The sequence below is a fragment of the Rhinoraja longicauda genome, chromosome 43 (genome assembly GCF_053455715.1).
Source record: "Rhinoraja longicauda isolate Sanriku21f chromosome 43, sRhiLon1.1, whole genome shotgun sequence".
NCBI lineage: Eukaryota > Metazoa > Chordata > Chondrichthyes > Rajiformes > Arhynchobatidae > Rhinoraja > Rhinoraja longicauda.
Window position 1 is genome coordinate 3,377,170 of NC_135995.1, and position 72,089 is coordinate 3,449,258.

The window sequence follows — 72,089 nt, forward strand, 5'->3', positions numbered from 1 at the left end:
CTGCGAGTTCACTGTGTTCTGTGTGCAAGTTCGTTTGACTGTGATTTTTTTAAATGCTCTAAAGCTTCCACTGCCAGTCAAATCCTGCATTTTTAAATGAATCAGTTTCCAGTTCAGCAAAACCGTAGAAAAGTTTGCTTTAAGAAGAATTGGATGTTTTGACACACTAGAGGAAATAACATGTGTACAAATTCTCAATAGTTGGGGGTTTTGATTTACAGAAAATATATATATTTTATTGCTTATGCATTGTCAAACTACCGTTATGAAGAACATATCAAACAAAATAGATTTACTAGGTCTTGGAAAAAATAGACACTAATTGCTGGAGTAAGTGAGTCAGCAAATCTGGGAACATTGGGAGGTGACGTTTCTGGTTGGGACCCTTCTTCAGACTGATTGTAGCGCGTGGTGGAAGCTGGAAAAGAGCTGACATCGGTACTAAGATGATCCCTCACCCCCGACAGCACGCCTGGCTCGCCTGCTGCAGAACCGGTTGAGGGAAACCGCGGAGCCCGGCCCCTGCTTGGCCCCAACCACGGCGGTGGGCGTGAACGATGAACAAAGGGTCATGAAGAAAGAACCAGTGGTGTGGAAGAACTTAATTTAAAGGGAAATTAAAGGAAAATGAAAAGCAACAGACTTCGCAGGTTTGCTTCAAGAGACTTTATTGCATAATATCATGGAGAGATGGTGGCAGTAAACTGCTCACCAGTTCTCTGACTTCACAGCAGAATTAGCCGACAGTTATACTGAGCAGTAAGCAACTTTTGTTTTTTGTTAGATACAACTTTACGAAAATATACTATCTACTACATGGGTACCAATTATTTCATTCATCATAACATACTTTATGTTTATGTTAATCTTATTCAACAACAGATGGTTAATACAAGTCAAACACAATAAAAGGGCATCTTGGCATTATTCTTTAGGCGGACCGCGCCACCCTCCCCTATCCGAGCCAATCATAAGCCCCCTATTCACAGTAACATTTCTATGCTACTAGCGGTGGGGGGCGCGGGTAATCTACTGTAACACACTGCTGAGAGAAACAAGCTTTCTTATCTCCGTCTACTATTTCATATTTACATTTACCATCCACCATTCAACATATTCTTAGACACGTCTAATTTTACTTTGCCGAAACCCACGAACCTCTTCTGCACCTGGTCAACGAGAGTTGCCAATTGTCACATCCAAGCACCCTTTCGGTTCTTTGTTCAATTCCAATCAAAATTAAGTAAGAAAGGATATTAATATTTTCTTCCACAGTTCCTTCCTTGTTGATCTTTATGATCAACACATATTATTATAAGAAAGGATTTTAATATTTTCTCTTATTAAACAGTTGCAAAAATGGAGGCATACGTGTCCGAATATAATTTTGGTTGGAACCCGTCCTTGAGCTTGCAAAGGGATTCCTTCTTCTGCAGGCGAAGGGATATGAGCACAAACCCAACATTCTAATCAGATAAGGAAGCCTGTTTTCTTTCAGCTGCGAGTTCACTGTGTTCTGTGTGAAAGTTGTTAGTTGAATTTCATACTCCAACTTCTACCTTCATCATGTTTCTCATAACTAGATGCCTCTCTTCGCTCTCATGTCCTCTACGACCCCATATAATGTTACTATATTCATAAGTATTTAATACTCTAAAGACAGTTAATAAAGAATATGTCTACATTTCGACATTTTTTTTTATCACCACAAAATTTTACGGTTCTTGCGTTTCCTTCTCCTGGAGGGTTCTGTCTGAATGATGCAGTTTACATCTGGTGGCATGTATCCAATCAGGTTTTTCTTTTACTTTTACTGCTGTTCGTGTTGTTAGCAGCACCACATATTGTCCTTTCCATCTAGGAGAGAAAGAATCTTTGTTTATTGCTCGTACATAAATCTGATCTCCGGATTTAAACGGGTGCTTTTCTCATAGATTTTACCAATCGTTTCACACATGGCTTGAGCATATCTTATCGAAATTAATGCTACCTGCTCAGGAGTCATCGGTGGTCGTATTTCTGTTGTCATAGGTCGCCCCATCAAAATCTCGTGAGGTGTTAGGCCCGTGTTTCCATTTTTCTGATTTCCCAGGACACACATCACAATGGGCCATGGCGTCTGGCCACAACAATCTATTTTAGACAATAGACATTAGGTGCAGGAGGAGGCCATTCGGCCCGTCGAGCCAGCACCGCCATTCAATGTGATCATGGCTGATCATTCTCAATCAGTACCCCTTTCCTGCCTTCTCCCCATACCCCCCCGACTCCGCTATCCTTAAGAGCTCTATCCAGCTCTCTCTTGAATGCATTCAGAGAATTGGCCTCCACTGCCTTCTGAGGCAGAGAATTCCACAGATTTACAACATTCTGACTGAAAAAGTTTTTCCTCATCTCCGTTCTAAATGGCCTACCCCTTATTCTTAAACTGTGGCCCCTGGTTCTGAACTCCCCCAACATTGGGAATGTGTTTCCTTCCTCTAAAGTGTCCAACCCCTTAATAATCTTATATGTTTCGATAAGATACCCTCTCATCCTTCTAAATTCCAGTATGCAAGCCCAGTCGCTCCAGTCTTTCAACATATGACAGTTCCGCTATTCCGGGAATTAACCTAGTAAACCTACGCTGCACCCCCTCAATACAAGAATATCCTTCCTCAATTTTTGCTGGCATATTTTGCTAAAGTAACTTTTATCTCTCAATTTACTCTTTCTACCATCCATGAGGACTGTGGTTGATATGGTATGTGCGATTGCTATTGGAACCCAAGAGCCTTCGACAAGTTCTGAACTGATTTACTTGCGAAATGAGTTCCTCTGTCACTGTTCATACTCATGGGTATCCCGGATCTTGGTATTATTTCTTTCATTAAAATATTAACTACAGATTTGCATCATCCCTCCATGTGGGGGGTGCTTCCATCCATCTGGAGAACATATCAACTATGACCAGAATGCACTTAAAACCCTTTGCTGCGGGCGTATGTACAAAATCAATTTGTAAATTCTCAAAAGGCATTTCAGGTTGTGGTATGTGTTCAAATTTTGCAGGCGTCTTCCCTCTATTATTTTGTTGACGCACCAGGCATGTTCTTGCAACTTTATCAATTATGACTGTTATCCAATGTACATACCATTGTTGGGACAATGCATATGCCACCACCCCCCCCCCCCCCCCCCTTTTCCCATGTGAGCCTGTCCATGGGCTAGGCGAGACAGGGGCAAAAATATGCTCCTGGGGCAAACTACACGACCATCAGGGTGGACCCAGACAATGGGGTCTTGATAACACCCTGGTTTGCTCCAGGAATTCTTATCCTGGAATGATGCTAGGCTCTGGGCATCCTGTAACTGGGTTACATCAATGCTAACCGGGAGCATCCTTTGTGCTGCAGACTTAATTTTAGCCGCTTATAATTGCGGGGTTTGCCTGAGGGCAATCTGGCTACATAATCAGCTGATCTGTTTCCCTTTGATGCATCATCATCCGATGATGTATGAGCCTCGCATTTAATAAATGTAATCTGCCGTGGCAATTGAATAGAATCCCATAAATTTAAGACCTGTTTATCATGCTTAATAGTCTTTCTTGTTAATGTAATGAATCCTATATTTTTCCATAACTGCCCAAAGTTACGTACAACCCCAAATGCATAGTGAGAATCGGTGTACATATTAGCACTTTTATCTTTTGCCAATATGCAGGCACGAGTCAGGGCATACAGCTCAGTTACCTGAGCAGACGTTCCGAGTGGTAAAGCATATGCCTCCAGCACTTGGTGTGGTGTGACCACCGCATATCCTGCTAATAATCTGTCATCGCTAGGTCGGTGTGAAGAGCCATCAGTAAATAGGACCAGGTCAGGATTATCAATCGGATGACTCTGTAAGTCCAGCCGGAGAGTGGCAGTGGCTTCTGCAACCAATAGACAATCATGGTCACATTCTTCTTCTGCCAGTGGTACAAAGGTAGCTGGATTTATAGCAGTTGATTGCTGATAAGTATAGTTGGGGTGTGATAAACGGATAACTTCATATCCTGTTCTTCTAGCGGCTGTGAAATGCTGTTTGCGTGCAGAGTTCAATAATAACATCATGGCATGAGGAACAATCACTACACACGGGTGATCAAGAACGATGGGGATTGTGTTTTCTATCATAGCCGTTGCCACTACAGCTCTCGAGCAGGCTGGCATGGCATTTACTGCAGCTTGTAAAGCCACGGAATAATAGGCTACCCGTCTTTTTCCCCCCAAATGTTCTTGAATCAGGACCCCAGTCGCAAACCCCTTTGATTCATTTACATAAAGTTGAAAGGACTTTTGCAATCCAAGGGTCAGAGCAGTAACCATATCGTTCATTAGATTTCTAGATGAATGGTCACTTTCTGCAGTCCATACTACTCCGGAGGGCCCAGTGAGCAAGGTGGCTGAACGTAATGCTGTATCTAGTTCCCTGTAGTCATGGATCCATTGTCCGCAGTAACCCACCATGCCAAAGAAGGGAGAATGTCCTTCTTTGTCTTCAGGACCGGGACGTTCTCTATTGCCTTTATTCTATCTTTTTCAAATCTCCTTCTGCCTTCCTGCAGCTGAAATCCCAGATATTGTCCTCTAGGCTGACAGAACTGTAATTTTTCCAGGGATAATTTATGCCCTCTTTCTGCTAAATGTTGCAGCAATTTAATTGAGTCTTCTTTACAATCAGGACCTGTCACGGAGGCTACCAAAAGGTAATTGACTTACTGGATCAAAGTAGACCTTGCTGCTAATTGACATTCCTCAAGATTATAAAGCTGCACATACGGCCAGGCTTTCAGTATACCCCTGGGGTAGCCTAGTCCAGGTGTATTGTTGATCTTTGTAGGTAAAAGCAAACAGGAACTGGTTGTCTTTATGCAGGGTATGGAGAAAAAGACTGAACATAGGCCAATTACTGTAAAGGTGACGGCTTCCGCCGGTATAGATGACAGAATAATATTGGTGTCAGGTACTAAAGGAGCAATATGGATCACCATTCTGTTAGTAGTTCTCAGGCCTTGGTTGGCAGAATGGAAGTATTACACGGACTTTGCGTTTTCACTAATACTTCTTGTTGTAATAAAGAAATGATGACTATAACTGTCCCTTCTTAAGTCAACTGTCCCTTCTTAAGTCTCCGGGGACAGTCGATACTGTTTTAAACATGGCAAAGCAGCACCCTTTTTAAAGCTGTATGAACATTGATTTCTCTAACTTTAGATAGCTCCTCTGTCCTTCTCTTTCACCTCCCCTTCCCAACTCTCCCGCTCTCTTCCTGCCTCCAACTACATCCTTTCTTTTCCCCGCCCCTCCCCTGACATGAGTCTGAAGAAGGGTCTCAACCCGAAATGTCACCTGTTCCTGCTCTCCTGAGATGCTGCCTGACCCGCTGAGTTACTCCAGCATTTTGTGGTACCCTTTTTTAAAGTCAATTTATGTTCAGGGGCTGAACACACTTGCCCCACATGATTCTTATGCTTTGCCCGTAGTTCAGAGGGTACTTGGACCAGAGCCATTGGGAATCTTGACGGATCCTCAGTAGGCCGTTTTTGCTTTTCAAAAATAGTGTCCCATTCCTTTCTGACCCATGAGATCGTTCCTTCTGTTTCATTAAAGAAGTCAATCTGGACCTCTCCTTTTGCCATTGGTAACTTTAAAACATGAATTAACTGTTTGTCCTTCAGCCTTTTTATCATTTCTCCTATTTCCTTCGCTGTTGCTGGAGGTCAGGTGTGACTCAGAAGTGTCTCCCATCTCCAATCGATCCCTTTAGTTTTGAGAGAGGTGGACCATTATTACTAAACCCGGGACCCCAAAAAACAAATAAGTGGTGACCGCTAATTGTTCGATTGAATTCAACCAGGGGGAGACTATTTCCTGGTACCAGTGATTAGGGAGGCGCGTGTATAATGCAGTGCAATGTGATCGCTTATGTTCTTAGATGGTTTCGACAAGATACTGTAAATACTGGCCTTTTAAATCCTGCACTCTTTGCAGAGCACAATGGATTTGATTAACCAATTGACTGTACGGATTGCTACTCAATTGGCAACAATATCGGATGGGCATCTTTTACCCTTGTTCTTCCTCCTTAATTAAATTTAGCAATTGATGTGTGTGCATTTGAGGGGGTTCCATAAACATGCCGACTGCAGTACAGTGTAAAATCGCTCCCAGTTTGCAGAACCTATCTTCCCAGTAACGGGAGTGGCGCTGTTCTAGAGATTATTAAAGTGTCAGTAAGTGGCTTGCCATTTATCTGCACACGAGTGGGTTCTGAGAAAGGTTCTATCATGGGGACACCGGCAACCCCAATAGTATTAATATTTTAATTGCTGACAGGGAAGTCAACGGAGGGGGGCACAGAGGACATTGTGTCTCCGGTATCGAACAAAAGGTCTAAATGGCAGTCACCTATCTTGCCTGCAGCTATGGGTTCTTATTCTGATTTAGACAATCTGATCACAGCCGCCTGTACCGCCTTACCTCTGCGGCATCCCTGTGGTGATGGATTAGGATTACCGGATAGGAAGGGGTTACTGAATGAGAAGGGGGCAGGGCCTGGATCCCTTCCCTGTTGCTGTGGGGAACATCTGCAATCTCGAGCCCAATGCCCCATCTTACCACATCTCCAGCATTTGCCTCGTGTTGTATCATTTATTTGCCATTGTCCCCTTCCTCGGCCCCTCCCTCTACAACTTCCTCCTCTTCCACAGCCCCCTCTCCCCGTGTAATACTGGCCCGATGTTTTGGTTTCGGCTCTCTCGCTTGGGCAAACAGCCATTCCCTCTCCATGTTCACAAGCGCTGTTATCACATTATCCCATGGTTTATTTTCCCATTCTCCATTAACCAATTAAGAAATGCATTGGGCTTTCTTAAGGGATCTGGAGCTTCGGCAACCATGGATCTAACTTCAGCTGGGGTCCAGGGTTTCAACACGGGGACTTCTCCTATCATAGTACGGGGGGGGGAGGGGGGGGACTACATCAGTGACTCGGACTCAGACTCTTCCTCAACATTCATCATCTGGAGCTTTGTTTGCTCATCCTTCATGATATCTTTTTGATATCTCCAAGATCGTGTATCAGGTCCCTCTCAGAGGTATCTGCTTCTACTATCTGCTTCTGCCAGACTTGTCGGAGGAGCTATGGCTCCTTTTACGGTGGACTGATCCACCCGAGACGCCAAAGGTAGAAACAGAGCCTCAGCACCTGACCGGGCAGCGGCCTGTTCTCCTTCTATATACGCCGGGTTATACGGAGGTTGTCGCGGGCGAAATGCAGCCGCCATCATCAACAGATTACCAAAATCATCCTCTACTGGGGGTGCCTTCTCCACAGGGAGTCGGGGATATATTGCTGCCATTTCCTTTGGTATTATAGGCACAGGTCCCTCATTCCCCTCTTTCTGCTTAACACCTTTTCCCTCCTTCGGGGGCTGGTGTCTTTTCTCGATCCTCGCCCATTTCCTTTTATTTCCATCAATTTTAAAGGTATACACAGCACTCCAACTATAACTAATAACACTACCACTGCAAATATTAATTGTGCTCCCATCTCCCCAAACCATTTCTTTTTTAGGAATGAGTCAGACAGAGACAGCTTATAACTTCCCCCATCCGGCCAATATCCATTTGATCGATCAGCTAGATTACCACAAAAAATTACCGGACATTGGTCATCTCCGTTGTTTTTTATTACCAGATCTGCTGGCGATCCCGGTGGAACAATGGGATCTCCTACCTTTTCCCGGTGTCTTATGGTCTTTTTTTAAACACCTTGGCAATGTTTTCTCTTATCTGCATCTTTGCCTCCTGGACCACCTGTTTCTTTTCCTCAAGCCTCCCTCTATCAGTAGGATCAGATTTCTCCGATCGACAACTGTTTCCTCCCATATTCTTTACACAAGTCTATAAAACAAAAGTTAGGTTTCCGTGGACAATACCTTATAATATTCTACTCACAGTTTGCGCGCACCGGGTTTACTCAGTCCGCAAACTTCCAAGTCACTTTTCAATTTTTATAGCGCGCTTTACGGCACCTGCTTCAATTTATGTTCTACGCCCAGCGTGAGTAAATTAATCTTCTCCGCTTTGTTCCGCCTCACCCCACAGGCCTCTTGGCTCAGCGTGAGTCACCGGCCAGACAAGCCAGGTTGCCCGGGGACTCGCCCTCCTCTCTGGGAAGCCCCCCGTCCCCCTTTCGGTTAGGAGTATTTTATCATTCCCTTTAATTTCCCACTTGTATTCGTTCGAATCCCTTTACATTTGGGATCATGCCGACGACGTCAAATTCTGTGGACGAAATTAGTTTTGAGGGAATTAAAGGAAAATGAAAATCGGAGACTTTGCATGTTTGCTTCGAGACTTTATTGTACGATAATCTAAATCTAAAATCTAAATCTAAAAAATCTAATATCATGGAGAGATGGCGGCAGTAAACTGCCCACCAGTTCTCTGACTTCCCAGCAGAATTAGCCGACAGTTATACTGTGCAGTAAACAACTTTTGTTTTTGTTAGATACAACTTTCCGATAATATGCTATCTAATACATGGGAACCAATTATTTCATTAGTCATAACATTAATTTTGTTCATGTCAACTTTATTCAACAACAGACGGATAATACAAGTCAAACACACTACAAGGGCATCTTGACATTATTCTATCTCACATTTTAGGCGGAACGCGTCACCATCCCCTCGGGGTGGGGGTGGGGGGGTTGCTCAATGCATTCGGGGCATTGTCGCCAGTCACGGAGCCAGTTTGTTCACCGGTATCGAAGTGGGTAAACTTGAAACGATCATTTCACAAATCACAGATTCTCCACACAGATCAATCTCAACGTCGCCGAACGTTGCGGAATGAGGAATCGTTGTTTCCTACATCTGAGGGAGAGCCGATCACCACTGATTCCTCCCCTGAGAGAAGGGTGACCTCAGCAGCGATGAGGTTGTGTCAGCCGTGTCCTTACCAATTCTCATTATTAGCATCCATATATATTCTAATTATTCTCATATATATAGACGCTCCATATCCCCTTTGAGAACCCGGTCCCCAGCACCATTCCACCCACCCATCGACAAGGAGACATTTATCAGAAGTGATTAGAATAGTTTATTCCCGGTCACTATGAACAACCTGTTTCCTGTGTGATTTGCGCACAAGGTGATGTGACTGCGCGCTGTTATCCCGTGACTTACAATATCCAGTATTGCTACACTTTGACAACATTGAGATGATATTGTGTAGAAAGGAGTTGCAGATGCTGATTTATTGGTTGTAAATGGCAGCTACTGAATTACATAATTCGCACACCCGGTTACCTCCTGAAAACGTCGGTTTAAGATGCGCACATCTGTTCAATGTTCTGCTATATTTATAACTTGATTGGGAATACTAATGTTTCATTGATATGATTAATTTCACAATGAAATTCACGGGGTATTTAACCACGTTCTTCAGCTCCTCTCGGAACTTTCTCTGGGTCAGGACATAAATACACGTGTTGGTGCAGGTACTCAGAAGCTGGAACATAAACGAAATTTTCAGAAGATCACTGTCTGCGAAGTACTCAGCGCCCAAAGCGCGCTCAGACACAACATAAACAACCACTGTGGTCCACAACGCGATGGAACTCCCTGATATGCTGAAGAGTAAAACGATGGACTTCCTCCGGTTCTCCATCTCCGGGTCTTTGCCATTCTCTCCACTGTTGCGGCCCCGGAGCAATCTGCGGACTCTACCAGAGACTAAAATGTATCTGGCGGTCAGTGAATTGACCAACAAAAGCAAAACGAACGGGAGACAAGGAGTTACCGCAATGCACAAGAACTCAAACGCAGTCCATGAAGGTGAGGTTAAGAAAGACTGTTTCAAGGCGCACCCTCTGGGTTTATTGTCGCTGATATATGCTGATTCGAATGTAAAATACCACGGTACGTTTATTAAACAGCTCAAAGCGATTACGGTTCGGATAACAACACTCGCCGTTCGCTCGGTGCAATATTTTGTTTTCAGCTTCTGACAACAAATGGCCACAAACCGATCAAACGTGAAACCCACGGTGAACCAGACAGAGATTGTTGTGGCTGCGAAGGCCAGGGCCCAGTTGATGGAGCACACGGGGGTGATGGTGAAGAACGACAGCGGGAAATACATCTCAACAATGGTCCTTATTATGACATCAATGATGAGGACCATGAGGTCGGCTGCTGCCATTGCCACCAGGTAGCGAGTGATGCATTTGGAGAGACCGCACTTTCCACGGGACAGGATTACAATCGCCACCAAGTTAACTGCGAAAGAACGAACGATGGATGTTATCTGGCGTTCACGGACAATACTCTGAGCTGATAGGATTTCCGAGTGACATTTACTACTGAGTTGCCAGAATAAATTAAATTACAAGACATATCAGCAGGTAGATAATGAAAAGATACGTGGCCCGCACAGCTCTCGGGATGCGGGTTGGATCCTCTCCTCTGACTCGGGATTTCCGTCGGTTCCCGCGCGAACGAATGCTTTCCCTCGTCGCACTAGTTACCTAATCCAATCGAGTGATCATTCCGTATCTTAGCTGCGTGCTCTAATTGACTTCGCAATGCAGATGACAAAGTGTGCCAGTGGCGGTGCGCGGATCAGTGTGGGAAAATAATCTGCAGGCTCAAAGTAAATCAGAAGATAGCCGAGAGGCTGACAGTATTCCTCTTTGGGAATGGCAAATCTAGATAGACCGTTTGTCCTCCTTACCGAAAGATAAATTGGAGCACAATGCACAGATAGAGGTAGGGTCCTTCCGCGTGTAAACAGGCTCTTCGGCCCAGCTTGCCCATGCCTCATCTACTCTTGTTCCACCTGCGCATGTTTGGCCACCACCGATATCAGAATGACCCGCCTGCAGATCCGTGCACACATTCCACATAAAAGAAAGGCATCACTTCAAGGTCAATACCCAACATTGTGATTGGGCAGGGTCAACCGGCAGTGGGGACTGGGCAGGGTGAAGGTACAGTGGGGACTGGGCAGGGTGAGGTTACAACGAGGACTGGGCAGGGTGAGTTTATAGTGGGGAATGGGCAGGGTGAAGTTACAGTGTGGAATGGGCAGGATGTGGTGAAAGTGGGGAATTGGCTGGGTGACTGGCCAGTGGGGATGGGGCAGGGTGAAGGGGCAGTGGGGACTGGGCAGGGTGAAGGGGCAGTGGTCACTGGGCAGGATGATGGTGTAGTGGTCACTGGGCAGGGTGATGGTGTAGTGGTCACTGGGCAAGGTGATGGTGTAGTGGTCACTGGGCAGGGTGATGGTGTAGTGGTCACTGGGCAGGGTGATGGTGTAGTGGTCACTGGGCATTGTCAGCGGGCAGTGGGAACTGGGCACAATTACGGTGCGGTGGGGACTGGGCAGGTTGAAAGCGCAGTGGAGACTCGGCAGCGTCAAGGTGCAGTCGCGTTTGGGCAGTGGGTACCGGGCAGGGTGAAGGGGCAGTGGGTACCGGGCAGGGTGAAGGGGCAGTGGGGACGGGGCAGGGTGAGGTTAATGTGGGGAATGGGCAAGGTGAAAGTATCGTTGTGATTGGGCAGGGTCAAGTGCCAGTGGGGACTGCTCAGGGTGACGGTGCAGTTGGGACTGGGCCGGGGCAAGCCGCGGGCGGGATGAAGGTGCAGGGGGAAGGTGCAGTGCGGACTGTTTAAAGTAGGGTGTACAGCGGAGGGACAGACTGCACGTCAGGATAGATAACAGTGGGGAGTGAGCAACCCCGCGTGGCTTATCGTGCGGATTTCCATTGTAATGTTTTATGTCATGCTGATCAGGGAATTTGCGGGTTGACTATGGGTGATCTGACCTGGAAACAAATGCTACAGTCAGAAGTGTTCTGTCGAATTACAGCAGATGTCCCGAAACTGCAAACCACGCTGATTGTTCCATGTACAACATATTCAGTGTATGCCCGCGCTGCAGTCCACACCCCGACCCACGCTCTCCACTCTGTCTCCACCATTCTCGCATACTCCACCTCCCTACTCCCATTTTCCTACAATACACTTTGTAGCGCTTCCATCCACCACATTCTCCAGTTCCTTCCCCAGAGGGAGAGCTTCCCACAGCTCGGAAGCAAGCCATTACACCCACCACAGCCAAACCGACATGGATGTACCCACAGAACCCGTAGTCTCCATGCCTTGGGGTTTCAAATGTTCCTCTTGATGTCTTTGGTGTCCCTGCCTCCGTCAAACTCTTTAGTAGCGCGTCCTAGATTCCGAGTCTGAATGAGAAGAGACCTCATCAGATTTGTCAAACATTTTATCTAAACCAATGCCCTCTGGATATAGCTCTGTCTTGTTTGGGACATGTTCATAGCACGTATCCTGTCCATGCCCCTTAATTTGTCCAATTGTTGGATCTTCACTGTGTCTTTTTCGTGAAAATACAATAAACTCAGTCTATCGACTCTCCCGTCATTACCAAACTTTGCCATCTCAGAAAACATGCTCATGGATCTCCTCGCCACCTTCGACCTAGCAGTTAAGTTCTTCCTACAGTGTGGTGACCAGAGGTGCCCACAGAAGTGCAGATGTGGGCTAGCGAACATCGTACCCCAACCACTCTGCTCTTGGTTTGTTTGTGCGGCAGGAAAAATAAAATGTCACATACACATTCAATGACAACTGACCTACAGTACCTGTAATGCCACCTCCGAAGATCTTTGGACTTGTACACCATCGGGTTCGAAAGATAATCCTTGCTTGGAGCCTACCCTCAGCCCCAGGCTTACTCCGGCTTCACCAGAGTTATTAGTGAATGCAAAGACTCAGGAAGCTGTTGGTAGGGGAAAAGGGGAATGTTTAAGGCGATGTGTTCCCAATGTTGGACGAGTCCAGAACCAGGGTCCACATTCTTAGAATAAAGGGGATGCCATTTAAAGCTGAGGTGAGAAGGATTTTTTTCACCCAGAGAGTTGTGAATTTGTGGAATTCTCTGCCACTGAAGGCAGTGGAGGCCAAATCACTGGATGGATTTAAGAGAGAGTTAGATAGAGCTCTCGGGGCTAGTGGAATCAAGGGATATGGGGAGAAGGCAGGCACGGGTTATTGATTGTGGACGATCACCCATGATCACAATGAACGGCTGGCTCGAAGGGCCGAATGGCCTCCTCCTGCATCTATTTTCTATGTTTCTATGTTTCTGTGTGTACCAAGTGCAGAAGATTGGGAAATCCCATGGAGACGGCCATGGTATGGTATGCATATCTGTAGCGGGATTTCTCTGATCAACCAGTTCCAACTACAGTATTAGTGCATTCGTAGAAAACTTCCTACATGTATGCGGACCATTTGGCTCATTGTTTCTGTGCCGAATATTCGGGCTTTGCAACGTGGGTGTATAATCTTTTAGATCAGTGCTTGCAAATACACATTCGAGGTTTTACATGTAAGTTAAGTCTTTCATCTTCCAGACTTTCTGCGGACAGTTCTGGACCGTTCGCGATGTCTGATTCAATTTATTATCACCATCCATCTCCTCGCATCGTACTGGAAATGTCTGCTCTCTGCCAAATAAACGGCTCCCCATTCAAGTTGTTCCGCTCTATCCAACCATTCCTAATTGCCCGAACTCATCTCAACAGCGCCAAGTACCATAGGTGCAGTGTGCTGACAAAATCTACATGCAATCTTCAAACTAGAACCTGACTGGTGATTTACGCCAGTCAAACAGAATATCGCAGCTCTGGGAAAAGATACGATTTTTTTTTAAATGCCTGATTGGCCTGCCTTGTTAACCCTGGTTTCCTTTGGATACACAAGCTGGTTGGCAGAATAATTTACCTGGATGCGGCATGGAGCTAGAAGCTTATAAAATACATGTCCTTCGGCTCACAGAATCAGGTGTCAAAAGTCGACCAATCATTTCCACGAATCATGCTGTTTTAATTCAACGACATTAACAACAATTTACCTCAAATTCTACTATTCTTCTGCTGGCATACAGGTAACTTACAGCAGCGAATTACCTAACAAACTGCACATGTTGGGTCGAGGAAGGAAACCGGAGCAAATGGAGGAAACAAATAATAATAATAATAATAATATTCATTTATTGTCATTGCAACGAGTACAACGAAATTAAAAAATAGCCAATCCTGACGGTGCGTACAAACATATATGCAATAAATGCAAAAACAAATAAATACATAAATACAATTAAATACAATTATATTAAGTACAAGATTTTTTAACGGTGTTGCCTAGTGCAAAGGTAGTGTTCAGTTCTCGTATGGCCCTGGGGTAAAAACTGTTCTTAAGTCTGTTTGTTCGGGATTTGATCGACCTGAAACGTCGACCAGAGGGCAGATGAACAAACAGACGGTGGCCGGGGTGGGATGGATCTTTTATTATTTTGCCTGCTCTACTGAGGCAGCGTAGGCTGAACAGGTGCTCCAGGGAGGGCAGTGAGCAGCCGATGATCTTCTGGGCCGTCGTGATGACCCTCTGAAGGGCCTTCCTGTCCTTTTCTGAGCAGCTGGCATACCATGTGGTTATACAGTATGCCAGCACACTCTCGATGGAGCAGCGATAGAAGGACAACATGAGCTTCTCCTGCAGGTTGGTTTTCCTGAGGATCCTCAGGAAGTGGAGTCTCTGCTGTGCCTTCTTTACTGTGGTGATGGTGTTGGTAGACCAGGTAAGATCCTCTGCGATGTGCGTACCCAGGAACCTGAAAGCTGGTACCCTTTCCACACAGACCCCATTGATGTAGAGTGGGTCGTAATCTCCACTGGTTTTTCTAAAGTCAATTATAAGTTCCTTTGTTTTGGAGGAGTTCAGGACCAGATTGTTCACTGAACACCATGCTGCCAGCCTTTGGATTTCATCCCTATAGGCTGTCTCATCTCCTTCTGAGATGAGTCCAACCACAGTCGTGTCATCCGCGAACTTGATGATGGTGTTGGTGGGATGGGTGGGGGCGCAGTCGTGAGTGTAGAGGGAGTAAAGGATGGGGCTCAACACACAGCCCTGTGGTGAGCCGGTGCTCAGTGTAATGGTGGAGGAGAGGTGAGGGCCTATTTTGACGGTCTGGGGGCGGTTGGTCAGGAAGTCCTTGATCCATTGGCAGATGGTTTGGGAAAAACCAAGGTCGGAAAGTTTGGTGACCAGTCTGCTCGGGATGACCGTGTTAAAGGCAGAGCTGAAGTCGAGGAAGAGCATCCTCACATAGCTCCCCTGGTGTTCAAGGTGGGTCAGTGCAGTGTGAAGAGCAGTGTCGATGGCATCCCCTGTAGACCTATTTGCTCTGTAGGCAAACTGGTGTGGGTCGAAGGTGGGTGGGAGGCTGGCTTTGATGTGCTGCAGGACCAGTCTCTCGAAGCACTTTGTGATGACCGGTGTGAGTGCTACCGGACGGTAGTCGTTAAGGCCGCTGATGACAGACTTTTTCGGCAGTGGGATGATTATGGCGGACTTCAGGCAGGGAGGGATGGTGGATTTTAAAAGGGACAGGTTGAAGATTTTTGTGAAGACCTCAGATAATTGGTCTGCACATTCCCTCAGCACTCTGCCCGTCACACCATGCGTTCACGAATAGAATGCGGCGACATCAGAAAAAGCAGTGCAAGATCGGAGCTCGTTCGCTTGATCTGTGAGGCCACAGAGCTACCAGCTACATTACTGTACCGACTGTGGAAAAAGAAATTCAGAACCAGACACAGAAGTCAGTCATGACTTGTTAGAAACAAGTCGGGACTGCACACGCCTGTAGAAGGACCAAAATCAACCCATCTCAGACGAGCTGCAACACCGCACATTCTCAGTAAAACGAAGGTTAAATTACGAAATTGTAACATGCCAGTAAGTAAGTTGAGAAATCTGAGACGTGCAGAACAATTAGCAACAATTCTCAGCTCCCAATAAGTGACCGCGGGGACCTGTTACAACGCAACATCCCATCAAATTGCCTTTCCTGCAGCTCACTGCAGTCGTCAACCTCAGCCCCAGTGTCCTGCAGCTCAAAGACTATTTTCAAATTGGCCACATAGTGCTTTTTGTCACTGACAATGATCAGAGTCAGACATCCTCACCACACACCACTTTGGCAGCAACGTCACCACTCAGAGCGGCAACGGTTCACAACCTCTCCGCAGTCAGTTGATGCGACCGTTCTGGAACAGCGGGGTTCCCCTCACAGAGCAACAAGTAACGAGGAACAGAAACAGACCCGAGGCCGGGCTGTCATCCGTGCCCCCCGCCGCAATATACAGATCTGATCTCAGGTTGGGACAAAACAGAGATAAGAATTGAGATGTACTCAGTCCACCCAATAATACGGCGCTATCTCTCTTGACCACTACCTGAGCTGTCATTAACCCAGAAACGACCGAACTCAAGCAACGTCGCCAGGGAGAAGCTAAAGCGGCCCCGTTCCAGAAAGCGGAGCATCACAACCACGGGCCAGCGGGAAAGTCAAGAATAAATTGTGAATGTTGCAAATCTGAGATAAATCAGAAAATATTGCCAACAACTGGAAATGCTGGAATATCCTGGGCAGGTCCCACTCGACCAGACTGTATAAATTCACCCGAATTCACACCGTCACCAACAGTAAAACCGCACACGAAATGCATAACGCCAAGGTTAGGAACACGTTACACAGATAATGTCGTTCAATTATCCATTCAGCAAAAACCTATCCCTGCTCCAGACATTTGCTACACACCAGCCGTTGTTCTTTCCAACATCACTGCCGCTCAGATCAACGTGTTTGTTCCCTTCCTTGCTTCCCGAGAAAGAAACTTAGATTTGAAACATTAACTCTTTCTCTTTCCACAAATGCTCCCAGACATGCGGTTTCAAGCATTTTCGCATTCACTCCAGGCCAGCGGGGATTATTTCCAAAATATGGAAATATTCCACGCCGCTTGTGAATAAAGAAAGTGAGCGGAGTGAAACTGGAGCGTTTCTCTGGCATCAGAGCAACAACCCTGGTCTCACACCCGGGCGGAAACATCAACGGCTGATTTTTATTCCCGGAAAAAGCAAGAATGTAATTGGCAGCCGGACAGTTACACTCAGTGCTGTAACAACTGGCAGCTCCTGGATTATCTGAACACTTATCCTGAACACTTATACTGGATTATTTCAAGATGCATTTCACAAAAGCTTGGTATCAGCAGTCTGTTAATCTAATTAGTCCACACACCAGAATATACTGTGCATTCACAACGATACTGCTGACGGGACAGTGGCGGCAGGTTCATAGATCCACTGCTAGACGTTTTGGAGTCAACATAACACAGGACCATCTTGCCTGAGACTACCGCTTGAATGAAGATACCTGGTTATTTTAACATCAACGTCACCGTTCGCTAAATACCATACACAGAATCGTCCAACAGTGAGACAAGCGGTCAATACGGAGCGCAGCCATCGCGGATGTCAGATAAAAGAGTGATAAACACGGTAAGTACCTGTGAGTAACCACTCACCGGGAACACCAACCGCGGCCAGAATCGGATAGTAAATCGACATTATTTGATCAAGTATTGAGATATCCATGTTCTCGGTGAGTGACGACTCCTCTGTGATACAACACGCCAGGACTGTTGCCGAAAGAGTGATGGCATCCCCTGTTATAGCAGAGAGAAATCTCCAGCGGCACCAGTCTCCTGGCCAACGACGTCAATGACACTCACTGAACAAACACGTCACGCCAGCTGCTCCCAGTTTAGCACTGCTTTGGGAATTACTGACTTAAAGTGACGCGTCAAACATCAGAAAGCAGTCTTTGGTTTACATGGCAGTGAACATTGGCTAAAGTGTACAGAGTCTATGCAGAAATCGGGCAGGACGAACTGACCAACCCGTTGCTTCACTGTTTGGAGCAGACTCGTTACTGTCCGGGTGCTAGTCCTGCCACACTAGGTGTTGTGGCTAAAAATGACCGACACGGAATGGACTCATTCTGGTGCAGCAACTGTCAAAATGTGATCACGAAAAGTGCGTTGCAACAATGCATGGGGTCAAATTATGAAGTGTATTGTTAAATGCCACATCACATTTTCTGACAGCTTCTGATTGCGTGGAAGTGACAGCTGCCATCCATACTGGGCCTGGCCCATATGTAACTGATAGTCAAGCCAAGTCAATTTTATTTGTCTAGCACATTTAAACACAACCCACGTTGACCAAAGTGTGTACATTAGTTCAGGTACTAAAAAAACATACAATAGCACACACACCTAACAACGCAGACATAAACAGTTAACTGCGTCCCCTCAGAGGGCCTCAAACGGTAGGGAATATATGTAGGTTTTGAGCCTGGACTTAGGTGTCAATGGAGGGGGCAATTCTGATGGGGAGTGGGATGCAGTTCCACAGTCTGGGAGCTGCAACCGCAAAAGCGCGGTCACCCCTGAGCTTAAGCCTCTTAAGCCTAGACCGCGGGATTGTCAGTAGCCCCAAGTTGGCCGACCTGAAGGACCTGGAGTTAGTGGTGGGTTAGAAGATTTTTGATATGGGGGTGGTGGGCGGGGGGGGGGCGTTTAGGGCTTTGTATGCAAATAGGAGGAGCTTGAAGTCGATTCTGTACCGTACTGGGAGCCAGTGGAGAGAGGCCAAAATCGGGGTGATGTGGTCCCTTTTACGGGTACCCGTCAGGAGTTTTGCTGACGCGTTTTGGACCAATTGCAGGCGGGACAGGGATGATTGGCTGATCCCAGTGTGTATGGAGTTGCAATAGTCCAGGCGGGAGGAAATAAATGCGTGGATGATTTTTTCTAGATCTTCAAATTGGAGGAATGGTTTGATTTTAGCTATAGTTCGAAGCTGGAAGAAATTGCCCTTTACCACAGAGTTGACTTGTTTGTCAAACTTAAAAGCGGAGTCAAATATCACGCCAAGGTTTTTGACATGAGGTTTGACTAGGATGGATAGGCTTCCAAGGCTGCCTGTTGTGGTTTTGATGGAGATGGGGGGGGGGGGGGGGTGAGGGGGAGGGGGGAGGCGGCCGAATAGGATGACCTCAGACTTGCTCTCGTTTAGCTAGGAATATACTTTATTGTCACATATACCTTGGATACCTAGGTTCAGTGAAACACGTTGTTTTGCACACAATCTAGAAGGTACACAAGTGTCGCCATGCGTTGCCGCACCAAGTTCCACCAAGGTGATTGTCCCTGCAGTGCCCTTGTGAGACTGGCCGGGAACTGACATAAATCCGAGTCGACCACTCAGACACCAGAACAGCGCCACACAGCGACACACACGGTCCTGTTACACTGTGATCCTCTCACTCATTCCCGCGGCCCAGTGCACCAGGACAAAAACTGTCACGCAGATAAGACCAGGAGATGCTACATCGGCGGCCTTGTAGATCCCTAGAAGCTACCCAGTCTCCGAGAACACCCTGCGCAGCATTCCCCACAACATGAAACGTCAACTAACATCGGGACGAGGTTTGAGTAACATTGCTGCAAGGACTCGGTCCTAAAGCAAGTTCCCAGGAACTATCACTGATTCCCGCAATATTGGCCTTAAGGCCGCCAGGACAATGAAACGACAGCGGATGAAACGAAGGGCTGGATGGGGCAAGGACACTGTCTTCCACCGTGGTGGCCTGACAGTGACTATACCAAGACACCTGGTACATTAAGTATCCTGGTGTTTGAAACAAGTGATCTATCCCGTGCACTAAAACATTCTGAACACCAATGTGGTAAGCCTATTCTTTGAAAACCTGAGCAGAAAATCTCAGGTCAGGGGCAGCCTCAGATAAGCCATAAGTGACAGTAGAATTAAGCAATTCGGCCCATCAAGTCTACTCCGCCATTCACTCATGGCTGATCAATCTCTCCCTCCTAACCCCACTCTCCTGCCTTCCCCCAAAACCTCTAACACCTAAACTATTCCAGAATCCCGCTGTCTCTGCCTTAAAAATATCCACTGACTTGGCCTCCACAGCCTTCTGTGGCAAATAATTCCACAGATTCACCATCCTTTGACTAATAAAAATGTCCTCATCTCCTTCCTAAAAGAACGTTCTTTAGTTTTGAGGCTATGACCTCGAGTCCTGGACTCTCCCACCTGTGGAAACATCCTCTCCACATCCACTCTACCCAAGCCTTTCACTATTCTCTATGTTTCCATGAGGTCCCCGTTATTCTTCTAAAATCCAACCATTACAGGCCCAGTGCCGACAAACGCTCATGATGGGTTAACCTACTCATTCCTGGGATCACTGGTAAACCTCCTTTAGACCCTCTCCAGAGCCATCACATCCTTCCTCAGATATGGTGCCCAAAATTGCTCACGTTATTTCAAAGGCCTTATCAGCGCATTCTGGAGCTTAAAAATTACATCACTGTTTTTGTATACATGCCCTCTTGAAATAAATGAGTCTGCTTTCCTTTCTACTGAGTCGACTTGCAGATTAACTTTTTGGGAATCCGGCACTAACACTACAAAGTCCCTTTGCACCTCCGATTTCTGTATTCTCTCCCGTTTAGAAAATATTATCTGTGCCTTTATTCCCACTACCAAAATGCATGACTCCACACTTTGTCACGCTATATTCCACCTGCCCAAGTCCTTCTGTAGAATCCCTGCTTTCTCTAAACAACCTGCCCCTCCACCTATTTTCGTATAATCCACAAACTTGGCTGCAAAGCCCCCAATCCCCTCGTCCAAATCATTAATATACAACGTGAAGAGTAGCGGCCCCAGCACCGACCCCTGCGGAACACCGCTGGTCACTGGAAGTCAATCAGAAAAGTCCCCTTTATTGCAATTCTTTGTCTTCTGCCATTCAGCCAACCTGCTATCCATACTGGTATGGGCCCTTTGATGCTGTGGGCTCTCATCTTCTTTTGCAGACTCACGTTCGGCATCTTATCAAAGGCTTCCTGAAAACTAAGGAAGCAACATCTTCTGACTCTACTTTGTCGGCCTTGCTATTTACTTCTTCAAATAATTCAAGCAAACGTGTGACGCAAGACCTCTCCTTCACAAAGCCTTGCTGACTTGGACCTATTTTATCGTGAACTTCGCACTACTCCGTGACCTCATCATTTATAGTGGACTCTAAAATCTTACCAACCACTTTAGTCACACTAACCAGACAAAAGTTCCCTCTATTCTGCTTTGCTCCCTTCTTGTGCAGCGGGGTAATGTTGACAATTTCCCGATCGTCTGGGACCACTCCTGGCTCCAGTGATTCTTGAAATATCACTGTCAATGCCTCCACAATCTCTAAAGCCACCTCTTTCAGAACCCTGGGGTGCATTCCATTCAGTGCAAGTGAATTATCCATCTTCAGCCCATTCAGCATATCAAGCACCTACTCCATTGTATAGCCATCCATTAACATCTATCCCCGACTCTCTTGAATTTCAGGCACTTTGTGGTGTCTTCCACTGTGAAGACTGTTGCAAAAAAAGTTATTTAACTCCTCTGCCATTACTTTATTCCCCATTATCACTTCTGCTGTATCATTCTTCAGCTGTCCAACGCCCAGTCTTGCCTCTTTCTTACTCTTTGTATAACCGAAGAAACTCCTGCAATCCTCTTTTATATTATTAGCTAGCTTCCTTTCGTATTCACCATTTCTCCCAGTATTGCCTTTTTGGTTACCTTCTGTTGTTCTTTAAAAGCTTCCCAATCCTCTGGCTTCCCACTGATCTTTGCTACATTATACGCCTTCTCTTTTAGTTTTATACTATCCTTGACTTCCCTTGAAGGCCATGGTCGCCTCTTTCACCCCCTAGAATCTTTCTTCTTCAGAATGAAAAGATCCTGCATCTTCTAGATTAATTCCATCAATTCCTTCCATTGCTGTTCCACTGTCATCCCTGCTAGGATCCCTTTCCAGTCATGTTTGGCCAGCTCCTCCCTCATGCGTCTGTAGTCCCCTTTTCTCATATGCAATACTGACACATCCGATTTCACCTCCTCCCTCTCAAATTGCAGATTAAAACTTATCATACAGCATAGTCGTCGCCACCTCTTAATGGTTCCTATACTTTGAGTTCCCTTATCAAATCTAATAACACTCAACCCAGAATTGCCTCTTCCCTGGTGGGCTCCACAACAAGCTGCTCTCAGAATCCATCTCGGAGGCACTCTACAAATTCCCTTTCTTGGGCTACCTACCTCATTTTCCCAGTCTAACTGTATATTGAAAACTCCCATGACCATCTTCACCCCAAAAAAAACCTTTTTCCATGCCAATTTTATCTGCTGATGTAATTGTACACGAAAACCTGGCTGCTGTTTGATTGATTGTAAATAAACTCCGTGAGGGTCTTTTCCCCCCTATAATTTCTGAACTCTATCCACAATGACTGTAAATCTTCTGATCCTATGTCACATCTTGCGAAGGACGGAGTATTATTCCTCACCAACAGAGCTACCTCACCCCCTCTGTCCACCTTTTTGTCTTTCCCATACGACGTACAACCCTGAATATTCAGATCCCAGCTCCGATCCTCTTGCAGCCACGTCTCTATAATTCCCACAACATCATGCCTATCAATTTATATCTCTGCTACAAGCTCATCCACTTTGTTTCTTATAATATGCACATTCAAATGCAACGCCTATAATTCGGTATTAATCTCCCTTGTTATACCGGTCCCGATTTTACACGTCCTTACTTTATTGTCCCTTCTTGAACTTGCCATCCCATTAATTCAGGAGACTTCTGTAACATTTCCTGCATTCTCTTTCCGTTTAGCTCCACCGTTACACTTCCAATTTGTTGCGTCCCAACTATTTAGTTTAAAGCTCAATCCACAGCCCTGGTTATACAGTCTAGGATCCAGTCGGGTTCCAGTGTAGTCCTTCCCATCAGAACAGTTTCCTCCTTTCCCAATACTGGTGCCAATGTCCTACAAATTCAAAATCATTTCTTCTACACCATTCTTTGAGCCACGCAATCATCTCTCTAATCCTCTAAACCCTATGCCAATTTGCACGTGGCTCGGGTGGCAATCCAGAGATTATGAACTTCTTAATTCTGCTTTTTAATTTGGTACCTAGCTGATCAAATTCCTTTAACTGAACCTCTTTCCTCGTTCTACCTAGGTCAATGGTACCAACATAGTCCACAAAGATCGGATCTTTCCCCTCCCACTCCAAGTTCCTCTGCAGGTCAGACAAGTTGTCTTGAACTCGGGCACGAGCGTGGCAACACAGCCTTCGGGACTCTCGATCCTTGCTACAGAGAACAGTGTCAACGCCTCCAACCACAATGTCCCCAATGACAACTACGTTTTTCTTCCTTGTTCCCTCTCGAATAGCCTCCTGAACCACGATGCCCTGGTCAGGTTGCTCATCCTTGCTACAGTCCTTCAACTCATTCCTCAGCTCTGTCTCCTGCCTGCCTCTCCAGCACTCACACTCTCCGTCACCACGGACCACTTTGGAAGCTGTTACTCCAGCGGGCGTAACTACCTCCAGAAACACTGCGTCCAGGTAATTCTCCCCAGCCCTGATGTGCCTCAGCGTTTTGCAGCTCGGACTCCAGGTCGTCCACCTTCAGTATTAGATCTTCACTCCACCAGCATTTGCTGCAGATGTGGTCACCAGGATTGACCAAGGGGTCCACCAGCTCCCACATCATGGAGCTGCAACACATCGCGTGATCCCGCATGTCTCCTTTGCGTATCTCACAACCCTTTACTTGCTGTTGCTCTGGGTCTTGCAGGCCCGCTCCCCTCTCCTCATCCCTTCTCGCCGTAGCCCCTCGAGTCAAAGCCTCGAGATGCACTTTTCCTCCACAAGGCATTTCCCCTCATTTCCATCCCCTAGACTGGCTTCCCTTTAATTTGCTGCAAACAATCTCCAGCTAAGCCTATTGGACGCCTGCTTCACTCTGCCTCCACAATTAGCACTTTGAAACTGCGACGCTAACTTTTTTTCCGCCGAGTTTTAAATAGTTTACCTTTTAAAACGCAGATTCTTACTTGCAACAAGATTCCACTTCTCCCTCTGCCTTCAGTTTTTGCATCAGAAAAACTCTGCGCGGTAATGTCAGAGAGAACAGTGCAATAACGGAGATCATGCTCATGTTCAGAGGACACATGACAATATGGAATGGAATGGAATACGTTATTGTCACGTGTGACAAGGCACAGTGAATTTCTTTGCTTGCATAGCCAAAGTATGCAAATAGCGACCACATACGGCTGTGGCGGCCACGTCAGTGGATATTATTAAGTCAGTGACAGATAGATTATTAATTAGTACAGGTGTCGGAGGTTTTGGGGAGAGGACTGAAGAATAGTGTGAGTAGGGACAGATAGATCAGCCATGATTGATTGGCGGAGTAGACTTGATGGGTCAACGGCCTAATTCCAATCATATCTCTTATGACCTGGTGACCTTATCATGATTATATGAGTTGGACCTGGGTTCTTCACACGGCGCGGTTGTTCGGCGGGTCGAATATATGATAACCCGATGTATCGAATATCTGACAGTATACGACAGTATGGTGCTGGCGGGCAGGGTATGGTGCTGGCGGACACCAACCATTAGCACCAGCACTTTGGCCGATGCATACACATTACTGCACTTTCTGCGTAGGCACAGTTGATTGATTTACTCGCTTAGATACGTCTGTAAAACTGCAGCGACTCTGCTTCAACCACCCTCTCAAGCAGTGTATTTTGGATCCTCAACATTCTCTGTGTGAGAATTCTCCTCTCAGATCCCCAGTGTGCCGTTCTACATATGTGCACGGCAATACTTTGGACTGGGCGAGCGTGCCTCCTCTCAGCATAATGGTGAGCCCAGCTGTGTCCCCTTTCGGTTCAGTTCAAGTTTAATTAACAATATTTAGTCTATTCATAGTGTCGTCATTGTCTTTCATGGAAACAGGCTCTTTGGACAACTACGTCTATTCCGATCATCATGCCATTCTATACTATTGGCATTTCAATGTACAGTATTAATCGCATATCCCTTGGTGACTTGCTCTGTTAAGACGCTTCTTAAATATTGTTACTCTCCGGCTTCCACCGCCTCCACGGGCTGCCCACTTAAGAAGGTTAAGCCTCCTCCTTCTTATCCTACCAATGTCCTGACGTTGTAGACACCCCAACCATGGAAAACAAAAGCTCACTATCTACACGGTAACTTCCTTTCGTTATACTACAGTAAACCCTCGTTAGAACGGACCATACGTGGGTGGAGGTTGTCCGATTTAGACAGTGTCGTTATAACCGAGTAAGGTATGACCATTGTATGTATTTGAAACAAATAACATAGTCCTCACCTGTTAGCTGTCGCATATAGCACATGATCCTCTGACATTTTCGCCACCTCCAACGCGATTCCACCATTAGCCATATCTTCCCCTCTCTCTGCCATTCCGCTTTCCTCAGAGACCAATACGTCCAGAACTTCCTGGTTAACTCATCCCTTCTCACTCAAACCACCACCTCCTTAGGTACTTTCCCCCTGCAACCGCAGGACATGCAGCACCAGTCCCTATACCTCCTACCTCGACTCTGTCCATGTCGCCGACTGCTCGTTCAGGTGAGGCACAGGTTCACTTGGACTTCCTCCAACCTCATCTACTTTATCCGCTGATCCAGGTGTGGACTCTTATTTATCGACGAGACCAAGCACAGGCATGGCGGTCGTTTCGCTAAACACCTTTGCTCAGTTCACCTAAACCTACATGATCTCCCGGTTGCTAAACACTTTATTTCCCATACTGTCCTTTCCGTCCTGGGCCCCCTCCACTGTCAGTGTGAGGCCCAACTTGAATTGGAAGAATAGCACCTCATATTTCACTTGGACAGCTTACAACGCAATGGTATGAATATTGACTTCTCTGACTGCAAATAACCATTGCTTTCCCTCGCTCTCCACCCTTCCGCCATTGTCGTTATCCCAGCAGTCTGTCTCTCTTCCTGATTGAATTTTATCTTTGTATGCTTCAATATCACCTTTCCCTAGGTTACAATGGTCTTTTCTACGTTTTCCTTGAACTGCGCATCGTTTGACGTCTCATTTTCACACCTTACCCTTCCATATCTCCGTGTCTCCCTCTCCCCTGACTTTCAGTCTGAAGACGGGTCTCGAACCGCGACGTCATCCATTCCTATCCAGAGATGGTGCCTGTCCCGTTGAATTACTCCGGCATTTTGTTTCTATCTTCGGTGCAAACGAGCATCTGCAGTTCCTTCCTACACACTCTGTACCTACTTATTGTACTCGAGTTTGACGACTGTATTAATGTATGTTATTATCTGATCTGGTTGGATACCATGCAAAACAACGCTTATAATAACAACGCCTCAATAATAACTCTTAACGAACACTTAACCCATGCGGAGTTCCTGCAGAAATGTAACAATTTAGTTTCAGTATGTCTCTCACATTGTTAACGGTTCTCCGTTCAGATGGCTTCAATCTTGGTCCAACTCTTCCCATTACAACGTCCAATAAATCTCTTCAACCCTTTCTTATTTACTGCTTCAATATGGAATGTTGTATCCACTTTTTCCATAGCTGGTGGGAAATGTATGCACCATTGGCATTATTTGCTGCCCTCGCTTCGAATTCATACTGTTCCTTTTTCTGTTATTTCACAATTTAAAAACAATCCCTCACCAACCCTTTTTCTAAGGTAGAGTCTGACGTATCTGACTACCACACTATTGAATGAACCCACATTTGCAATATGCAACCACATTTTTGCATTCTCGGAGACAGGAGGCCGGGCTGGTCATTTGCATTTGCCAGACAAAATAGCAATTACGTCAAAACAATCTTTCCTGAAATAAATCAAAGTCTGTGATTCAAGCTCTCTTCTACATTTTCGGAAAAGAAATATTGAGATTAATCCACACTTGTTCCGATTTATAAGCAACTGGAGGAGATCAGGATCACTCGGGTTACTGTGGGTATTAGAGATATGTGTTATAGTGAAATGGTCGCACCAAAGGTACAAAGGTACGGGCTGAACTCATTCAATAGTGTGGTTGTCAGATACGTCAGACTCTACCTTAGAAAAATGGTTGGTGAGGGATTTTATTTTAAATTGTGAAATAACAGAAAAAGGTACAGTATGAATTCGAAGCGAGTGCAGCAAATAATGCCAATACTTGACCACTAGGAAAGGAAGAAGGAAGAGAGTGCAGTAATCCACTGGGGCAGTCCCCTCGACAACAACTATGCCTCATTGGATATTGCCGGGAGGATGTCTGTTCTGTAGAAGTCAGGTGTATGGCGCAGCCGTGACCCTGGCTCTGAGGCACGGCGGGAAAATATGGAGACAGACAGTCCATATGTTGGAAGACATGAGATTCTGTGGTAGCAAACGTCCACACGAAGGTATGTTGCCTCCTTGGTACCAAGGTCCAAAATTGCTCGGAGCGGCTGGATACATTCTCAAGGGAGAAGGTGAGCAGCCGGAAGTCGCTGGTTAAATTGGCACATATGAGATTATTAAGAAAATGAACGAGGTCTCGCAGTGAATAGAGGGAGCGAGGTAAAATGTTACAAAAGCAAGATCTCTGGGGTAGTAATCTCCGGTTTGCTCCCGGATCCGCATGCTGGTGAGAGTAAGAACAGGAGATAGACCAGGTGAGCGCATGGCTAAGGAACTGGTGCAGATGGCTGGTATTCACATGTTTGGAGCAATGGGATTATCCTGAGGTAGAGGTGGCCCGTACAAGGGGAATGGGTTCACCAGAAGTGGAGAGGGCCATACGGATCATTCTGGGACAGAGGTGATCTGTAAAAGAGGGATGGGTTGTAGAAGAGCTGGGGGAGGCGGGGGGGGGGGCACCAGGTTTACGAATGCTATTTGAGATGGTTAACATTAGATTGACAGATCCCATGTAGAGCTGAGGTGCGGGAGAGGCTTGAAGTCGGTACGGTAGGCGATGGAAGCATTTTAAGGGCACGGGATAGGTAGCAACATGGCAGGGAGAGAGGCAGGAGTAGGATTGAATTAGATTTATTTCAGTGTAGGAAGCCGGACGGATAAGGGTGGTGAACTGAGCACGTTGATATGTACGGATATTGTAGCCGTAACCAAAACCTGTCTAGGAAACGGACACGACTGGCTTCTTAATGCTCCAGGGAACATGTGCGACAGGCGAAATAGAGATAGGGTTAACATTGGCGGCGGATCTCGTTTGCTAAATAAAGAAAGCGTCCGAGATGGCATTAGTGATGGCTCGTTAGCCAGGCTATGTGGGTGGATTTGAAAATAAAAAGGTGGTGATCACCTTGTTAGCAGTGCCATTAATAGATACGATATAGAGGAATTAGGAGAACAAATATGTTGGGGGATTGCATTTAGCTGCTAGACTAATAAACTTGCCATTATAGGGGACTTTACTTTTGCTAAAATGGACTGCGACTATCACAGTACCAAGGGATTTAACGAGGAGGAATTTGTCAAATGCATTCAGGAAAGTTTCCATAGCCAACATGTAGAATCCTCGACAAGGGAGTGGTCAGAGCGTGACGTACAGAAAGGCAGATACGAAGGGAAAGTGTCTTGGATGAAGGGATTAAAAGTACCATTAGCACATTTGCAGATGATACAAAGCTAGGTGGTAGTGTCGTCTATGAGGAAGATGCTATGAGGTTGCAGGGTGACTTGGACAGGTTGCGTGAGTGGGCGGATGCATGGCAGATGCAATTTAATGTGGATAAGTGTGAGGTTATCCACTTTGGTGGTAAGAATAGGAAGGCAGAGTATTATCTGAATTGTGTCAAGTTAGGGAAAGGGGACGTACAACGAGACCTGTGTGTCCTAGTGCATCAGTCACTGAAAGGAAGCATGCAGGTACAGCAGGCAGTGAAGAAAGCCAATGGAATGTTGGCCTTCATAACAAGAGGAGTTGACTATAGGAGCAAAGAGGTCCTTCTGCAGTTGTGCAGTTGTACAGGGCCCTAGTGAAACCTCACCTGGAGTATTGCGTGCAGTTTTGGTCTCCATATTTGAGGATGGACATTCTTGCTATTGAGGGCGTGGAGCGTAGGTTTACTAGGTTAATTCCCGGAATGGCGGGACTGTCATAGGTTGAAAGACTTGAGCTTGTATACACTGGAATTTAGAAGGATGAGAGGAGATTTTATCGAAACGTATAAGACTATTAAGGGATTGGACACGTTAGAGGCAGGAAACATGTTCCCAATGCTGGGGGAGTCCAGAACAAGGGGCCACAGTTTAAGAATAAGGGTTAGGCCATTTAGAACTGAGATAAGGAAAAACTTTTTCAGTCAGAGAGTTGTGAATCGGTGGAATTCTCTGCCTCAGAAGGCAGTGGAGGCCAATTCCTGAATGCATTCAAGAGAGAGCTAGATAGAGCTCTTAAGGATAGCGGAGTCAGGAGTTATGGGGAGGAGCGGGATACTGATTGAGAATGATCAGCCATGATCACATTGAATGGCGCTGCTGGCTCGAAGGGCCAAATGGCCTCATCCTGCACCTATTATCTATTGTCTATTGTGTCTAGAATGTCAATAGGCAAGGATGTTGGCACCAACGACGACAGGTCTGCTAGCTTACAATTTGTTATTGAATAGGATAGTTCAATGGCCGACAAGTTCTGACCAACTTTACGGGACCATGCTGCAAATTACAAACGCTGATTGGAGTAGGGTGTTTTGCGGATGAAGTGATATCCGGAAAGCAGGAGACTTTTAAAAAGGTGACTGTGAGAACTCAAAACATGGATGTTCTTGTTAGAGTTCAGGGCAAAACAGATGGAAGTAAGAAAGCGAGCCTTGTTGACGACAGAATTGAGGGTTTGGTCAGGATAAAAGGAGGCATGGGTAACTACTGGCTTCTGGCAGCAAGCGTATCCCTGGAAGAATGGAAAGGAAGTGAAGGTCGTCACGGATAGATGGGGTGGTCAAAAAGGCTGTTGGCACATTGGCTGTCAGTCAGAGTATAGAGGATAGAAGTTGGGAGATCGCTGCGGTTATATAAGACGTTGTTGGGACTTCATTTAGAGTATTGTGTTCAGTTCTGGGCACCATGCTATAGGAAATATATTGTTAAGTTGGAAATGGTGCATGGAAGATTTACAAGGATGTCAGAATTTTAGTGTGTGAGCTCTTAGGAGAGGGTATGCAGGATAAACTATTCTCTGGTGCGCAGGAGAATGAGCGGTGATCTCAAAATCATGAGGAAAATAGATCGGGTATACGCAAAGAGTTCCCAGAGTTGGGAAAGCCACAGGGAAAAAGGTGAAGGGGGAAAGATTTTATAGGTAACCTTTTCACACAAAGGGTGTGGAGTGTATCGAGCAAGTTTCCGGAGGAGGTAGATGATGCAGGAACTATCCCAACGTTTCAGAAGCAATTAGACAGCAACATGGATACAATACGACACGATTGAACTTTATTTACCACAGGAGGGAAATTGAAACACAAAATACATGAAACATGAAATTAAAGTGACGAGCGGAAAAGAATTGGGCGACGTGCGGGAATACCGTGTGAATGGGCGTAGGACTGCGGGTGCGTTCTAGACGTCCACTGGATAGTGTCAGGGTAGCCAGAGCCTTAAGGTACACAACGACCTGCTTCTCGCCATCGACACCGGCGACTGTGCAATCCTGCTCCTTCTCGACCTCAGCGCAGCATTCGATACAGTGGACCACACCATCCTTATTGACCGTCTCCGGTACGCGGTTGGCATTGATGGCACTGCCCTGAGCTGGTTCGCTTCGTACCTCAAAGATAGGAGTTTCGCCATCAACATAGGCAGTTATTCCTCTGCTCCAGCTAGCCTCTCCTGCGGAGTTCCACAAGGCTTAATCCTAGGCCCCATTCTCTTCTCTCTATACATGCTCCCCCTTGGCCAAATCATTCAAAGGCACGGCATTTCTTTCCACTGCTATGCCGATGACACTCAGCTTTACCTCCCCCTGAAACCCAACAACCAGTCAAATTTAAACAGCCTCTCACACTGCCTTGAGGACATAAAATGTTGGATGGCACAGAACTTCCTCCAATTAAATGAGAGCAAGTCTGAGGTCATCCTATTCGGCCCCCCCGACTCCATGAAATTGATAACAGGCAGTCTTGGAAGCCTATCCTGCCTAGTCAAACCGCATGTCAAAAACCTCGGCATGATATTTGACTCTGCATTAAAATTTGATAAGCAAGTCAACGCTGTGGTAAAAGCCAGCTTCTTCCAACTTCGAACCATAGCTAAAATCAAACCTTTCCTCAAATTCGACGACACAGAAAAAATCATTCACGCTTTCATTTCCTCCCGCCTAGACTACTGCAACTCCCTATACACTGGGATCAGCCAATCTTCCCTGTCCCGCCTGCAACTGGTCCAAAACGCCGCAGCGAGACTCCTGACGGGTACCCGTAAAAGGGACCACATCACCCCGATTCTGGCCTCTCTCCACTGGCTCCCTGTACGGTACAGAATCAACTTCAAGCTCCTCCTATTGACGTATAAAGCCCTAAATGGACACTCCCCCCCCTACATCAAAAATCTTTTAACCCCCCTCTCTAACTCCAGGTCCCTCAGATCGGCCGACTTGGGGCTATTCACTATCCCACGGTCTAGGCTTAAACTCAGGGGTGACCGCGCTTTTGCGGTTGCAGCTCCTAGACTGTGGAACAGCATCCCTCTCCCGATCAGAACTGCCCCCTCCATCGACTCCTTTAAGTCCAGGCTCAAAACATATTTCTACTCCCTAGCGTTTGAGGCTCATTGAGGAGGCGCTGTGAACTGTTTGCGTACTACTGTATGTTTTCATTTTTTTTTCTATTGGAACCTAATCAAATGTACAGCACTTTGGTCAACGTGGGTTGTTTTTAAATGTGCTATACAAATAAAATTGACTTGACTTGACTTGACTTAATCATACATGGCCCATCGCCCAAATTCTCCCTTCAAAATCGACTCCGACCACAATATGTCCATTCTTTAAAGATTCTAAATTATTATCCGCAATTCGTTGTACTAAGGGTCTCTTGTGCATCCATTTAATGTCAGCACGTTTCAGATCTGTAGCTAACATTAGAACTTCGAATGCCCTACCGTTACATCATATTATTTTGTGTCACGTTCGAATTATTCACCAGCTGTCGTCTTATATATGTTTTATTTTCTATGTGCGTGTGTGTGTGTATGTGTGTGTGTGTGTGTGCGTGTGTGTGTGTGTGTGTGTGTGTGTGCGTGTGTGTGTGCGCGTGTGTGTGTGTGTGTGTGTGCGTGTGTGTGTGTGTGTGTATGTGTGCGTGTGTGTTGCCGCATGTTGCTGCATCTCCGCAGTCATAATCCTCCACTGCTCTCGCCCAACAAAGTCAGCATTCTTTTCTTTCCCTTGATTTTGTTATCTGAGTCCCGCAATTTGCGATCGCCGGACAACAAAATGGGATCTAATAGAACAAATGCGGGTAGCAAAATTAAACATCACGGATTTGCAGCCATGTGGTTCTGTGCAGCCCTTGCTCGCTGTATTGTGTTGCAGGGAATTGTGTGCCTGACCAGTACCCCGAATCTCGCTTCACGCGAGGCCCAGTCGCACATAATTATGGATGAAATCAGGAGAGAAAATATCGTAGAGATGCGGTGGTTTTCTCAAACATTTATAGAACTTCACAGAGCTTCACGGAGTATACTGGAAAACACTCTGACATTTTTCACACATTCACAGCACTTACAGTTTCTACAGCTCGCGTTACAATGGTTGCATGCGGATTTTACATTTTTGCAATGATACACATGCCAGTTAAACACTATTGCTTTAACTCTGTTATTATGTAAGATTTTGGGTTAAATATATGACAAACTTGCCCAAATTTGTTGTGACTTCCATAATTTGCGACGTCACCTTTAGACCCAAGATCTCCCGCTCCGCGGAGTGAAATCTCTGCTCCGGGTATTTGACGGGACACTTCCCTGAAATGACCAAGGACGTGGTTTTAATCTCCGACCATTGAGTACGAGTTATCTCCCAATTACCTTGTCTGTCCCTATCAGAAACCCAGTGTTGGAACTCGTCCGCCCATCACCTTCCAAGAGGATTGTCTTTAAATTATTGATTCGCTGTGGATTATGCAAACTCCGTGATGTATGCCATCCCTTATTTGGGCAGCTTCGTGTTTTTTTTAATGGAAACCACGATCACTGACTAAATCATTGGCAGAAATGAGTCGGGGAGCCAAGCGGATATTTTGTAAACGTGTAGTTTGGATGCTCTGTCAATATGTTGGTTCCCCAGCCTTGGTGTTCCTCTGATCGCTCACACTGAGAAATTATATTTAATGCGAAATTAACCTTGGAGTTCAAGGAAAGAAGTGTGTTGACGGCACAAGAACTGACTGAGTCGGGGTACCCACCGAGCAGTGTTCGAAATATTTACTCTACTTTACCTGGGGATATACACTAATTTGGACAGCGCTAGATACAACTAGATTGCAAAAATGGGATGAGCAGTATCCAACTAAATGCCCCGTATTTGCAACGGAGCTACGGGAACAGCGGAGAATAGTACCGCGGCTATTAGAGATTCTGCCTCATGACGCTACAGACCCAGGTTCAGTCCTAACCTCGCCTGCTGGCTTGTGGACTTTGCACTTTTTCCCTGTGACCCACAGGCTTAGCCCGAAAGTTTCCGTTACGTCCCACCTTCAAATGAAAAGCAAAGTGGAAGTTGTGCGTCCTCTGTGAATTCACCCAATAATGCCGTTTAATTTCGATTTGGGGGAAGGGCTCTGGAATTAATCCAATGTATGGAGGATAGAATCAATGTCAGATTAGTGTAAGTGGATGGCTGATGCTTAGCGTGGTCACAATGGGTGCCGAGTCCGTTTGCGTAATTCAACAGGTCTATGGGTGCCGAGTCCGTTTGCGATTTCTGATTCTAATCTTTAATCTGTAGGAAAATAACTGCCGATGCTGGTACAAATCGAAGGTATCACAAAATGCTGGGGTAACTCAGCAGGTCAGGCAGCATCTAGGAGAGAGGGAATGGGGACGTTTTCGGACGAGACCCTTATTCAGACTCTGAAGAGTGGTCTCGACACAAAGCGTCACCCATTCCCTCTCTCCTCGGTGCTGCCTGACCTACTGAGTTACTCCAGCATTTTGTGATACCTAATATTTGATCTGATGTTTTTAAATGCTCCAGTTTTTCATCATTTTTCAGTGTTTCATTAATCTTATCAGTCGAGCAAGGGGATATGTTAACAGAATCAGGAATTGCTTTCTAAACATCGTCTGTGTCACCGCATATATGCACGTGTTTGTGCAACTGCTAAGTAATTGAAGCATAAATCCTATTTCCGATACAAAGGTAGGAAGGTCAAAAGCACGTTGTTGGAAATAACACACTCGTCTACCTATTATATAAAATGTAAATATCGCCCATAACAGAACGAAATTTCCCGAGATAAATAACAACAATATCACGGATTTCCTTCGATTCACCATTTCGGGATCACTGGGGCCCTTCGCACTTTTCTGGTCCCGGAGTTTCCTGCGGGCTCTGCTGACCAACAAAATGTATCTAACTGTTAAAGCATTGAACAGCAGAATCAATACAAACGGGACGCAGGGTGTGATAATATAATGAAGAAACTCAATCGTTGACCAGGTAATTGAAACCATAATCCGGACATCCATGTAACAAAACCAGGGAGTATTAGCCAATCTGTACCAAGGTGTGTACATGAAATACCAGAAAACATTCTTTGCGCTGCTCAGTACACTCACTGTGCCCAGAACCACAGCCGCTGTTTTCTCCGTGCAATATCTATGCTTCAGCTTCTGGCAACAGATGGCAACAAACCGATCAAAGGTGAAGGAGACGGTGAACCACACAGAACAGTCGGTCATTGTGTAAAGCAAGACGGCGTGGATATTACACAGGCGGATGGACTTCACAAACATTATTTGATGAGCAATCGGAATCTGTCTCAATATCAGGTCAAAGATAATGACCAGTAGATCCGCCGCTGCCATGGCCACCAGGTAGCGGGTCACACAGCTGGAGAGACCACACTTTCCTCGACACAGGACCACAATTGTCACCAGATTCACTGTGATGCAAAAAGAATGATCATATTTCAAGTGCAACATGATTGCATCCCCGCATTATGTGGTTTACATGAGTTAACCACCGTGAACAAACACACTTTATTTCGATGAAGATCATCAGCAATTTCACCATTGCATCTGTGTTATTCCGAAAGTAAAGAACAATGTTATGGATCTCAAAGTATCAGGGTTAATAATACGATTTGGGTAATGCACTGCGCAATGTAAATATCCGTAGCAACAACGCGGTCCGTTTATGTTGTGTGAATGCGTGTAGATCACCCCTGACATGTGGTTCAGTATCAGACAGGAACCCAAAATTACATTGGCGTGAATCAGATGGGCGTTTACCATGCAGTTGGTAAATATACATTAACTTCCATTTTGAAATTCACCCAGATGATGCCTATCTTTGAAGTGGTAACTGATGGGAGTGTGTGAGTTCTGGTATATTTGAGCTTGGAGTGGAGCTGCAATTGAGGAAGAGTGATGTGAAATCAAATGATCGCACACGTCAAGCTACACAGTGATCATCAGAGCCAGGATATTTAGGCGCTAAAAATCTCTGAAATAAGCAGGCAAATAGGCATTATATAATTACAAAAAAGGCACGAAAAGGGCATTTATTGAAAAAAGGCATAAAAAGGCATGTATTTCCACCACCAATGTATGGTTAAAAATGATAATATAAAAGTATACTACATTAAATGACCAAAGTTGCCTGGCTGCACATAATTATTAGCTTTTTTGTTCAAATTATCTGGTTTTAAACTATACCGTGTGTCAGACAGAATATGCTTCAATTGTGAAAAACTTCTTTCAACCCCAGAGGAGGCCACTGGTGCATACCCGAAACAATCTACAGACTTTATATTCATGTCGATATCTTGTGCATAACAACTACCTTTGAGAACTTCAGCTATGTTTTGTATTTCTTCAAGATCTTTGTTACCTAAAATCACTCGCACATATTTTCCTGCTATGGCTTTACCGACATCGTCAGGAACTTTACCAATATCGTCACTTACTTTGTTGAAAACCTGCAAGTTATTCACTAATGTTTCGCCACGTTTCTCAAGGGATGTGATAGTTTGTGGGAAGTTTGCAAAATTGGAAGCAATAAACACAAGATCGCGGTGGAGGGACATTTTCTGCATGATTTCGCTGACGATCCTGACTGCAGAAGATTCTTCTTCTTCAAAACAGTTGACGATTTATTTTCTCTTTTCAAAATTTTGTAGCATAGTAGAGTACAACAGAGAGGCTTGTATCCCACCCAGTCAAAACGGGATGAGGAGGTGGCGGAATCTCGGGTGCCATTTCCTTCAACAACTGCACACACGACGGTGCCTTGAAATAGACTTTCTTGACATTGGAACCCAGGTGATGAACATTTGGAAACAAGCTACGTATGTGCTCGGCAATTCTATGGAGTCCGTAAGCTAAGCATGTTAAATGCAACATTTTGGGGAATAAAACTTTAAGAGCACGAGCAGCTTTTTTCATGTACGGAGCTGCATCAGTCACAAACAGAAGAACATTCTCGTGTTTTATACCTTCTGGCCAAAGTACAGCAAGTCAACATGGAAACAACTGAGTAAGAGTTGAACTGTTCGACTTCTCCAATACTTCCGATGTCAACAAATACTCCTTTGATGGTTGACCTGCCTCCAGTGTACCGATGACCACATTGGCAACATATCTCCCCACAACATCGGTTGTCTCGTCTATTGAGATCCATATTTTGTTGTTTGCAACTTCATCTCTAATTTGCTGCACAACAATGTTGAAGTTGCTCTCAACATAATTTTTCCATAATGATGACTCGCTCGGTGTATTTCTTTAAAGAAAAACCTCTGAGATTTGTTTTCCAATTTCCACAGTGGAATTCCAGCTTCAATGAATACCTTGCACAGATATCTCGAAAACTCCACAGAGTCCTACCATTCACTTCCCACAATGCAACACTTCACATTTCTCTGTTATTAAATACCATCAACCATTCCTCAGCCCCCCTGGGCAATCGATCAAGACATAGGGCTTTGCTAGATTTACCTTGCACTAAACGTTATTCCCTTATCCATACACTGTAAATGGATCGATTGTAATCGTGTATTTTCTTTCTGCTGACGGGTTAGCACGCAACAAAAGCTTTCAATGTACATCGGTACAGGTGACAGTAAAGGAAACTGAACTAAACTGAAGACCCTGCTGCAATTTTTTACAACCATTTTCTCTATCTGCAAAACTTCCCACTTTTGAATCATCAGCAAACTTGCTTATCTTGACATGTATGTTCTCATCCAAAGCATTGATATCGATGACAAACAGTTACGGCCCAGCACCGAACCCTCAGGCACACCACTAGTCACAGGCCTCCAGTCCGAGAAGCAACATTCCCTTATTACCCTCTGCTTCCTTCAATGAAGCCAAATTTCTATCCATAAGAGGTGACACATTTAATTTTGCCGTGAGTCGGTGACGCCATGGATTGTCTGAAGGGATGAGTTGTCATTCCAAATCGTCATCAGGGAAATACCAATGGTATGTGTTTGCTTTCAAATCGAAAGAGTCATAATTCAATTGTAAGGTCTTCCCCGTGTATGGAAACATAACTTATTACAGTCCGAATTTTTTACCGCCTGATTTTCTCCTCCATTTGTGAACAATACAGTTGATGACAATGAAAACACGCTTCCAATGCCGGAGACACCATTTTGTGTTCTCGTGTGTTTGGCTTGAATAGAATTGGTTTCAACTAATTTCTGCCCTTATTTGTCTTGGGTGGCGAACAATCGTTGCAGACGCAAACAGCCGGAAATCAGATCCGTGCAGTCGACCGATTTAATCCGTTTGACACTAATTTACTTTTATTCTCCTGCATTCCCATCAACTGACTTGGATTCTAGGATAATACTGCCAATGATACGCAAAGTCTGAGCAATGATTTTTAAACCATTTATTCCGTGGCTTATTTTCAACTGCGCGCTTCACTCAAATGTAAATCATCGGGTCACATTATGTGTTCACAACCCGGACCCCGATATATCCCGTCACTGATCAAGGACCTACAGACAACATTCGGTTCAACGTGCCCCGCATTCCCATTAGCTCCTCCAGGTGCTACCACGCATCGACAAATCTTAAATCTACCGAACAACACCCACGTCTTTCAAATGTCGGAGGAACACTGGGGACACTGGTGGAATCCATGAGGTCTCAGGGAGAGCGTTCGAACTCCAAACTATCAGCACTACGTGTCCGGATTGAAACTGTGGCTCCGCAGTTACTTGCAGCAACTCTACAAGTTCCACCAAAGTGATGTTAATTTTCTAGTTACTTGGCAGTTTCAGTGAGTTTATTCTTTGCAGGTGAATAGTTGGACTTTGTGTGATTGGCACGTATCCTGAAGTGTTGCATATAAACGAGAGTTAAACAAGGTGATTAATCAAGTTACCTCTATTTTGACCGTTCGCTTTCGAAGATGAAAGCAAACGGTTGTTGAGGGAGAGCTGAGGACGGCGTATATATGGATTTGAGCAAGGGGTTTGAGAAGGTACGTATGGCAGCCTGCACCGAAAGGCTACATAGCTTAGGAACAAAAGACATCTAGCCGAATGGAGAGAAAATTGGTTTCATGGAAGGAAGCAGAAGGTGACGGTAGAACGTTGTTTTTCGGACTGGAGGCCGGTGAGTAGCGGAGTGCTCCAGGGTTCGGTGCTGGGCCCATTGCTGTTTGTTATCTATATCAATGATTTGGATGAGAACAGACAAGGCATAATTAGTAAGTATGCATATGACACTAAAGTGGGTGGTATTATAAATGGCGAAGATGGTTGTCAAAATTGCAACAGGATCTTGACATGTTGGGCAGGTGGGCTGGTGAATGATTAATGGGGATTTCATTCGCACGTTTCACAGCATATAGCTGAATATGATTGGTACGCGCCAAACCGGATGAAACGTCTCCGCTGGTTTGAGTTCCATTGTTGTTATTTTTTTTGCAAATCTTTCCCAGCAAGCAACGGCCGGAAAACCGCCTCTCGCCCCTTCCGCGCTATTAAAATCTGCACCTCACTCCGATTTTGTTGCATAACCTGAAAGCCATAGAGCCAACGACTCTAAAAGCCACAGAGCTGTCGTGATTAATGTCTCTTATCAACAAACATTGTAGGTTGACGTTCTTGTCCAGATATTCTCCTGAACGAGTTTGATTCAGGGACACAGAGACACGTAGTCCAGGGGCACGACATTCTGCCCACGTTGTCTTCGCCGTTCATTATGTACCTATCGGCATTCCTCAGTTGCCCCATCACTCGGATGGTAGCCGTTCTTGTCATTACATTTCAAAGGTTCATCTTAATGGGGTTTTTTTTCAAACGCTGACAATGGCTGCATCCATCACGAACTCAAGCAATGCGTTCTTGAAGCTAATACTGGGTGGCATAACCCTTGCTCATACACCCTCTTACCCCGTCATTTAAACAGCCTGTGCTCCGATTACGGCAACCTATGCGAAGCCGATACGTTTCTCACGTCTCTCGACCCGCTCCGGCCCTTATCGCTTTGTGAACTTCAAACAGAACCCCGCTCCTGGTTCATCTCTGGTTCTAAACGCACATGTCCCGCCTGTACTCGGAGACAGCAGCCGCCACTTCAGGTAGCATCCTAGTTCACCTGCAACCTCTGTCGTTTGCACAGTCCACGATTCCACCCAATATTTCAAATATGACTTTGAGTTACAAAGTTGTAACGTGACATCCTGCTGTGCGGCCTGGCTCACGGAGATTCATCTCCCCGCTCTGCTTAACCCAGACCATGGAATCCCTCCATGCGAGTCCACTTTTCAAACGTAGGGTCGTCGCTTTCACCATTTCGCTAAGAACGTGCCCTCTGTGCGCCAAGGAATACCAGATGTCCGTTCAAGTTATATCCCCGACAGCCGATCTTACCCCTCCCCCACACTGGTGCACAAATATTTCTCCCTTGCCTTGTCACCCTGCTACTTCCTCCTCCTCGTACGCATATATCCCTTCCCCGAGTCCCTCACTTCCCTTTCATATCGCCACTACTCCCTCCCCTAACGTCCACTTCCACCATATCCCTCGCTGCGGTTTACATTCCATTCCCCAACATTTCTCCTTATTTGACAGCCTTTGTTTTCTTTTCATCTCTCACCCTTGTCCGTGTCTCTACTCATCGGTCCCACATATACATCCGCCTATCGTTGCCGGGCATTGGCCCACCTGCTGTTCTCTGTTCCAGGTTTCCCTACACCCTCAGTATGAAGAAGTGTCCCGACACGGTGTCGTCTGTCCGTCCCCTCCAGAGGTGGAGCCTAAGCCGCGGTTTTTTCCAGCCTTTAATTTTGTTTCGCTGGTTGCTTCGGCTTTGTTTCCCTGTCCCAGATATGCGGAGGATGGAATGGAATTGGCCACTGTAAATCGTGAAGAGCACAACAGGCTCAACATTTTTAGCGGGATGTAATACGTATGAGATACGTTTAAACAGCCGGCGCCGACAAGATGGCCTGCAGATTTTGTATATGTACTTGAATTTATGGCTTCCTGATCTTATATTCTATGTGCAGTTTAATACCCTCCGTGCTTTTACGAGTCTCCTTATCAAACTACGTTGCTGCCATTCTGTTTCCTTGCAAATGTGGTGGACACTTCATACACAGTTGTGAGGATCCTCATTTTCCATCATTAATGCCCAACAAGGCCTCCAAAAACGTGACACCTGAAGCAAGGAGGGGTTTCATCCTCGTTTGTGGGCCTCCTGTTAATGAGACAGAAAGCCTGATCGGCGGATCCAGAGAAGGTTCTGCAGATAACGGGCTCGTTGTTACACCGAGCGCTCAACGCGCCATGTCTCTTCCAAGTCAATTGTTATGGATGTCGGGCGGGGCATTGGAGCAATTGCTATGCATTTGATTCACAAAATACTATTCAAACCGAATTACAAGGTCACTGTTTAACGATGAGCGAACCTGGCGTTTTGATTCACTTGGGGATATTGTGCAGAGAGTTATTGCTACCGACCAAGGCTTGATCCGCGAAATCCGTGTGCAAAACTTGAAATAAGCTCAGTGCCAATGTGTATGACTAAGAAGTGTTCCATTGGATAAAATGGTGACGTGAAACATATACGTTTGTTTGAATTAAATACATGCTAAATTAATTTAACATTTCCTTTGGGAAGGAAGTGGACGGTCGCACCTCGATTTGTTTCCCGCTGTCAGAACAGCCCCATCAGTCGGATTCTTCAGCTTGAACATGTTAAATACTGTAAAGCTAAGGAACTTAACAGAGACACAGACGAAGCTGGAATCACCCAGCAGGACAGATAATCCGTGGACGAACGAGAAACTATTGCAGACTCAGGTCAGTGACCCTTCATAGAACGAGGAAAGAAGACATGGAGACAGACTTCAGCAGCAGAGAGGTGGAGACAAATGGGCCGTACAATAGGAACGTCGCCGGCTGGGTGAGACCAAAACACTCATTGTGGCAGTTTAGAGGATTATAATACATTGAATACATAGAACATAGAGCAATACATATAGTCATCTAAAAGCCTTTTACATGCCAGTGTAGTAACTTGTTCCACTGCCAGCACTGGCAGCGTGTTCCACAGGCAAACGTCCCTCTGTGTAAAAAGTACCTGCCCCGCACACATTCCTTGGAACATTGTCCATCTCCCATTAAATCTATGCTCTCCAGCTATGCTCTGGTATAAATATAAAATTATGAGAAATATGGATATGTAAGAAAGATAGAGGCCACTTCCCAGGGAGGAAATATGAATATGGATATGAAGAGGAAGATGGCTCTGATTGTCTGATCTATTTCTCATAATTCAAAGTACTTCTACCTGATCTCCCCGCCAACCTACGTTCCAGAGAAACTAATGCAACTTCGTTCAATTTCCCTCGACAGCCAATAATCGCTAAGCCAGGCAACATTCTGGTAAATATCTACTTCGACCTCTCCAAAGCTTCCACATTATTCCCATAATGGGGCGACAGAATCCTCGAAATGCGGAATCATCAAAGCTGTACATTACTTGCCGACTCATGCTCATTACACCGACCGATGAAAGCAAGCCACCCGCCTGTGGTAAATAAAATGCTGGAGGAACTGTGCTTAGCAAGCGGCATCTGCGGAGAGAGAAGTGAGACTAACCTCAGGTCGGGACCCCAATGCTGACTGACTGGGGTCGGGTCTTGGAAGCTGAAAGAGAGATTGGGTAAAGAAAAACTTGGATGGTCATCAGTGAATAAAGATGGGGATGAGTGATTTGTAGAAAGGTAGAATAAGTTACAAAAGCAATTGATGTAAACGGGGCAAAGACGATTTGCATAAGGAAAGAACCGGACGAGTGAAATATGGACAGAGGTAGGGATGTAGGTAGACGAGAAGAGGGGAGAGGAAGGAGTTGCCTTGCAGGCAGGACCCCCCCCCCCCCCCCCCAGGGCAGTTGCATTGTGTTGGCTCAACCAGATGACAGTGGGAGAGGCGGTCGTGCTTTGCGATGTGGCAAATTGCATCAACATAAGTGGGCTGCTTTGGGAAATAAATGCCCTGCATTGAAGTGGATCAATTACATTGTTGCTGCATCATCATGACCAAGGTGGCACTGAGCAGCGAGCTGCATTGGTGTGGGCTTTCTGCATTAAAGACATTGATACAGCACGATTGCTGCAACCTCGCTGGATTGGAATGCTGACATTATGTTAGCGGACTGTGACTGAGCTGCATTGATGTGATTGCTCTGCTATGGAAACTGGGCTGCATTGAGTGCACTGACACTGAAGAGATGTGACACTGAAGAAATGTACCACTGGAGATGTACCACTCGGCCGGACCGTTGGCAATCGCCCAGGAGTCGGTGTGCAGTCGGACTGGAGTATTGTCGTTGGACAAGGGAAGGGTGGCCACAAAAGTTCAGCCATTTGACTCGAGCCACCAGAGCCATCACATAGACTCGCGTATCATCGAATGCACTCTCAAACCCCGTGTACACAGCAGAGCACGCGGCCGGATCGTATCCTGTTGTTCACCTGGCACCGTTCGAGACTGGGGTTCTCTTTTCCTGGAAGGGCGCCTGACACGGTCATTTATGGCGCTTCTCGTCCATTCAGACCGTGCCATACCCCCTCCCGTGAGCCAGTCATAAGCCCGTTGTGCGCAACGTTTCTGCACTACTAGCAGTAGGTGGTCCGCCCAGCTATTGCAGTGTTTTTGCACAGCAATATGCATGGATATTCGGGGAAAGGAAGAATATTCAGTCAACCTAGGCCTGCATTTCATCCTCCAGCACCTGTACCGCGAGGGGACCTAAGCAAGATTTGGTTTGTGGATTTAGCTCTGCATTCAACACCATTGGGCCAGTGCCTCTACACTCCAAACTCTCCCAGTTGGCTGTGCCTGAACCCCTCTGTCAGTGGATCACCAACTTCCGGACAGACAGGAAGCCGCTTGTGAGGCTGGGTAGGCACACCTCGGATCCGCTGATCCTCACATCATAAGAACATCTCACGACTGCGTACTTGCCTTTACTGTCTACACCAACGACTGCACCTCCACAGATTCCTCTGTCAAGCTTTTGAAGTGTGCAGAGAACACAACCCCTGATTGAACTGATCTAGCATAGGGAGGAATCTGCCTACAGACGGTAAGTTCCTTGGTGCCATCATCTCCAGGCCCCTTAAATGGGAGGCCACCATCGACTCCACAGTCAAAAAGGCCCAACAGAGGATGTACTTCCTGCGGCTGCTGAGAAAACACAATCTGCCACAGGCACTGATGGTTCAGTTTTATGCTGCCATCATGGAGTCTGTCATCACCTTCTCCATCATGGTCTGGATTGGCTCAGCCTCCAAGCATGACATCCGGAGGTAGCAGCGCATCGTTCGATCAGCTGAGAAGTTTGTTGGCTGCAACATGTTCCCCACTTACGAACTGTACTCTGCAAGGGCCAGGAAGGGAGCGGTTAAGATCATGTCTGATACGTCTCACCCTGGCCACAACCTCTTTGAAGCACTTCCCTTCTGGGAGGCGACTCCGGACTGTCAAAGCCGCCACAGCCAGACATAAAAACAGCGTTTTTTCCACGAGCAGCAGCTCTCAACAGCCAAAAGTCTGTAGCTCCCTTTTGCTCTGGTATTTTATTTTATTCTTCACATGTTTAAATTTTAATGTTTTATTTTTAATTGTCCACTGTATGTCGTGTTATCTTTGCGAGCAAAGCAATTTGTACGAATTAATCCAATTAAATTAAATTCAATTCACTTCTATGCATGCTCATCCTTCCTCTGGTCTACTGACAAGAATTTCGCAAAGTACTCAAGGTGCGGTCTCACCTGTCTTTGCAAAGTTACAAAAGAGCGTCGCCAGATTTATGTTCCATGCACCGATGTGCGGTATTAACCGCGTTATTAGGGTATTCACATGGAAACTACCCGTGTCCCCTCTGTCGGCCAGCAGGAGACTTCAACTGCAAGAACTTTCTTCAACAGATATTCCGTTGTGCTCCGGCGACACAGGTGACTGCAGCTGCTGAAATCTGGAGCAAAACACAAACTACCCTGAGAAACACAGCGGGTCAAGCAGCATGTGGGTCATAGAATAGAATAGAATTTCTTTATTGTCATTGTGGTGGTACATAAAAGGAAATTCAGGCGCACTGCCTAAGCGGAGCTCAAATGTACAAGATAAAAAATAACAATGAAGTAACAGTAAAAGAGTGAGAAAATCCAAGGGATAGACGAAGTGGAGGTAAGTGTAGACCTGGTGGTTAGATGGTTTTCAGATGTCTGCAAATTTCGGGAGCGCGAACAATAAGGGAGCCTATAAAAGATACACGGTTTGTACATCGTTGATAGATATGACCGAAGATGAAGCAAGTGGAGGGCTATCCGGGAAAGTACAACATGGGAGGAGAAATGTAAGGGGAAGATATAACATTAATGAAATACCCTTAAAACCTTGATCAACAGAACAATATTGCGGTCTAGTCCATCATCCCAAGTAAATGGCAACACAAGCAGGTAGAGATATAAAGAGGCGTATGGTATACCGTATTCGGTGGCCCGGATGAGGCTTCTCTCCATTCGGCGAGACTAAGTGTAGACTTGGCGACGGTTTCGTCGGATACTTGCACTCTGTCAGCAAAGTCTTGCTCGAGCTCCCGTTTATGAACTATTTTAACTCCGCTGCCCGTTCCCGTATCCATGTTTCAGCCCTTGGCACCTTGGGTTGCAAGACTGAAGCCACACGAAAACGGGAGAATCAGCACCTCGTATTTCAACCCAGCCGCATGGACACTGAATTCTCCAATTTCAAGTAATACACCGCAAACGCCGTTTCTCTTTCCCCGGCCACGGACCCCTCCACAGATGTACACATTCCCCTATCTTCTCGCACTACACTCATCATACTCCGTTCTCCTCCCGCTCTTATCCCACACCGTGCCACACACTTGCATTGATCCGTCTTATTTTCCCTCCCCTTTTCTCATCTACCTTCATCCCTACCTTTGTCCATATTTCACTCTTCTGGTTCTTTCCCTATGCAAATCGTCTTTGCCCCGTTTACATCAATAGTTTTTGTAACTTATTCTACCTATCTCCAAATCACTCGTCTCCATCTCTATTCACATCAGCCGACAGGTTTTCTCTACCCAATCTCTCTATTTCAGCTTTCTGGACCCGACTCCAGTCAGTCAGCATCGGGGTCCCAACCCGAGGATAGTCTCTCTTCTCTCTCCGCAGATGCTGCTTGATAATCGGAGTTCCTCCAGCATTTTATTTACCACCGACTTGTGGCTTGCTTTCATCGGTCGGGACGATGAGTATGAGTCCTTCTGCAGTTGTACAGGGCCCTAGTGAGACCGCACCTGGAGTACTGTGTGCAGTTTTGGTCTCCAAATTTGAGGAAGGATATTCTTGCTATTTAGGGCGTGCAGCGTACGTTTACTAGGTTAATTCCCGGAATTGCGGGACTGTCGTATGTTGAAAGATTGGAGCGGGTAGGCTTGGAAACACTTGAATTTAGAAGGATGAGAGGGGATCTTATCGAAACGTATAAGATTATTAAGGGGTTGGACACGTTAGAGGCAGGAAACATGTTCCCAATGTTGGGGGAGTCCAGAACCAGAAGCCACAGTTTAAGAATAAGGGGTGGGCCATTTAGAACGGAGATGAGGAAAAACGTTTTCAGTCAGAGAGTTGTAAATCTGTGGAATTCCCTGCCCCAGAAGGCAGTGGAGGCCAATTCTTTGAATGCATTCAAGAGAGAGCTAGGGTAGCGCAGTCAGGGGGTATGGGGAGAAGGCAGGAACGGGGTACTGATTGAGAATGATCAGCCATGATCACATTGAATGGTGGTGGTGGCTTGAAGGGCCGAATGGCCTATTCCTGCACCTATTGTCTATTGTCTATTGAGTCAGCAAGTAACGTTACAGCTTTGATGACTCCGCATTTCGAGGATTCTGGCGCACCATTATGTGAAGAATGTGGAAGCTTTGGAGAGGTCGAAGAAGATATTGACCAGAATGTTGCCTGGCTTAGGGATTATTAGCTGTAGGGGGAAATTGAACGAAGTTGCATTAGTTTCTCTGGAACGTAGGTTGGCGGGGATATCGGGTAGAAGTACTTTGAATTTTGAGAAATAGGTGAAACATCAGAGCCATCTGCCTCTTCATATCCATATTCATATTTCCTCACTGGGAAGTGGTCTCTGACTTTCTTACCTGTCTTTATTTCTCATAATTTTACACTTATATCAGAGCATAGCTAGAGAGCATAGATTTAATGTGAGATGGACAATGTTTTAAGGAATATGTGCAGAGCAGGTACTTTTTACACGAAGGTCGTTTGCATCTGAAACACACTTCCAGTGCTGGCAGTGGAACCAGTTACAATTCTGGCATTTAAAAGGCTTTTAGATTAGTATATGTATTGTTCTATGTTCTATGTTTTCAATGTATTATAATCTACTTCTAAAATACCACGTTGAGTCTCTTGGTCTCACCCAGCCTGCGACATTCCTATTATACGGCCCATTCGTCACCACCTCTGTCCTGCTTACGTCATTCTTCGTTTCCACTTTCCTCGTTCTATGAGGAATTACAGACCTGGGACTGCAATAGTTTCCCGTTCGCCCACGGATTATCTGCCCAGCTGGGCGATTCCAACATGTTCCGTGTCTCTGTTAAGTTCTTTAGCTTTACAGTATTTAAGATGTTCAAGCTGAAGAATCCGACTGATGGGACTGTTCTGACAGCGGGAAACAAATCGAGGTGTGACCGCCCACTTCTTTTCCAAAGGTAATGTAAAATTAATTTAGCGTGTACTTAATTCAAACAAACATATATGTTTCACGTCACCATCTTATCCAATGGAACACTTCTTAACAATACACATTGGCACTGAGCTTATTTCAAGTTTTGCACGCGGATTTCTCGGATCAAGCCTGTGTCGATAGCAATAGCTCTATGCACAATATCCCCAAGTTAATCAAAACGCCACATTCCCCCACGGTTAAACAGTGAGCTTGTAATTCCGTTTGAATAGTACTTTGTGAATCAAAGGCACAGCAATTGCTCCCATGCCCCGCCCGTCATCCATAACAATTGACTTGGAAGAGACATGGCGCTTTGAGCGCTCAGTGTAACAACGAGCCCGTTATGTGCAGAACATTCTCTGGATCCGCAGATCAGGCTTTATCTCATTAACAGGAGACACACAAACGAGGATGAAACCCCTCCTTGCTTCAGATGTTACGTTTTTGGAAGCCTTGTAGGGCTCGGACATTAATGACGGAAAGTTAGGATCCTTCCAACTGTGTATGAAGTGTGCACCACATTTGCAAGGATACAGAATGGCAACAACGTAGTTTGATAAGGAGACCCATAAAAGCATGGAGGGTATTACACTGCACATAGAATATAAGATCAGGAAGCCATAAATTCAAGTACATATACAAATCTGCAGGCCATCTTGTCGGCGCCGGCTGTTTAAACGTATCTTATACGTATTTCATCCAGCAAAAAAATGTTGAGCCTGTTGCGCTCTTCGCGATTTGCAGTGGCCAAATCCATTCCATCCTCCGCATATCTGGGACAAGGAAGCAAAGCCGAAGCAGTCAGCGAAACAAAATAAAAGGCCGGACAAAACCAGCGGCTTCGGCGCCACCTCTGGAGGAGACAGGCGGGACGACACCTTGTCGGGGCACTTCTTCATACTGAGAGTGTAGGGCGAGAAACCTGGAACAGAGAACAGGAGGTGGGCCAATGCCCGGCAATGATATGCGGATTTTTATGCCGGTCCGATGAGTAGGGACGCGGACAAGGGTGGGAGATGTAAAGAAAACAAAGGCTGTCAAATAAGGAGGAACGTTGTGCAATGGAATGTAAACCGCAGCGAGGGATATGGTGGAAGTGGACGTTAGGGGAGGAAGTAGTGGGGATATGCAAGGGAAGTGGGGAACCCGGGGAATGGATATATGCGTACGGAGGAGGGGTAAGTAGCAGGGTGACAAGGCAGGGGAGAAATATTTGGCAACAGTATGGGGGAGGGGTAAGACAGGGTGTAGGGGATATTACTTCAACGGACATCTGGTATTCGTCCGCGCATAGAGGGCAAGTCCTTAGCGAAATGGTGAAAGCGACGCCCCCTGCGGTTGAAAAGGGGACTCGCATGGAGTGATTCCATGGTCTTGTATTAGCAGAGCGGGGAGATGAATCTCCGCGACCCAGGCCGCACAGCAGGATGTCACGTTACAACTTTGTAAAACAAAGTCATATTTGTAATACTGGGTGGAATCGCGGACTGCGCAACCGTCAGAGGTTGCAGGCGGACTAGGATGGTACCTGAAGTGGTGACTGCTGTCTGCGAGTACAGGCGGGGCAAGTGCGTTTAGAACCAGAGATGAACCAGGAGTAGGGTTCTGCTTGAAGTTCACAAAGTGATGAGGGCCGTAGCGAGACTTCTTACCCCCCACCCCTCGGTCATGGCTGACCATGAGTGATGCATCCTAGTTGGCTGCTTGCTCCACACCTCGGCTAGAGCAGCGTCCCTTGTGGCAGAAGAGACCAATGCAGGAATGACAGTCTGTCGCAAATGTCACATTTGCGTGTGGTCTCCGGTCTGTTGAAGTTGCTACGCTCCTTTCTGCGTGTCCGCTTGTCTGCCGCTGCGTTAATCAGCTTCTCTTCCCACGTTTTGAGATGTTGGTTCGGTTTATCTCTCCACCTCATACGGTCAGCTGCAATGCTCTCCCAGGACTCCATGTCAATGTTGACTGCCTTCAAATCTCTTTTGCAGGCATCCTTGCAACGTAGCTGGGGGCGGCCGATGGTTCTCCTCCCAGATGTCAGCTCTCCATGGAGGACGTCCTTTGGAATATGGCCATCCAACATGCGGTGGACTTGGCCCAGCCACCGCAGTCTGCGCTGCTTGAGTAGAGTGTACATACTCGGAAGGCCAGCGCGGGACTGAATCTCGGCGTGAGGTGCAGATTTTAATAGCGCGGAAGGGGCGAGAGGCGGTGTTCCGGCCGTTGCTTGCTGGGAAAGAGTTGCAAGAAAATAAAAACAGTGGAACTGAAACCATGCGAAACGTTTCATCCAGTTTGGCGCGTTCCAATCATGCTCAGCTATTTTCTATGAAACGAGCGAATGAAATCCGCATTAACCATTCATCTGCCCACTTGCCCAACATGTCAAGATCCTGTTGCAATTTTGACAAACATCTTTGCCACTTTAGTTTCATCTGTAAACTTATTAATTATGCCTTGTCTGTTCTTATCCAAATCATTGATATAGATAACAAACAGCAATGGGCCCAGCACCGAACCCTGGAGCACCCACAACTCACCCGCCTCCAGTCCGAAAAACAACGTTCTACCGTCACCTTCTGCTTCCTTCCATGAAACCAATGTTCTATCCATTCGGCTACATGTATTTTGTTCCCATGCCATGTAGCCTTACGGAGCAGGCTGCCACACGTACCTTCTCAAACCCCTTGCTCAAGTCCATATATTCGCCGTCCTCAGCTCTGCCCTCAACAACCTTTTGCTGAGATCTTCAAAAGCGAACGGGAAACTACAGGGAACATGATTAATCATCTTGTTTAATTCTCGTTTATATGGAACACTTCAGGATACGTGCCAAACACACAAAGCCCAACTATTCACCTGCAAAGAATAAACTCACTGAAACCGCCAAGTAATTGGAAAAGATACTTCACATTGGTGGAACTTGTAGCGCTGCTGGTAAATCACTGCGGAGCCACAGTTTCAATCCGGACACGTAGTGTTGATAGTGTGGAGTTTGAACCCTCTCCCTGAGACCTCTTGGATTCCATCAGTCTCCCCAGAGTTCCTCAGACATTTGAAAGACTTGGGTGTTGTTCGGCTGATTTGACTGTTTAAAATGTGTCGATGGGTGTACCACCTGGAGAAGCTAATGGGAACGCTGGGCACATTGAAACGAATGTTGTCTGTAGGTTCTTGTTCAATGGCGAGATATATAGGGCTCGGGGCTGTGAACACATTATGTGACTCTATGATTTAGATTTGAGTGAAGCGCGCGGTTGAAAATAAGCCATGGAATAAATGTTTTAAAAATCAGTGCTAAGACTTTGCTTATTATTGGCAGTAATACCCCAGAATCCAAGCCAGTTGGTGGGAATGCAGGAGAATAAAAGTAAATTAGTGTCAAACGGATTAAATATGTCGACTGCACGGATCTGATTTCCGGCTGTTTGCGTCTGCAACGATTGTTTGCCACCCAAGACAAATAAGGGCAGAAATTAGTTGAAACCAATTTTATTCAAGCCAAACACACGAGAACACATAATGGTGTCTCCGGCATTGGAAGCGTGTTTTCATTGTCATCAACTGTAGTGTTCACAAACGGAAGAGAAAACAAGGAGGTAATAAATTGTGACTGTAATACTTTATGCTTCCATGCACGGAGACGACATTTCGATTGAATTATGACTCTTTCGATTTGAAACCAAACACATTCCATTGGTATTTCCCTGACGATAATTTGGAATGACAACTCATCCCTTCAGACAATCCATAGCGTCACCGATTCACGGCGAAATTAAATGTGTCACCTCTTATGGATAGAAAATTGGCTTCATGGAAGGAAGCAGAGGGTAATGTTGGAAGGTTGCTTCTCGGACTGGAGGCCTGTGACTAGTGGTGTGCCTCAGGGTTCGTTGCTGGGTCCGTTACTGTTTGTCATCTATATCAATTATTTGGATGAGAACATACATGGCAAGATTAGCAAGTTTGATACAAAAGTGGGTAGTTGTGCAGATAGTGAGTATGATTGTGGAATACATTGCAGCAGGATCTTCAGTTCAGTTGTGTTTAGTTTATTGTCCCGTGTACGGACGTACAGTAAAAAGCTTTTGTTGCGTGCTGACCAGTCCGCAGAACGACAATACATGACAACAATCGATCAATTTACAGTGTATACATACTGCACATGAAAGGGAATCACGTTTAATGCTAGGTAAAGCTAGCAACGTCCAATAAATCTTGATCAGTTGGTCTGAGGAGAGGTTGATGGAATTTAATACAGGGAAATGTGAGGTGTTGCATTTTGGGAAGTGTAACATGGGCAGGACTTACACAGTGAATGGTAGGGCTCTGGCGAGTGTTGTGGAGCCGAGGGGTGTAGGAGTGCAAGTGCATGGTTCTCGACGGTGCAATCGCAGGTTGAAAAGGCGTTTGGCACATTGGCCTTCATCAATCAGAGAATTGAGTATCGAAGTTAAGAGGTCATGTTGCAGTTGTACAAGTCGTGAGTGGGGCAGCATTTAGAGTATTTGTTCAGATCTGGGCACCATGTTATAGGAAAGATGTTGTCAAGCTGGAAAGGGTATAGAGAAGGATATAGAGAAGATTTGCAAGATTTACAAGTATGTTGCCAGGACTAGATGGTGTGAGCTACAGGGGCGGATGAGTTGGATGAAACGGTATTCCTTGGAGCGCTGGAGGATGAGAGGTATTATTATGGAGGTGTATAAAATCATGACTGGAATAGATATGGTAGATGAACGAAGTCCCTTGCCCAGAGGCGGTGAATGAAGGATCAGAGAACATAATTTTTACAGTGAAGGTAAAACCATTTAATAGAAATCTAAGGGGCACCTTGTCACACAAAGTGTGGTTGTGTTGGACAAGCTGCCAGAGGAGGTAGTTGAGGCAGGGACTTCCCCAACGTTTAACAAACATTGAGCAGGTACATGGACAGGACAGATTTAATTGGATATGGACCAAACGCGGGCAGGTGGGACTAGTGCAATGAGGACATGTTGCCCGGTGTGGGCAGGTTGGGCCGAAGTATCTGTTTCCAAGCTGCATCACTCTATAACTATGTCCGTTAGCCACTACTGGCTGGGACTTAAGGAATAATCTCGTGAGTCAGTCAGTGTTAAAAATTATTTCAAATATCAATGGAGATAACGTTTAACTTTAAAAATGTAGTCCGACCAAGTATTTGAATCTCGGTGTAGGAGTTGCCATTGTTGAGGCAATGTAAATCAGTGACTGGGCATTTAAAGAACCGCTGACGATGGAGCTGTGGACGTCACTGGGCTAAAAATCACAAGGAACACACTCTTGAATGTGCCTCGTGTCATTAATGTTGGAAGTTTTTCCATATACAAATAGCGGTGGCGAAAGCAATGGTTTAAAAAAATACAGGGTTCGAAACACAATGTAGATATTTAGGTTTTGATTTAACTTTGACAGATAAAGTCCAATCGGCAGAGGCTGGAAGATGTGCGGTTTGCAGAAATCGCGATGAGGATTTGTTTTCTCCGAAGTGCCTGAACAATTGTTCAGCCTTGTGGAGCTTCACCTGAATAACCACGTGGTACTTACTTCACAATATTATGCAACTCTGTGAACAATAGGTTTGCTCAGGGACTGTGATCAACATGAAACTAATGGCACCCAACGGTCCCGCAGGGATAATCCCTTTCCTTCAAATAGGGGAATCTTTCCATTGACCCATTCCACAATCAAATAAGGAATTTACCTAAATGCGATTGGAGGATAAGCGGTGACAAGGAGATGGACGAAATACAGATTGTTCGAGTCATATATGCGATGCAAAAGATATACTACCCGATCCTGGCTATTCTCGGTGTTCCGGGTAAGTGAGGAGAGCTGTCGTTTACGCTGTGCATATTTGAGAATCTGGCTGTATATCTCTCGAAACTGCCTTTTTTAATTTCAAGTTCAGTGATCGCACTCTGCCGAGGGATTGTTAATGCGCAAAACCATTCTTGCTGTGACTTTGAACATCGTATTTTGCAGGATTAAACGCAGAGTGATCGGCAATTTCTCGGTGTTTGCACTGGTTAACATCTAGCACAGTCACGTTGTATTGTATCTATTATGCCCATTGTCCAGTTCCCACTGAATTGATGGAACACACAAAGTCACCGTGGATGGTGGAAATGCTAAATGCTAAAGGAGTTTAGTAAGTGTCGGTCAATGTTTCATTTCAGTGCCCTTCCACTGGGTGATTTCGTGGCTTACATTACCACAGCAGCATCGGGTGAATTGCGGAGCGGGTTTAGAACTACAGACTCAATGTGAATTATTAACCATTTCGAACCTAATCATATTTCTGTCGAAATCATCCCATTCTCCTCTTTGCATCAACTGATATTCTCTTTGCGATTAAAATCTGTGTTTCATGTTTGCCGTTTAGTTTGATTGATTGATTTCCAAAACTTCCTTTGAAGAGAAAGTTCCACGTCATCGTGGTGCTGTGGGGGTGCACTTCACAGTGCTAGGAGAACGGGCTTTGTTCCCTCTCTCTATGATAACTGTGTGACTTAACAAGTGTGCGATCATTTGATATCACACTCATTCCTCTATTGCAATTGCAATTACTCCAATCACAAATATACCAGAAATCACACATTCCCATCAGTAACCAAGTCAAAGATAAGCATCATCTGGGTGAATTGCAAAATGGAAGTTAATCTATATTTACCAACTGCATGGTAAACGCCAATCTGAGTCATGCTAATGTAATTTTGGGTTCCTGTCTGATACTGAACCACATGTCAGGGGTGATCTACACGCATTCACACAACATAAACGGACCGCTTTGTTGCTACGGATGTTTATATTGCGCAGTGCATTACCCGTATCGTATTATTAACCCTTATTCGTTGAGACCCATAACATTGTTCTTTGCTTTCGGAATCACACAGATGCAATGGTGAAATTGCTGATGACCTTCATCGAAGTAAAGTGTGTTTGTTCACGGTGTTTAATTCATGTAAACCACATAATGCGGAGGTTGCAATCATCTTGCACTTTAAAATATGATCATTCTTTTTGCATCACAGTGAATCTGGTGACAATTGTGGTCCTGTGTCGAGGAAAGTGTGATCTCTCCAGCTGTGTGACCCGCTACCTGGTGGCCATGGCAGCGGCGGATCTACTGGTCATTATCTTTGACCTAATATTAAGACAGATTCCGATTGCTCATTATATAATATTTGTGAAGTCCATCCGCCTGTGTAATATCCACGCCGTCTTGCTTTACACGGTGACCGACTGTTCTGTGTGGTTCACCGCCTCCTTCACCTTTGACCGATTTGTTGCCATCTGTTGCCAAAAGCTGAAGCATAGATATTGCACCGAGAAAACAGCGGCTGTGGTTCTGGGCACAGTGAGTGTACTGAGCAGCGCAAAGAATGTTTTCTGGTATTTCATGTACACAGCTTCGTACAGATTGGCGAATACTCCCTGGTTTTGTTACGTGGAAGTACGTGTTCTGGTTTCAATTACCTGGACAGCGATTGAGTCTCTTCATTATATTCTCACCCCCTGTGTCCCGTTTGTATTGATTCTGCTGCTCAATGCTTTAACAGTTAGATACATTTTGGTGGTCAGCAGAGCCCGCAGGAGACTCCGGGACCAGAAAAGTGCGAAGGGCCCCAGTGATCCCGAAATGGTGAACCGAAGGAAATCCGTGATATTGTTGTTATTTATCTCCGGAAATTTCGTTCTGTTATGGGCGATATTTACATTTTATATAATAAGTAGACGTATGTGTTATTTGAGCCAATGTGGTTTTTACATGCCTACCTTTGTGTCGGAAATAGGATTCATGCTTCAATTACTTAGCTGTTGCACAAACACGTGCATATATGCGGTGACACAGACGATGTTTAGAAAGCAATTGTCGACTGTGTTAACATATCCCCTTGCTCGACTGATAAGATTAATTAAGCACTGAAAAATGATGGAAAACTGGAGCATTTAAAGCAGCATAATCAAATATTAGGATCAGACCTGTTGAAATGCGTTACGTAAATAGGCTCGGCACCCATTGTGACCACGCTGAGCACCAACCATCCACTTACACTAATCTGACATTGATTCTATTCTCCATACATTGGATTAATCCCAGAGCCCTTCCCCCAAATCGAAATTAAGCGGCATAATCGGGGGTATTCACAGAGGACGCACAACTTCCACATTGCTTGTCATTGGAAGGTGGGAGGTAACGGAAACTTTCGGGCTAAGCCTATGGGGTCACAGGGAGAAAGTGCAAAGTCCACAAGCCAGCAGGCGAGGTTAGGACTGAACCCGGGTCTGTAGCGTCATGAGGCAGACTCTCTAATAGCTGTGGTACTCTTCTCCGCTGTTCCCGTAGCTCCGTTGCAAATGCGGGGCATTTAGTTGGATACTGCTCATCCCATTTTTGCAATCTAGTTGTATGTAGCACTGTCCAAATTAGTATATATCCCCAGGTAAAGTAGATTAAATAGTTCCAACACTGCTCGGAGGGTACCCCGACTCAGTCAGTTCTTGTGCCGTCAACACACTTATTTCCTTGAACTCCAAGGTTAATTTCGCATTAAATATAATTTCTCAGTGTGAGCGACCTGAGGAACACCAAGGCTGGGGAACCAACATATTGACAGAGCATCCAAACTACACGTTTACCAACTATCCGCTTGGCTCCCCGACTCATTTCCGCCAATGATTTAGTCAGTGATCGTGGTTTCCATTAAAAAAACACGAAGCTGCCCAAATAAGGGATGCCATACATCACGGAGTTTGTATAATCCACAGCGAATCAATAATCTAAAGACAATCCTCTGGGAAGGTGATGGGCGGACGAGTTCCAACACTGGGGTTCTGATAGGGACAGACAAGGTAGTTGGGAGATAACCCGTACTCAATGGTCGGAGATTAAAACCACGTCCTTGGTCATTTCAGGGCACTGTCCCATCAAATACCCGCAGCAGAAATTTCACTCCGCAAATTATGGAAGTCATAACAAATTTGGGCAAGTTTGTCATATATTTAACCCAAAATCTTACATAATAAGAGAGTTAAAGCAATAGTGTTTAATTGTCATGTGTATCATTTCAAAATTGAAAAATCCGCATGCAACCATTGTAACGCGAGCTATAGAAACTGTAAGTGCTGTGAATGCGTGAAAATGTCAGAGTGTTTTCCAGTATACTATGTGAAGCTCTGTGAAGTTCTATAAATGTTTGAGAAAACCACCGCATCTCTGCGATATTTTCTCTCCTGATTTCAGGCATAATTATGAGTGCGATTGGGCCTCGCGTGAAGCCAGATTCGGGTACTGGCCAGGTACACAATTCCCTCCAACACATGACACAGCGAGCAGGGGCTGCATAGAACCACATGGCTGCATATCCGTGATGTTTAATTTTGCTACCCGCATTTATTCTATTAGATCCCATTTTGTTGTCCGGCGATCGCAAATTGCGGGACTCAGATAACAAAATCAAGGGAAAGAAAAGAATGCTGACATTCGTTGGGCGAGAGCAGTGTAGGATTATGACTGTGCGGAGATGCGGCAACATGCGGCAACACACACACATACACACACGCACACACACGCTCACGCACACGCGCGCACTACACACACACACACACACACACACACACGAACATGCACTTCCGGAAGTGGCGGCGCCTAACGGCAGCGGCTCACTAGCAGTCTGTTCGTCTTTTTTCCTTTTTTTTTTGTTGTGTGTCGGTGTTGGGATGGTTTTTATATATTTTTTTGGTTGTGTATGTGTGGGAGGGGGTGGTGGTGTGGGGGGGGGGACTTTTCTCTTCCTCACGGCGCGGGGTGCGGCTCGGCTGCGGCGCCTAACATCGCCCGGTGCGGCTCGGCCGCTGGACTTTACATCGCCCGGTGCGGCTTGGCCGCTAGACTTAACAGTGCCCGGTGCAGCTCGGCCGCGGGACTTAACAGTGCCCGGTGCGGCTCGGCCGCGGGACTTTACATCGCTGGTGCGGCTCGACTGCGGGACTTAACATCGCCCGGTGCAGCTCGGCTGCGGGACTTAACATCGCCCGGTGCGGCTCGGCTGCGGGTCTTTTCATCGCTGGTGCGGCTCGACTGCGGGACTTAACATCGCCCGGTGTGGCTCGACCACGGGACTTAACATCGCCCGGTGCGGCTCGACCACGGGACTTAACATCGCCCGGTGCGGCTCGGCCACGGGACTTTACATCGCCCGGTGCGGCTCGGCCACTGGACTTAGCTGCGCAAGGCTTGGTCGCGGGCCTTTCATCGCCCGGTTCGGCCGCGGGACGTTTCAGCGCCCGGTTCGGCCGCGGGACGTTTCAGCGCCCGGTGCGGGGACTGTGCGGGTCGGTCGGGGACGAGCTGTCTGTCCGTGGGCGTGGGGAAGAGAGCGGAAGTTTTGTTGCCTCCATCACAGTGAGGGGGTGTTTGGAGTCACTGTGATGGACGTTTGTGTTGGGGTTATGTGTCTTGTGTTCTTTTTTTCTATGACTGCTATGTAGTTTCGTTCGGTACTTCGGTGCCGAACGACAAATAAAGCTCTGTTATACCTGTTATACCTGTTATACATAGAAAATAAAACATTTATAAGACGACAGCTGGTGAATAATTCGAACGTGACACAAAATAATATGATGTAACGGTAGGGCATTCGAAGTTTTAATGTTAGCTACAGATCTGAAACGTGCTGACATTAAATGGATACCCAAGAGACCATGAGTACAACGAATTGCGGATAATAATTTAGAATATTTAAAGAATGGACATATTGTGGTCGGAGACGATTTTGAATGGAGAATTTGAACAATGGGCCATGTATGATTAAGGCGGACACTATCCAGTGGACGTCTGGAACGCACCCGCAGTCCTACGCCCATTCACACGGTATTCCCGCACGTCGCCCAATTCTTTCCCGCTCGTCACTTTAATTCCATGTTTCATGTATTTTGTGTTTCAATTTCCCTCCTGTGTTAAATAAAGTTCAACCGTATCGTATTGTATCCATGTTGCTGTCTAATTGCTTCTGAAACGTTGGGATAGTTCCTGCATCATGTACCTCCTCAGGCAACTTGGTCGATACACTCCACACCCTTTGTGTGAAAAGGTTACCTATAAAATCTTTCCCCCTTCACCTTTTTCCCTGTTGCTTTTGGTTGTCCATTCCCAACTCTGGGAACTCTTTGCGTATACCCTATCTATTTTCCTCATGATTTTATACACCTCTTTAAGATCACCGCTCATTGTCCTGCGCACCAGAGAAGAGTCCATCCTGCATACCCTCTCCGATGAGCTCACACACTAAAATCCTGACAACATCCTTGTAAATGTTCCCTGCACCATTTCCAATTTAACAATATATTTCCTATAACATGGTGCCCAGAACTGAACACAATACTCTAAATGAAGTCTCAACAACGTGTTATATAACTGCAGCGATCTCCCAACTTCTATCCTCTATACTCTGACCGATAGCCAATGTGCCAAAAGCCTTTTTAACCACCACATCTATCCGTGACGACACCTTCACTTCCTTTCCACTCTTCCAGGGATACACTTGCTGCCAGAAGCCAATAGCTACCCATGCCTCCTTTTTTTCCTGACCAAACCCTCCATTCTGTCGTCAACAAGGCTCGCTTCCTTACTCCCATCTGTTTTGCCCTGAACTCTAACAGGAACATCCATGTTTTGAGTTCTCACAGTCACGTTTTTAAAAGTATCCCGCTCTCCGGATATTACTTCATCCGCAAAACACCCTACTCCAATCAGCGTTTGTAATTTGCAGAATGGTCCCGTAAAGTTGGTCAGAACTTGTCCAATTCAATAAGAATTTGTAAGCTAGCAGACCTGTCGTCGTTGGTGCCAACATCCTTGCCTATTGACATTCTACGCACTTTCCCTTCACGTCTGCCTTCGGGTACGTCACGCTCTGACCACTCCCTTGTCGGGGATTCTACATGTTGGCTATGGAAACTTTCCTGAATACATTTGACAAATTCCTCCTCGTTAAATCCCTTGGTACTATGACAGTCGCAGTCCATTTTGGCAAAATTAAAGCCCCCTATATTTGTTCTCCTAATTCCTCTATATTTTATCTATTAATGGCATATATAGCACTGCTAACAAGGTGATCACCACCTTTTTATTTTCAAATCCTGGCGGACGAGCCATCACTAATGCCATCTCGGACACTCTCTTTATTTAGCAAACGAGATCCGCCCCCAATGTTAACCCTATCTCTATTTCGCCTGTCCCACATGTACCCTGGAGCTTTAACAAGCCAGTCGTGTCCGTTTCCTAGACAGGTTTTCGTTACGGCTATAACAACCGTACATATCGACGTGCTGAGTTCACCACCCTTATCCGTCCGGCTTCTTGCACTGAAATAAATATAATTTAATCCTACTCCTGCCTCTCCACCTGCCATGTTGCTACCTATGCCGTGCCCTTAAAATGCTTTCATCGCCTACCGTACCGACTTCCAGGCTCCCCACACATCTGCCCTGCATGGGATCTGCCAATCTAATGTTAACCATCTCAAATAGCATTCGTAAACCTGGTGGTTCCCCCCACCGCTCCCCAGCTCTTCTACAACCCATCCCTCTTGTACAGATCACCTCTGTCCCAGAATGATCCGTATGGCCCTCTCCACTTCTGGAGAACCCATTCCCCTTGTGCGGGCCACCTCTGCCTCAGGATAATCCCATTGCTCCAAACATGTGAATACCAGCCCTCTGCACCAGTTCCTTAGCCATGCGTTCACCTGGTCTGCCTCCTGTTCTTACTTTCACTAGCATGCGGATCCGGGAGCAAACCGGTGATTACTACCCCAGAGATCTTGCTTTTGTAACATTTTACCTCGCTCCCTCTATTCACTGTGAGACCTAGTTCATTTTCTTAATAATCTCATATGTGCCAATTTAACCAGCGACTTCCGGCTGCTCACCTTCTCCCTTGAGAATGTATCCAGCCGCTCCGAGCAATTTTGGACCTTGGTACCAAGGAGGCAACATACCTTCGTGTGGACGTTTGCTACCACAGAATCTCATGTCTTCCAACATATGCAACGAATTTCCTATCACTATGGACTGCCTGTCTCCACATTTTCCCGCCGTGCCTCAGAGCCAGGGTCACGGCTGCGCCATACACCTGACTTCTACAGAACAGACATCCTCCCGGCAATATCCAATGAGGCATAGTTGTTGTCGAGGGGACTGCCCCAGTGGATTACTGCGCTCTCTTCCTTCTTCCTTTCCTAGTGGTCAAGTATTGGCATTATTTGCTGCACTCGCTTCGAATTCATACTGTTCCTTTTTCTGTTATTTCACAATTTAAAATAAAATCCCTCACCAACCATTTTTCTAAGGTAGAGTCTGACGTATCTGACAACCACACTATTGAATGAGTTCAGCCCGGACCATTGTACCTTTGGTGCGACTACTTCACTATAACACATATCTCTAATACCCACAGAGTGATCCTGATCCCCTCCAGTTGCTCATAGATCGGAACAAGTGTGGATTAATCTCAATATTTATTTTCCGAAAATGTAGAAGAGAGCTTGAATCACAGACTTTGATTTATTTCAGGAAAGATTGTTTTGACGTAATTGCTATTTTGTCTGGCAAATGCAAATGACCAGCCCGGCCTCCTGTCTCCGAGAATGCAAAAATGTGGTTGCATATTGTAAATGCGGGTTCATTCAATAGTGTGGTTGTCAGATACGTCAGACTCTACCTTAGAAAAAGGGATGGTGAGGATTTATTTTTTTTAATTGTGAAATAACAGAAAAATGAACAGTATGAATTCGAAGCGAGGGCAGCAAATAATGACAATGGTGGATACATTTCCCACCAGCTATGGCAAAAGTGGATACATTAGTCCATATTGTGGCAGTAAATAAGAAAGGGTTGAAGAGATTTGTTAGATGTTGTAATGGAAAGAGTTGGAACAAGATTGAAGCAATCTGAAAGTAGAACCGTTAACAATATGAGACATACTGAAACTGAATTGTTACGTTTCTGCAGGAACTCCGCATGGGTTAGGTGTTTGTTTAGAGTTATTATTGCCACGTACACCGAGGCACACAGATAAACGATGTTTTGCATGGTCCAACGGTCGTCAAACACTAGTGCAATAAGTGGATACAGAGTGTGTAGGAATGAACTGCAGATGCTCGTTTGCACCGAAGATAGAAACAAAATGCCGGAGTAACGCAACGGGACAGGCACCAACTCTGGATACGAATGGATGACGTTGCCGGTGGAGACCTGTCTTCAGACTGAGAATCAGGGGAGAGAGAGACGCAGAGATGTGGAAGGGTAAGGCGTGAAAACGAGACGTCAAAAGGGACGCAGTACAAGGAAAACGTAGAATTGTTAACTAGGGAAAGGTGATATTGAAGCATACATAGATAAAATTCAATCAGGAAGAGAGTCAGACTGGTGGGATAACTACAATGGCGGAGAGCAAGGGAAAGCAAGGGTTATTTGCATTTAGAGGTCAATATTCATACCGTTGGGTTGGAAGCTGCCCATGTGAAATATGAGGTGCTATTCTTCCAATTAAAGTTGGGCCTCACTCTCACAGTGGAGGAGACCCAGGACGTAAAGGACAGTGTGGGAAATAAAGTAAACGGGAGATCATGTAGGTTTAGGTGAACTGAGCAAAGTGTTTAGCGAAACGACCACCATGACTGTGCTTGGTAACGCCGAAAAAGTAAGAGTCCACATCAGGAACAGCAAATGCAGTAGATGAGGTTGGAGGAGGTGTAAGTGAACCTCTGCCTCACCTGAAAGAGCAGTCGGCGTCCAAGGACAGAGTCGAGATAGGAGGTCGATAGGAGGTATAGGGACTGGTGTTGCATCTCCGGAGGCAATTCTGGATTTAGTGTTGTGTAATGAACCTGATCTGATAAGAGGACTCGAGGTAAAAGAGCCATTAGGAGGCAGTGATCCCAATATGATAGGGTTTACTCTACAAATTGAGCGGGAGAAGGGAAAATCGGAAGTGTCAATATTACAGTATAGCAAAGGGGATTAGAGAGGCATGAGGCAGGAGCTGGCCAGAATTGAATGCAAGGAGGCCCTACCAGGGAGGACGGTGGAACAGCAATGGCAGGTATTCCTGGGAATAATCAGAGGTTGCATAGAAACATAGAAAAATAGAAAATAGGTGCAGGAGTAGGCCATTCGGCCCTTCGAGCCTGCACCGCCATTCAAAACGATCATGGCTGATCATCCTACTCAATATCCCGTACCTGCCTTCTCTGCATACCCCCTGATCCCTTTAGCCACAATGGCCACATCTAACTCCCTCTTCAATATAGCCAATGAACTGGCCGCAACTACCTTCTGTGGCAGAGAATTCCACAGATTCACCACTCTCTGTGTGAAAAAATACTTTCTCATCTCGGTCCTAAAAGACTTCCCCCTTATCCTTAAGCTGTGACCCCTTGTTCTGGACTTCCCCAACATCGGGAACAATCTTCCTGCTTCTAGCCTGTCCAACCCCTTAAGAATTTTGTAAGTTTCTATAAGATCCCCCCTCAATCTTCTAAATTCCAGCGAGTACAAGCCGAGGCTATCCAGTCTTTCTTCATATGAAAGTCCTACCATCCCAGGAATCAATCTGGTGAACCTTCTCTGTACTCTCTCTATGGCAAGAATGTCTTTCCTCAGATTAGGAGACCAAAACTGTAGGCAATACTCCAGGTGTAGTCTCACCAATGCCCTGAACAACTGCAGCAGAACCTCCCTGCTCCTAACTCAAATCCCCTCGCTATGAATGCCAACATACCATTGCAGGATCAATTTATCCCAAAGAGGAGGAAATATTCTAAGGGGTGTAAGGGGCACCCGTGGTTGACAAGGGAAGTCAAGGACAGCATAAAAATAAAAGAGAAGAAGTACAACAAAGCAAAGAAGAGTGGGAAGCCAGAGGATTGGGACTCTTTTAAGGAGCAACAGAAGATGACTGAGAAGGCAATACGGGGAGAAAAGATGAGTTACGAGGGTAAACTAGCCAATAACATAAAGGAGGATAGTAAAAGCTTTTTTTAGGTATGTAAAGAGGAAAACAATAGTCAAGGCAAATGTGGGTCCCTTGAAGACAGAAGCAGGGGAATATATTATGGGGAACAAGGAAATGGAAGACGAGCACACATGACTATTGACTATTGACTATTGATTGACTATTGAGTTGAACCGGTACTTTGGATCTGTCTTCACTAAGGAAGATATAAGCAATCTCCCAGATGTACTAGCGGCAAGAGATCCTAGGATGACGGGGGAACAGAAGGCAATCCACATTAGGCAGGAAATGGTGTTGGGTAGACTGATTTGACTGAAGGCTGATAAATCCCCAGGGCCTGATGGTCTGCATCCCAGGGTACTTAAGGGGGTGGCGCTAGAATTTGTGGACGCATTGGTGATCATTTTCCAATGTTCCATAGATTGAGGATCAGTACCTGTGGATTGGAGGGTAGCTAATGTTGTCCCACTTTTTAAGAAAGGAGGGAGAGAGAAAACGGGAAATTATAGACCAGTTAGTCTTACAAAAGTGGTGGGGAAGATGCTGGAGTCGATTATAAAAGACGAAATTGCGGAGCATTTGGATAGTAGTAACAGGATTGTTCCAAGTCAGTATGGATTTACGAAGGGGAAATCATGCTTGACTAATCTTCTGGAATTCTTTGAGGATGTAACTAGGAAAATTGACAGGGGAGAGCCGGTGGATGTGATGTACCTCGACTTTCAGAAAGCCTTCGACAAGGTTCCACATAGGAGATTGGTGGGCAAAATTAGTGCTCGTGGTATTGGAGGTAGGGTACTGACATATAGAAAATTGGTTGACAGGCAGAAAGCAAAGAGTGGGGATAAATGGGTCCCTTTCAGAATGGCAGGCAGTAACTAGTGGGGTACTGCAAGGCTCGGTGCTGGGACCGCAGCTATTTACAATATACATGAATGACTTGGATGAAGGGATTAAAAGTACCATTAGCAAATTTGCAGATGATACAAAGCTGGGTGGTAGTGTGAACTGTAAGGGAGATGGTATAAGGTTGCAGGGTGACTTGGACAGGTTGTGTGAGTGGGCAGATGCATGGCAGATGCAGTTTAATGTGGATAAGCGTGAGGTTATCCACTTTGGTGGTAAGAATAGGAAGGTAGAGTATTAGCTGAATGGTGTCAAGTTAGGAAAAGGGGACATACAACGTGATCTGGGTGTCCTAGTGCATCAGTCACTGAAAGGAAGCATGCAGGTACAGCAGGCAAAGCCAATGGAATGTTGGCCTTCACAACAAGAGGAGTTGAGTATAGGAACAAAGAGGTCCTTCTGCAGTTGTACAGGGCCCTAGTGAGACTGCACCTGGATTACTGTGTGCAGTTTTGGTCTCCAAATTTGAGGAAGGATATTCTTACTATTGAGGGCGTGCAGCGTAGGTTTACTCGGTTAATTCTCGGAATGGCTGGACTGTCACATGTTGAAAGACTGGAGCAACTAGGCTTGTATACACTGGAATTTAGAAGGATGAGAGGGGATCTTATCGAAACGTATAAGATTATTAAGGGGTTGGACACGTTAGAGGTAGGAAACATGTTCCCAATGTTGGGGGAGTCCAGAACAAGGGGACACAGTTTAAGAATAAGGGGTAGCCCATTCAGAACGGAGATGAGGAAAAAACTTTTTCAGTCAGAGATTTGTGAATCTGTGGAATTCTTTGCCTCAGAAGGCAGTGGCGGCCAATTCTCTGAATGCATTCAAGAGAGAGCTAGATAGAGCTCTTAATGATAGCGGTGTCAGGGGGTATGGGGAGAAGGCAGGAACGGGGTACTGATTGAGAGTGATCAGCCATGATCACATTGAATGGCGGTGCTGGCTCGAAGGGCCGAATGGCCTACTCCTGCACCTATTGTCTATTGTCTGTAGTCCTGCGGTTGCAGGGAAAGTACCTGAGGAGGCGGTAGTTTGGGTAGGAAGGGAGTTGCGGACAGAACGGTCTCTGCGGAAAGCATAATGGGGTGGAGAGGGGAAAATGTGGCAAGTGGTGGGATCCCGTTGGATGTGGCGAAAATGTCAGAGGATCATGTGCTTTATGCGACAGCTGACAGGTGAGGACTACGCCTTTGTTTCAAATACATACAATGATAATACCTTACTCGGTTATAGCGAACACTCGTCTAAATCGGACAACCCCCTCCCATGTATCGTCCGTTCCAACGAGGGTTTACTGTAGAATAACGAAAGGTGGTTACCGTGTAGATAGTGAGCTTTTGTTTTCCATGGTTGGGTTGTCTACAATGTCGGGACATTGGTCGGATAAGAAGGAGGAGGCTTAACTTTCCGCAGATCTGAAATGAGCAGCCCGTGGAGGCGGTGGAAGCCGGAGACTAACAATATTTAAGAAGCGTCTCGGGGGCGTGTCCAATGTCTGGCTGAGTAGACATAACTTTTCAGCACTCCCGAAAACAAAGCCCTAAACTACCAAAAAAAGACGCATTAAAAGAATTCAAGTAATTTAATTTAAAGTTAAAAGTATACAGAACGCACTGATGACTCCCAAGAAAGAAAAGAAGGTAGCACAGCTGCCACAGAAGCAAAGAAATCCAGCAAAGGAATCAAGAAAAAAAATCGACGGTAGGCCTACAGCCCCGACGGAGCAGGGGCCTGGATTTGAGGAGCCCTCAGCAGGCGGAGAGGCATGGCCCTCTGTTGGCCGAGAGGCTGAAGTTTCAGAAACGAGTGACGAGGAGGGAACTAGCAGTGGAAGTGGAAACAAGGAAGAAGGAAATCAAGAAGATTCAGAGATTAAAATTAAAGCGATGCTTGAAGAAATTATTAACAGGCTCAAGAAAATTGAAGGAGATAACAAAGTGATGGGAAATGAAGTGAAAGCATTGAGGAGAGATAATAAGGAACTGCATAAGAACAATAAGGAAATGTATAAGACTTTGAAAAAAATGAAGGAGAATTTTCAAACAGTGATAAACAGAGTGCATAATATAGAAATGGAAAATGAAATGTTAAAATCTAGAGTGGAAAAAAATGAAGATAGTATTGCTGCTGCAGCAATGGAAAGCAAAAAGATCGTGGAGAAGTTGGACGCCTTGGAAAACTACAGCAGGAGAAATAATGTTAAAATTGTTGGCTTGACAGAGGGAGTTGAGGGGGAAGACCCAATCAATTTTTTTCAAGATTGGATAGTGACTAGTCTGGGAATAGATAAACAAGGACCGATGGAAATAGAAAGAGCACATAGGGCTCTAAGACCGAAACCTTCGACTAACCAAAAGCCAAGATCTGTGTTGATTAAATTCTTAAGATACCAAAATAGAGAATTGGTCCTCAAATCAGTCGGGATGAACATAAGACAGGGAAAACCAATAGAGTATGAAGGTACAAAAATATTTTTTTACCCAGATATCAGTAATGTCTTGTTGAGCAGGAAAAAATAATTTAATAAGGCAAAAAATATTTTATGGAAGAAAGGTTATAAGTTCATTTTACTGCATTCTCCTTCCTTGAAGATCATGATCAACATTGGAGAAAATAAAATTTTCAAAGACTTTGTCAAAGCACAAGATTTTGCTGAAGAATTGCCATCGAGAATTGATCAAGAAGATCCATGAATGAATGATTATTAACAAGACCTGTAAACTATAGAGGGGATCAATTGTATTAAGGATAGTTAATTTTTAGAAGTACTTGAAATATCGGGGGGGGGGGGGGTTGGAGAATATGCATGCTCTACCATAATCATGGGCACAAGTGTGGTGTGGACCACACCTCATATAATAGAGGGGGGTATTGTTGCTAATCTATTTATTAACAACATTAGAGGGAGGGTTTACTTCTCTATCTTTCTTTTTCCTTTTCTGTTTTTGTACCTGGACGATGGAAGAGGGTACACTGAAATACGGCACAACGTAAATACTGGAAGAGGTATCAAGGTAAGGAAGAAGGGATTTTTTTTATTTTAAATGAATGAATGGATAATAAATTAAGTGTTCTAAGTTATAATGTGAATGGGTTAAATGGACCGATAAAAAGGAAGAGAATTTTAACACAGATGAAAAAATTGGAAGTGGTTATAGCTTTCTTACAAGAAACACATCTAACGGAAAAAGAACATCAAAAGTTAAAGAGAGACTGGGTAGGAAGTATGGTAGCATCTTCTTTTAATTCAAAAGCAAGAGGGGTTGCTATCCTATTTAAGAAAACGCTACCAATTAAGATACAAAATATTGTAAGTGACCCAGTAGGTAGATTTGTAATGGTACATTGTCAAATTTTCTCAGAATTGTGGACCTTAATGAATATATATGCACCAAATATAGATGATGAGAAGTTTATGCAGGATACTTTTCTAAATCTAGCGGAAGCACATGAAAATATATTGGTAGGGGGAGATTTTAACTTTTGTTTAGATCCAGAAATGGATAGTTCATCAAGGACAATGACAAGAGCAGCGAAGATAACTGAACTTAATGGAAAATTTTAATTTAATAGATATTTGGAGGAAAAGCCATCCTAGGGAAACAGACTACTCCTTCTATTCCAATAGACATGAGACATATTCTAGAATAGATCTATTTTTGATTTCAGCTCAATTAAGGGGAAGAATAATACAAATAGAATACAAGGCTAGATTGCTATCGGATCATTCACCATTATTAATGAAAATTAAGATGCCAGATAAAGAACAGTCAGTATATAGATGGAGACTCAACTCTTTACTATTGAAAAGGCAAGACTTTTGCAATTTTATTCGAGGACAAATTCGATTATTTTTGGAAACAAATTTAAATTCAGTTAATGATAAATTCATTATATGGGATGCAATGAAGGCATATTTGAGAGGCCAAATTATAAGCTACTCATCTAAGATAAAGAAAGATTAAAGGAAGGAATCTGAAAGATTAGAAAAAGAAATCACCGTATTAGAAAAAGACTTACAGAATGCTTCTTCAGATACAAAAAAATACAACTTGGAAATAAAAAATTTCAGTACAATACTTTACATACTTATAGAACAGAAAAATTAATATTAAGAACTAAACAAAGGTATTATGAATTAGGAGAAAGAACGAACAAGTCATGGCAACTGGCATGGCATGGCATGGCAAGGTATGGCAACTGAAAGAAGAACAAATATTAAGAACAATAAATTCAATTAGAACAGATCAAAATACTATTACTTATAAACCTAGAGAAATTAATGAGGTATTTAAGCAATTTTACACTAACCTGTATCATTCTGAATCTGAAAAGGATGAAATTAAGATAAATAATTTCTTATCTAAGATACAATTACCAACAATCTCTAATGAGGAGCAGATGGGACTAAACGCCTCCTTTACTTTGAGATAAGTGGAGGAAGTACTACATTCTTTACCAAGTAATAAATCACCAGGGGAAGATGGCTTCCCGCCAGAGTTCTATAAAAAATTTAAAGATTTGTTGTTACCAGTATTTATGGAAGTGATACAACAAGCGGAAAAAACTTTTACATTACCGGAATCCTTTTCAATGGCAGTCATAACTGTAATTCAAAAAAAAGGGAAAGACCCTTCAAAAGCACCATCGTATAGACCAATATCACTGTTGAATGCAGATTATAAAATAGTTGCCAAGCTTTTGGCAAAGAGACTGGCAGAATTTTTACCTAAGTTGGTTAAAGAGGATCAATCTGGATTTGTCAAAAAAAAGGAGAATATCTGATAATGTAGCAAGATTTATAAGTATTTTACATTTAGCACAGAACAGAAAGGAATTAAGCGTAGCAGTTGCTTTAGATGCTGAAAAGGCGTTTGACAGGTTAGAATGGGATTTTTTATTTAAAGTATTAGAGAAGTATGGATTGGGGAATGGTTTCATTAACTGGGTAAAAGCTCTTTATAAACAACCCAAAGCCAAAGTGGTGACAAATGGCCAATCTTCTCAACCATTTAATTTGGAAAGATCTAGCAGACAGGGATGTCCCTTGTCACCAGCTCTATTTGTACTGGCTATTAAACCTCTGGCAGAACTAATAAGATCAGATTCAGACATTAAAGGATTTAAAGTTAATCAGGAAGATCACAAAATTACTTTATTTGCAGATGATGTCTTAATTTGTCTTACTAGACCATTGGAATCCTTAACAAACGCTCATCATGACCACCGCGGGTAATCAGTGGGGGGACCGCCGTCAGGGAGGGGGGAGAATAATCCACATTGTGGTCCCGGCGTGGGGGATCCGCTGTGGGTGAGAGGGGAGAACAAAGGAGGAGCTGGTGTACTTTGTAACTTTGTCAGCGCCGTATGTGGTCGCTAACTGCATACTTTGGCTGCGCAAGCAAAGAAGTTCACTGTGCCTTGTCACACGTGACAATAACGTATTCCATTCCATTCCATATTGTCATTTGTCCTCTGGACATGATCATGATCACCGTTATTGCACTGTTCTCTGACATTACCGGGCAGAGTTTTTCTGATGCAAAAACTGAAGGCAGAGGGAGAAGTGGAATCTTGTTGCTAGTAAGAATCTGCGTTTTAAAAGATAAAGTATTTAAAACTCGGCGGAAAAAAGTTATAGTCGCAGTTTCAAAGTGCGGTCTAGGCTTAAGAGGCTTAAGCTCAGGGGTGACCGCGCTTTTGCGGTTGCAGCTCCCAGACTGTGGAACTGCATCCCACTCCCCATCAGAATTGCCCCCTTCATCGACACCTAAGTCCAGGCTCAAAACTTACATATATCCCCTACCGTTTGAGGCCCTCTGAGGGGACGCAGTTAACTCTTTATGTCTGTGTTGTTAGGTGTGTGTGCGATTGTATGTTTTTTTTAGTACCTGCACTAATGTACACACTTTGGTCAACGTGGGTTGTGTTTAAATGTGCTAGACAAATAAAATTGACTTGACTTGACTATCAGTTACATATGGGCCAGGCCCAGTATGGATGGCAGCTGTCACTTCCACGCAATCAGAAGCTGTCAGAAAATGTGATGTGGTATTTAACAATACACTTCATAATTTGACCCCATGCATTGTTGCAACGCACTCCTCATGATCACTTTTTCACAGTTGCTGCACCAGAATGAGTCCATTCCGTGTCGGTCATTTTTAGCCACAACACCTAGTGTGGCAGGACTAGCACCCGGACAGTAACGAGTCTGCTCCAAACAGTGAAGCAACGGGTTGGTCAGTTCGTCCTGCCCGATTTCTGCATAGACTCTGTACACTTTAGCCAATGTTCACTGCCATGTAAACCAAAGACTGCTTTCTGATGTTTGACGCGTCACTTTAAGTCAGTAATTCCCAAAGCAGTGCTAAACTGGAAGCAGCTGGCGTGACGTGTTTGTTCAGTGAGTGTCATTGACGTCGTTGGCCAGGAGACTGGTGCCGCTGGAGATTTTTCTCTGCTATAACAAGGGATGCCATCACTCTTTCGGCAACAGTCCTGGCGTGTTGTATCACAGAGGAGTCGTCACTCACCGAGAACATGGATATCTCAATACTTGATCAAATAATGTCGATTTACTATCCGATTCTGACCGCGGTTGGTGTTCCCGGTGAGTGGTTACCCACAGGTACTTACCGTGTTTATCACTCTTTTATCTGACATCCGTGATGGCTGCGCGCTGTATTGACCGCTTGTCTCACCGTTGGACGATTCTGTGTATGGTATTTAGCGAACGGTGACGTTGATGTTAAAATAACCACGTATCTTCATTCAAGCGGTAGTCTCAGGCAAGATGGTCCTGTGTTATGTTGACTCCAAAACGTCTAGCAGTGGATCTATGAACCTGCCGCCACTGTCCCGTCAGCAGTATCGTTGTGAATGCACAGTACATTCTGGTGTGTGGACTAATTAGAGTAACAGACTGCTGATCCCACGCTTTGTGAAATGCATCTTGAAATAATCCAGTATAAGTGTTCGGGATAAGTGTTCAGATAATCCAAGAGCTGCCAGTTGTCACAGCACTGAGTGTAACTGTCCGGCTGCCAATTACATTCTTGCTTTTTCCCGGAATAAAAATCAGTCGTTGAAGTTCCCGCCCGAGTGTGAGACCAGGGTTGTTGCTCTGCTGCCAGAGAAACGCTCCAGTTTCACTCCGCGCACTTTCTTTATTCACAGGCGACGTGGAATATTTCCATATTTTGGAAATAATCCCCGCTGGCCTGGAGTGAATGCGAAAATGCTTGAAACCGCATGTCTGGGAGCAATTGTGGAAAGAGAAAGAGTAAATGTTTCAAATCTAAGTTTTTTTCTCGGGGAGCAAGGAAGGAAACAAACACGTTGATCTGAGCGGCAGTGATGTTGGAAAGAACAACGGCTGGAGTGTAACGAATGTCTGGAGCAGGGATAGGTTTTTGCAGAATAGATAATTGAACTACATTATCTGTGTAACATGCTCCTAACCTTGGCGTCATGCATTTCGTGTGCGGTTTTACTGTTGGTGACGGTGTGAATTCGGGTGAATTTGTACAATCTGGTCGAGTGGGACCTGCCCAGGATATTCCAGCATTTCCAGTTGTTGGCAATATTTTCTGATTTATCTCAGATTTGCAACATCCACAATTTATTTTTGACTTTCCCGCTGGCCCGTGGTTGTGATGCTCCGCTTTCTGGAAAGGGGCCGCTTTAGCTTCTCCCTCTGTACCTGCCGACGTTGCTTGAGTTCGGTCGTTTCTGGGTTA

General features: G+C 45.3%; 1 protein-coding gene across 1 annotated transcript; it reads right to left on the bottom strand.

Annotated features, from left to right (window-relative positions):
- Positions 1–9,420: 9,420 nt before the first annotated feature.
- On the bottom strand, positions 9,421–10,242 carry LOC144612150 (uncharacterized). Its single transcript, XM_078431711.1, has one exon. It carries the CDS (start codon positions 10,240–10,242, stop codon positions 9,421–9,423), a length of 822 nt encoding a protein of 273 aa, XP_078287837.1.
- Positions 10,243–72,089: the final 61,847 nt, after the last annotated feature.

Excerpts from the sequence above, each read along its gene's own strand:
- LOC144612150 (XM_078431711.1), bottom strand. The coding sequence starts at position 10,242 with ATGGCAGCAGCCGACCTCATGGTCCTCATCATTGATGTCATAATAAGG.